Source organism: Arvicola amphibius, chromosome 1 (assembly GCF_903992535.2).
Source record: "Arvicola amphibius chromosome 1, mArvAmp1.2, whole genome shotgun sequence".
Taxonomy (NCBI): domain Eukaryota; kingdom Metazoa; phylum Chordata; class Mammalia; order Rodentia; family Cricetidae; genus Arvicola; species Arvicola amphibius.
Window position 1 is genome coordinate 29,256,474 of NC_052047.1, and position 71,879 is coordinate 29,328,352.

The 71,879-nt window shown below is 45.5% G+C and overlaps 1 protein-coding gene, 1 long non-coding RNA gene, 1 other non-coding gene and 1 pseudogene across 4 annotated transcripts in view; 2 read left to right on the forward strand and 2 right to left on the reverse strand.

The window, feature by feature from the left end:
* The first annotated feature begins 10,816 nt into the window (after nt 1-10,816).
* LOC121677142 lies at nt 10,817-36,586 on the forward strand (annotated as a pseudogene).
* An 8,800-nt stretch (nt 36,587-45,386) lies between these two features.
* Nucleotides 45,387-46,949, reverse strand: LOC121677341. Of its 2 annotated transcripts, XR_006020895.1 has the most exons (3): nt 46,892-46,949; nt 46,603-46,667; nt 45,387-46,169 (listed from the first exon to the last, which is right to left on the reverse strand). It is a non-coding gene; the product is annotated as an uncharacterized LOC121677341 (long non-coding RNA). The 2 variants fall into 2 exon arrangements; XR_006020894.1 differs by having other exon boundaries at nt 46,603-46,939.
* LOC119806114 lies at nt 46,367-46,488 on the reverse strand. The gene has a single exon (XR_005284145.1). It is a non-coding gene; the product is annotated as a small nucleolar RNA SNORA26 (small nucleolar RNA).
* A 21,945-nt stretch (nt 46,950-68,894) lies between the features above and the next one.
* Usp46 (ubiquitin specific peptidase 46) overlaps nt 68,895-71,879 on the forward strand; it is a 74,339-nt gene continuing 71,354 nt past the window's right edge. Inside the window, exon 1 of the mRNA XM_038341749.1 lies at nt 68,895-69,043. Coding sequence (XP_038197677.1) covers nt 69,008-69,043 — 36 coding nt within the window. The 5' untranslated portion in view covers nt 68,895-69,007. The remainder of the gene's footprint in view (nt 69,044-71,879) is intronic.

Genomic DNA, 71,879 nt, shown 5'->3' on the forward strand with positions numbered 1-71,879 from the left:
CTTTCTTTCGATTCCACAAAGGTCTTGTCACTTACCCCTCCCCTCTGTGCATGCTTCACTGGGCGGAGCCCTGCCATTCCTCCGCCCCAGCTGCACCAAGCACTAATCTTTTATCTGCTCAGATACATTCTTTCAGTTTCTAACACAGCCCTGACAATCTGGTTACTGAGCTAACAGAGTTGTCTAAGTTCATGAACTTGGCATTTGTCCAAGTTCAAAGACCTAGATATGGTGGATAAACATGAAAAGAACATTAAGATATGGCTCTCTCCTTAAGAGCCCTAGCTGCTCTTGCAGAGGACCAAAGTTCAATGCCCAGCACCCAAGGCAGGTGACCCAGAGATGCCTATAATTCCAGCTCCAGAGGGGCCAGTACACACACACTCACGATAATAAAACAAACAAATAAACAAAAATCTTTTAAAGTAAGGTAATGATCAAAGAAAGAAAGAAGAAGGAAGGAAGGAAGGAAGGAAGGAAGGAAGGAAGGAAGGAAGGAAGGAAGGAAGGAAAGAAAGAAAGAAAGAAAGAAAGAAAGAAAGAAAGAAAGAAAGAAAGAAAGAAAGAAAAAAGAAATCTAAACAAAAATAAAAACAAAACTGGGAGCTAATAGTCCCCACGTCTACCATACTGCCCATACGTACAAGTAGTCAACACTGCTTGTCCCAGCAATAGCCTGCATTACACTATCAAACCCATAACCCTTTCGATGAGGGCTAATTACATGGTCACTCACCCATCAGCCCTAGCTCACACCAGTAGTGACACCAAGAGCAAGCACTTAGAAACATGATGCAGTTTGAGACGGCTGTGACTTCTCTGTGGACAAATCTTTTGATCAGGGTCTGGACCAGTTCAAAAGTTGTCAGACCTGCTTGGTAAGCCAAGTGCAAAATTCGATACTGGGTGAGCACCACAGGTGGGACCAAGGGTACGTGCGGTTTTAAAGTTAGTCGGCTATGATATGACCATAATACAAGCCTTCATTTGCTTTGATTACACTTATGTGTGACGTGTGTGCACGTGCCATGGACAGCTCTCAGGAGCTGATTCTCTCCCACCCTGTGTGTCCTGAGGATCAAACAAACCCGGCTCATCAAGGGCTGTCTCATCGGCGCTCATTTGTTTTGATGGCACTTTGAGGCCTGCTTTTTGATTTATTTTTAAAAATGTATTGCGTGTGTGTGCGTGTGTGTGCGTGTGTGTGTGTGTGTGTGTGTACTCACACATGTGCCATAGCACACCTGTGGAGGTCAGAAGACAGTGTATAGAAGTCAGTTCTCTCCTTCCACCATGTGGATAAACAAGATTCCAAGGAAAAGAAATTCATTTAGTTTTCTTGTGGAGGGGATGGAGTTTTCTGTGCTAGGGGATGGAGACTCTGTAGGATTTGGTTCTTCAGAACTTGGAGGAGCTTGATGAGGAGGAACTAAAGTAGACATGGTGACCAAAGGGAAGTCCCGAGTGGCTCTTCTGACTGGGTGGAGGGGTGGATGGGTGGGTGGGGGTGGGGGTGGAGGGGTGGATGGATGGGTAGGTAGAGGGGTGGAGGTGTGAAGAGGTAAATGGGTGGGTGGGTGGGTGGATGGAGGGAGGAATGGGTTGGTGGATGGGTGGAGGGGTAGATGGCTAGGTGGATGAGTTGGTGGATGGGTAGGTGGGTGGGTGAGTGGGTGGATAGGTTGCTCAAGGGGTTGATGGGTAGAGGGGTAGATGGCTAGGTGGATGGGTGAGTGGAGGGGGAATGGGTTGGTGGATGGATAGGTGGGTGAATGGGTGGAGGGCTGGATGGTTGGATTGGTGGGTGGAGGGGGGAATGGGTTGATGGATGGGTAGGTGGGTGAATGGGTGGGTGGAGGGCTGGATGGTTGCATTGGTGGGTGGGGGGCTGTAAATGAGCGGAGTGTAAATGAGTGGGTTTTGAAGGACTAGGAGTTAGACAGATTCCTAATATGCAGCAAGATAGAAAGAAGAGCCACAGATAGACAATAAAGATGGCAATCTTGTGGCGTCTTCCTCACGCCCCTGACCCAAGATAAAAGCTTAGCAGGCACTCTCTCCTGTCAGTGGGGCCCCTTGCCAGCCAGTGGTCCCAGCACACAAGTTCAAGGCCAGATCAACATATAATTACCACAAAGCTGTGGGCCTATTAACCTCCTTGTCTCTGTGCAGACTGTCCAAAGATCCCTCAAAGACCTTTAAAACACCCAATCCCAGCTGGTCATGGTAGCACACACCTTTAATCCCAGCACTCAGAGGCAGAGGCAGGCAGATCTCTGTGAGTTCAAGGCCAACCTGGTCTACTGAGTGGGTTCCAGGACAAGCTCCAAAGCTACATAGAAACCCTGTCTTGGAAAAAAAAACAACACAAAACAAACAAACAAACAAACAAACAAAAAACAAAAAGAAAAAAGAAAAAACCACCCAGTTCTGGAGGAGAGACTGGACTCTGGGCTCCTGAGTCCACCACTCTGCTTCCAGAGGGTCCTTCTTTCTGTGTGCCTTGTTGTGTGTGTTTCCTCATCTCCCACAAAAGCCCTTCTTCACCATTTAATTCTGTTTCCTGTGTCTGAGATGTTTTTCCTAATGATACTTGTGGCGCATAAAGATTTATCCTGAGTTTTAATTCTTTAACTGGCAAAAGCCACAAAAATAATCAGGATCCCTATACTATAATAGATGGGTGGATGGATGGATGGGTGGGTGGATGCATGGACCTGGATGTGCAAGTAGGCCAGGTGGGCCTTCCCCACTTCATCGCTCACCATTCTCCTTAAAGAAGCTTCATGGCATAGTAGGATTTCTCACAGGTTGGAGGTCATACCACTGATTAAATTATAGCACTAGGTTTGAGTCCTTGTATGCATAGTATGTTATATAAATTATGACACATGGCCAACCATAACCATAGATAGCTGTATTCATACAAACAGAAGACCTATAGCTATGGATGGAACGCCTAGGCTTTTCCTCTGCTTACCCGTTCCGTAAAGTCAACTTCTGGTACCTTTGTCCTGGCTTTCTATGGCAACCAGAAAAACAGAGACCAGTAACACATCAAGAAGATCTGGACAAGGTAAAATAGCTGGTCCTGGAAGTGCAGGTCTATAGTCCCAGCTACTTGTGAGACTAAAGCAGGGGAATCAACTCAAGTCCTGTTTGGACTACAGAGTGAGTTCAAGGCCAGAGTGGTCAACTTGGTGAATCACTCTCAAAAAAAAAAAAAAATGTTTGAAGTGAACCAAGCTGGGGACATTTTAGCAGTAGAGAGCTTGAAAGCCCTCGATTCCGTCTCCAATAAACAAACACATAAATAAATATTAATAAGCAAAGGAACACTGACCCTTCCCATTTGACACTTCATAGTGATCTTAAGAAGTGACAGTTTGGGGCACCTTAAATGTGTAACCGTGTCTAACCTTACTGAGAATATTACTAAACTCTTGTTATTTGTGAAGATCCTTGAAAGGATAAAGTGTGCTTCAAGGCCGGCAGCCAGTCAGTGCCAGAGTCAGGATTCAAAGTTGAGCCCATGCAGCCCCAAACCAGGCTTAACTGTGCTCCCCCTCCAGCCTAAGGCAATGCTTTCCTTGGCTGTAGGATGCATTGACAGTCTTTTACCAGCTTCGTCCAGGAATCCCATGGGCATTTCAAAGTCACAGCTAAGCATTCACAAATTGTGTTCTCCTGAACAAAAATCCCCCCCCCCCCCGATCATGGAAAGATGGGGCATGTTGCATGCGTGTGCTGCCTTTACCCCTTGGCTGTGAACGGTAGATGCAGGAGTACATCAAAGTTTCGGGGGGTGACAAAGAAGCACCTCTGAACCTCACTTCAAAGCCAGCAAACAAAAACACCCTCCCAGCCTTAGCTTGGAATTAACGTCAATCAGCCTTTTTCCCCAACCTGTCCAAACAGGTGTGTGCTTTGTGATGCTGAAAATCTGCAGAGAAACCACGAGCTTTCCCCGAAGTGGTACAAAAATGCTTGCAGCACAAACACCTACTGTTTCTGTCCTGGTGTGTGATAGGAAACTTTAGCTAATGAACCCCCTCCTGCTCCTCGCCCCCAATCAGGGTTTCTTCAGACCGATTTTGAAGGGTGGCTGACTCCTGACCACAAATATGCCTGAAAGATGTTTCTCTGCCTGACATCACTTTCTCTGTGATGTCTGGAGAACTCTCCTTCCTCTCCAGAGCCCCCATGGAGCTCCACCAACCTCACCCCACCCCTGCCTCTCCCAGGAACAGGTCATCTATGCAAAGTCTGAGTCTCAGAGTTGTTGATATTCCTCTAGAACCCAGCAACCTGAGGAAGGCAGCCTTTCTCCTAGACCTGTCAACAGCTGGACTAATTCCTCATTTCTGTGGCTTCCTTCCTGTGAAAGCAGGGTCAGAAGTTACGGGTTCTCTGGGAGTTGGGACTCTGCCACTGCCGTCTAATTAAGGGCACAAGGAAAGGGCTTAAAATGACTTGTGAAGTTGGTGTGGTGGAGCACGCCTTTAACCCCAACACTTAGGAGGCAGAAGCAGGCAGATCTCTGAGTCTGAGGTCAGCCTGGTCTCCGGACAGAATTCCAGCACAGCCAGGGCTACACAGAGAAAACCTGTCTCAAAAATTAATAATAATAATAATAATAATAATAATAATAATAATAATAATAATAATAGAGGGCATAAGCAAGGGCAAAAGACAGATATTTGTTTTTCTATTTGTAAAACTCTAGGATAACTCTAAAGCCATTTCTCACAACTCTGAGGCCTCTAGCAGTAATGCTCCCCCCTCCCTTGGGAACCAAGGATCTAACAACTACACATGCATGTACTGGAATGTTGGGGATTTTCCATCTCCCTGTGTCCTTGCGAATGTTCTCCAAATAGAACTCAGTTATTAGAATAGGGGCAAGATAACACTTAGGTATTGACTCAGTTCCTGGTGTTTTGACTCAGTCCCTGGAAAAGGGTCAAAGTAACCCTCATATGTTCCCTCTTACCTCACCTGATCTGGCAATTGCTCTCCAGCCAGTTATTGGTAATAGCCCTTTAATAAGCCAATCATAATAGTTAAAGAACAACCCCAGATTCTCCCCTTGTTTCTGTGGCTTTTTGTTTTAAAAGTAGCCTGTACCAGCCATTCGAGGTCTTCCTGGCTTCTCGAATGCTGAAAGACCCTGTCATGACAGAATTAATAAAAATCCTCATGCTTTTACACCAACTGTGATGTGAGAGATGGTCTCTTAGGGCGACTCCTCCTGGTAGTTGGACTTCAGGGTCCAACATAATGTCATCTAAATTCTAGCAGACAAAAAAGGGTAATTTCCCTTCTGTGTTAGTAAACAAAAGTGTGTTAATTTGAGGAACTGTGTGATTAGATATCACCTTCATTCTTTTTAAAAATGTCTAGTATGTGTGTGCATGTTTTGCCTGCATATGTGTGCTGTATGGGCACCACATGCATTCTTGGTGCTCTTGAAGGTAAGCAGAAGGCATGAGATCCCTGGAACTGGAATCATGGGCAGTTGTGAGCCACCACATGGGTGCTGGGAAACAAACCAGGCCCTCTGTAAGAGCAATGAGTCCAGTTAACTATTGTGCCATCTCCAGAGCCCCCATCTTCATTTCTTATAAACCTCATCCCAGGGTCCAAATAGTGAATGCTAACAACACCGTGGCCAGGGCATCAAGCAGGTACATGAACATGCTCTCTCTGCTGCAGAGAACAGTTCACACTAACTCTCACAGGTTAGCAGTCTCAGAAACAGGAAAGAGGCTGCTGCCCCCTGCTCTGTTCCTTCTTCAGACTCCTGTGTGAAGCTCTCCTCCTTCCCCAGGAAGAAGCTGGACAAGTGCAGAAGCAGACTCGTTACCCACCAGGAATCCCTCTTGAAATCCACAGAATTGGGGAAAGTGGCACTACCCACTTACCATCTCAAATTCTTAATATTTCTTTAGATTTATTTATTTTGCTGTGTGTGTATGAGTGTTTTGCCTGCTTCTATGCATGTGCATCATGTACATGGCTGGACCCCCTGGAACCAGAGTTGTGGGTAGTTTAGACCCACCTGGGAACAGAACCCTCATCCTCTGGAAGAGCAACAAGCGCTCTTAGCCACGGCACCAAGTGGTGGTGGCGCACGCCTTTAATCCCAGCCCTCGGGAAGCAGAGGCAGGCGGATCTCTGTGAGTTTGAGGCCAGCCCGGTCTACAAGAGCTAGTTCCAGGACAGGCTCCAAAACTACAGAGAAACCCTGTCTCTCCAGCCCTGCAGTTCAATACTTTAAAAGTACTTGATGTCACCCCTTTTGATTCTGACCTAAACTCTCTTTCAAAACACAAGTAAACTTACTATGTGTATCACACAGGTGACATAGGGTGAAGCTCGCCTTGCCAAGATGTCCTGTCAGTCACTCAGAATGATTCTGCTTGAACTCTGCCATACTCTTGTGGAAAATGGACTCTCCATTGATGGTATTCTTTGGGTGGTCTGGTCAGGGGCAACACTCATGTTTTAGATAAAGATTAAAGTCTCTATCTAAAGAAGGCTGACTTAGAGCTGGCTGTGATGGTACACGCCTCTAATCACAGCATCCTGAAGGCAGAGGCAAATGGATGTGGGGAGTAGGAAGACCTTTGGAGTTTGGAGAGAAGGCTCAGGGGTGAGGCAAGCTCTGCTCATGTCAGGGACATGATGCCCTCTTCTGACCTCTGGGGGAACAAACGTGTGGCATGCCATTACACAGACACACATAACACACAGGTAAAAGTAGTAAAAGCTTTAAAGAGAGAGACTGGGTTAGCTATCTCCAAAGCACAGCAGGCGTTCCAGAAATGTTGATGTCCTCCCAGCATACACCGCCTTCCCTCAAGCTATAGTCGCTTTCCCTGCACTTGTACCCGCACCCATTTCTCTCCACCACAAAGGAAGCAGTGTGGTGCTCTCACCAGAAGCTGGGCAAACCTGGGTGCCTGTCTAGACTCCAGAACCAAGAGCCAATCGAGTCTCTTCCTGGGTGCCTGTCTAGACTCCAGAACCAAGAGCCAATCGAGTCTCTTTCTGTATAAACTCCCTAGTCTTAGGCATTTGTTATAACCCATGGAAAACAGAGTACAACTGATAAAAAAGACCTTCTAACAGCTGGAGGCCCTGAAAAATGACTCATTTTAAGAGCAATTCTCATGAGCCAGGTGGTGGTGGTGCACGTCTTTAATCCCAGCCCTCGGGAAGCAGAGGCAGGCAGATCTCTGAGTTTGAGGCCAGCCCAGTCTACAAGAGTTCCAGGACAGGCTCCAAAACTACAGAGAAACCCTGTCTCGAAAAACAAAAAAATAAAAAATAAAAAAAAAAAAAACAGTTCTCACTTCCTCTACCTAGAACCTCAGCATTGGAATTAAGGTAGTTTTATTTTTCAGAGTTGATGTTCATTAAAAGACATATTTAAGCAAATTTAAGAAGAAGAAGGTGTGGTGGCACACGCCTTTAATCCCAGCATTGGGAAGCAGAGGCAGGCAGATCTCTGGATTCCAGGCCAACCTAGTTTACATAGTGAGTTATAGGACAACCAGAGCTCTGTAAAGAGACCCTAACGAGAGACAAATACACACACACACACACACACACACACACACACACACACACACTCAACAACAACAAAGAGCCTGGGGTGGGGGAGGAGGTAATCCAGGAAATAATGAGACATACCCGAGGATGGATATGGTCTTTTCAAGGGAGGTGGCCATTTTGCTGCTGTGGTTGTTTTGCTGAGGCAATCTCACTCCATAGCCCAGGCTAGACTGGAAACCACTCTAAAGCTCAGACTAGGTCAGAACTCATGGTGTTCCTCCTGCCACAGCCTCTAAGAACTGAGATTGTAGTCATCACTACCCACTTCAGGACTGAGACTGATAGATCTCAGAGGAGTCCAGCCATCCTAAAACACATTACCACAGACTTCTCAACTAGTTTGCTTTGTTTCTGATACAGGGTCTCTCTATATAGTCTGTCTGGCCTGGCATTCGCTCTGTAGACCAGGCTGGCCTCGAACTCACAGAGATCTGCCTGCCTCTGCCTCCCAAGTGCTAGGATTAGAGACTAACTTCCTAAACTCCTGTGTACATCTCCACAGACACAAAAATTCACTTTGACATTACTTTTTTTCAACAAGGCAGCCTCATTTGACTTAAGACTTAATAACATATTTCAGATGCTCTTACGTGTCTTACTGAAAATAGAATTTGTTCCCCAAACAAGCTGACCCGAGTTAGAAGGCATCCTTTTAGTTCCCTCTCAGTTTCATTACTTGAAAGATATATTTATCTTCTTCTTATTCAGATTGGGAAAGTGGAATTTTAAAGAGCAGCTGGCCTAGATTTTAAAGATTTCGCTTTGTATTAACTTGTCAGCCCCGCCCTCATGAGATGAATTTCATTTCTCATGAAATTACATCAATAAAGATGCATTTGCAGTTACAAAATAGGTCAAGGTCATTCATGGAGCTCATTTATCCTGCTTCTCCATGAAAAAGTCAAAAAGCATTTGCCTACGTTTTGCAGATAGAAAAGAACTAACAAGTCCTATCTTGCTCTGGGTAGAATAGCAAAATCTGCGGTAGAGCCAGAAATAGAACCCCAGGGGATTTGTGTTCCTTGTTTGATGTAGAACAGCTCTTGATTCAAGCATCCTCATTAAATCATGTTAGAGGGGAATCAGATCTCTCCTGTCACTCAATCTTCTTGACTAGAATGAATCAGTTTGGCCAGGTATGGTGATGCATGCCTCTGATCCCAGCACTTGGTGGAGAAAGGAAGATCAGGAGTTCAAGGCCATCCTCAGACACGCAGAAAGCTCCAGGTCTACCTAGATATGAGACCCCCTTCTCAAAACAATAAAAAAATGGCTTATTTCAAATCAAACCGTTATCTGATGCTAATTAGTCTAATTGACCAGGCAAGCAGTATTTATAATATCATTGAGTACATTGGGCACTAAGCATAATGGATAGTCTGTATAATTTTAAGGAAAATCTTCAAAAACATAAATAAGATTTAAATCCAACATAATTAAACACTCTAAGAGAGAAAGCTGTGTGACTTAAGTCCATGTGGTCAACAGACAACTTCCAACATGTCTACACTATAGAATTCTGGATTTTAGGGGAGTCTAGTTTCTATCTATAATCACCTTTAGGAAAAGCACCTTCAAAGACGTGGTGATTTGAATGAGATCACACACACACACACATGCGTTTTAGGCATTTGAATACTTGGTTCCCAGCTGATGGCCGTTTGGGTAGGCTTAGGAGGTGCGTCCTTGATGGAGGAGGTGTGTGTGTCACTGAGGGACAAGCTTCGAGGTTTCAAAGGACTCAGCTATTCTGAATGCCCTCTCTCTGCTTGCTGCTTATAGTCCAAGATGTGGCTCTCAGCTTCTATTCCAGCCACCATGCCTGCTACCTCCACTTTGTCATCATGGACTCTAACCTTTTGGGTCTATAAGTCCCAGATAAATTCCTTTTTCTATAAGTTCTTTTGGTCATTGTAACAAGAGTCTTTCTCGTCCTGCCAGCAAGAGCTCAAATAACAGCACAGAGACTTCTTACTAATTACAAAAGCTCAGCCTTAGCTTAAGGTTATTTCTAACTAGCTCTTATAGCTTAAATTAACCCATTTCTATTCATCTACGTGCTCCCCCTACACGTCCTGCTTCCTCTGTGTCCAGTTGGCGACTCCCCCTTTCTTCTTCCCAGAACTCTCTTGGTCCAGAAGTCTCACCTATACCTCGTGCCTAGCTATCAGCCACTTAGCTTTTCATAAAACCAATCACAATGACATATCTTTATGCAGTGTAATCAAATATCTCTCAATGGGTCACGGCGTTTGATTGCATCCACAGGAAAGTAATAGTATATACCAATGCAGATGATAAAAGAACAGAATTTTCCATGCCCTCTGCCTTCTACCTCGTGTCCACCTTCTCGTCACTGCAGAGCCCCTAAGTTCATGTTTGTGGGCATAAGTGAGCCAGTGTAAGTTTGGAGCCAGAGTGGCCAGCTGCTTCACTGATGTTTGTGTTTGGAATCCCTAATGTGTTCATGTCACCTACTAAACCAGGTAGTCAAATAGCTTTCCCAAAATATTAACAATACACGGGTCCTCAGCTAAAATAAGGTCAATGACCCTGCTAGGAAGAGTAATAAGTGGGATAAATGGGACCAACATTGGGTTTTGCTTTTGTTTTGAGACAAGTCCTCTTGTAGCACTTCAAACTCACTTTGTGGTAGGAGATGACTTTGAATTCCAGCCCCCGATTCCATCTATCAGGTGTTGGGATTATAGTGCGTGCACTGCACCTGATTTATTTTCATTGTTGATTGAGACAAATTTTCATCAAGGAGCCCAGAGTGGCTTGAAACTCTCCATTCTCCCAAGTTAGTCTTTTAAGGGTTAGGATGACTGGCATTTGACAGCAGGCCCAGGTCCAGGTGATCTGCAGAGTGCAGCTGAAGAGAGTACAATAAATCTGCACTAAAGATCGGCTGCTATAATCTAACATGTTTGCCCGAACATACGCTGGTTATGTAAATGCCAATGTTCTATTGACCTGCATTTATGCCCTATGCTATTATTGAACATCATTTGAGGGCATACTGTTGTTTTGTTTGAAGCAGAGCCTCAGTATGTAGCCCTGGCTGGCCAGGAACTCCTCGTAGCCCAGGCTGGCCTGAACTTGCATCTGTCCTACTGCGGCGGTCTCTCAAGTGACGGGATTACATGTAGAGGTGTTCTGCCTCACCCAGCTTTGTTTCTGAAGATTTATAAATATGCTCAGCCACAAGGGGTACGGCCTGGCAGCCCCAGCATCTCCAGCAGCACCGGCACCTATCCCTGCAGCCTTGCTGATATCCTCACACCACATCATACCTGCTACCTTAGCCACTGGCTGTTTGTGCGGAAGTTCCCGAGAATGCACGGAGCTCCCTCCTGGAGCACGCTCTGTGTTGCTCTTCCCTCTTCTGGAAATGAGACTCCCAGGCGCTTGTCCTTTGCCTCACAGGCGCATCTTCCGTTTTCCACCTCGTTATCCCTTCCTCAGCCTCATGGAGTGCCACTGCCCCTCGTCATGATACCTCTTAAAATATATCTTTTTTTTTTTTTTTTTTTTTTTTTTTTTTTTTTTTTTTTTTGGTTTTTCAAGACAGGGTTTCCCTGTAGTTTCTAGAGCCTGTCCTGGAACTAGATCTTGTAGACCAGGCTGGCCTCGAACTCAGAGATCCGCCTGCCTCTGCCTCCCGAGTGCTGGGATTAAAGGAGTGCGCCACCACCGCCCGGCTAAAATCTATTTTATGTGTATGAGTGTTTTGCCTGCAGCCTGCATGTATGGTTGTGCACTACATGAGTACCTGGTGCCCAAGGAGGCCAGGAGAGGGCGTCAGATCCTAAAACTAGAGTCACTGATGGTTGTGAGCCGCCAGGTGGGTGCTGGGAAAGGAGCCAGGTTCTCTGAAAGAAAAACCCAGTGCTCTTAACCACTGAATCATCTCTCCACGCCCCCGGAACACCTCTTAGGTGACAGTTTTACATGCTTCAAATGGTTCTTGTATTCATGTCTGTCTGCTAAGCTAGCAGTTCCACAGTCCGGGGTCAATGTGTTTGACTTCAGTTTCACTGTTTACTCTCGGGCTGATTCGCGGTGTTCCCCACACGCCCTCTGCTTGTGTAATGGACTGACATCCCAACACAATGCCGTCTCTTCTACAGAAAGAGAATTGATTTTATTTCATAATCACATGCTTCTCATCTCTGGCCTGATTCCTTTTTTTTTTTTTTTTTTTTTTTGGCTTGTAATGTATGGTGTGTGTGTTCATGTTCACATGTGTGTGGGCTCACCTATGCACATGTATGTACAGAAGCCAGAGGCTGATATTGGATATCTTCTTTGATAATGCTCTACTTTCTACATTGAGATGCGGGAAGGGAGGTTGGCACATGCGGAGATGGCTCAGCTATTAAAGCTAGTCTTACAAACAAAAAGACAATGAATCCAGAGCTCACTGATTCAGCTAGTCCAGCCTGCCAGTTTGCCCTGAGGATCCTGTCTCCAAAACTGGTTCCTAATCATTTACTGACTCTTCCTCTCTCCCTCCCTTCCTTCCCCCCGCCCACTTCTGTCTTGCCTGGCTTATGTATACTGACTGACCTCAACTAGCTAGGTAGTCAAAACTTTGAACTCAGGCTCTCCCCTGCCTCCTCCCACTGAATGCTGGGATTACAGGCTTGCACCACTACTACTAGTTTATATGATGTTGGGGATGGAGCCCAGAGCTTCGTGGCTTAAAAAAGCTGCTCCGGAAGCCAGGAGGCCGCGACTCAAAGCCGGGACCCTGCGCACAGAGGTGCGGACAGAAGAATCGTGAAGACCCAATCGAGAGCGCCGGAACTACGAGCACGAACGCCTGGGGGAAGCCTGATGAATCCGGTTTGGAAATCCGGCATCCAGACTTTTCCCTCCACACCCAAGGCCGGAAAGGGAGAGGCGGGCTGATCATCTTCAGCAGCCAATGGTCAGGCCCGGGAACTGCCTACAACAAGCACAGGCCCCGCCCCGAGTCTTCGCTGGGATTGGCTGGTTTCTCTCTGCACTCTACTTTGGATTGGCTGTCTACGGTTCCGCCCTCACACGCGCTGATAGGTTTCGGGTCCCGGTTTGGCTCCGGTCTTAGCTTTAGTCGGACGCACAGGCTTGGCAGCGAATGTCCCACACCTAAGACATCAGGGCGGTCGCCCCATGTTCCCTCGAGCTTTGCTCGCCCTAAACTCCCGGCGGCCAGAACGGTGGGGTAGCATCTTCCGTCACCCTGACGACAGCACTTCCGCAGGGCCGATCTGTCAGGGTTGATACCCAAACCCACAGCAGGCTCCAAGCAGCTGCCTGACCTGGAGTTAATGGAATGGCCCAGGCCACGAGCACGTGGACAGCGTGGACACCGAGACAGCTTGAGGATTCCCGAACACGTCTGCTGCAGCTGCCGGGGCTGACATTCGCTTTAAAACAAACAAAAGTAAAACACCCCCAGCAGGGCAGCTGTGGTGCATGCCTTTCACCCCAGCATTTGGGAGGCAGAGGCACACCCCAAATCATCCCTTCCTGTGCCTTTTAAGACTGACACAGAAACCAGTAAGACCATTGCAAGAGTCTTCGAAAGAAGTCACAGCATTACCAGAAGGAACTTTCATCCTTGTAAAGTTTTTTTGAAGTCTTAGCACAAGCGATGAATTCACGCTTACCCTGCCCAACTACCAGAATCACATAGCACTGGCTAACTGAGACAGTGGGTACGAATAGCTCTTCCCAAGTAGGGGGTAAAATAGCTCACGGTAGTAAAACCCCCAAACTGCCTTGAGTTAATTTTTCATCCTTTCTCCAAGAACAAAAGATTACATGAATTTATAGCCAGTGGATCCCCAGTCTTAGCCCTTCCAGCTACCCCCATGGAAGCTTTCTTGGTGCATTGGTCTCTTTGAAAACACTGAAACTGGCATTTTCCGTTTCCAGTTCTGACCTCCACTCTCCATATACCAAATTTAGCAGCCTTTTCATCTAGGAACTCAGTTTGCCCTCAATGAATCTGGCCATTAAACTTACATTCCTCTACTTTTCTTAATCTTTGGGACAAGAGAAACTTAAAAAAAAAAACCTCCATGGGAAACAAATATAGTATACTATAAAAAAGTCTAGCCATGCAGTGATGGTGGCACATGCTTTTAATCCCAGCACTCAGGAAGCATGGACAGGCAGGTCTCTGTGAATCTGAGGCCAGCCTGGTCTGCAGAGTGAGTTCCAGGATAGCCAGGGCTATACAGATGAATACTGTCTCAAATGTGCCCCACCCCCTCAAAAAAAATCTAGACTTTTTCCCATGATCTTTGTTTTTTGTTTGCCATTTGCTTCTCAGTCAGGGTTTTATGTAGCCCGGGCTGGCCTTGAACTTCTAATCTTTTTGCGTTCATCTCTCCAGTGCTGGGATTATAGGCATATACCACCACACCTAGCAGAGTATAACCTTTTAAAGTAAGTTTGGAAGCCAAGAGTGCTAGCACATGCTTGTGATTCCAGCACTGAGGAAACTCAGACAGGAGATTGCTGCCAATCTGAGACTGACCTCGGTTACGTAGTGAGTTCGAGACTATCCTGGGTCACATATGGGAGCATGAGCAAGCAGTTCCATACAATAGCTTGTTATATGCAGGGATTGTGCTGAGGATGTGGCTCAGAGTCAGAGTAGTCGCCTACTACTACTGTGTAAGCTAGCCCTGAGTTTGGCTCCCAGTGCAGAAAAAGGCATAAAGAGTTGTTATTCTTGGAGTATGTCGCCAATGTATGGTCTTCACTGACTGTCCCTGCCGTCTGCTTCATCCAAATGCTCAAGTATCCATCTCTGTTTGGAAGGACACACGTTGTCACATACCAGGTAGGACTCCTACAAGGTACTGCTAACCACCTACACTGCCATCAAAATGAAATCTCTGGACTCAGAGTGGCCAAGTAGATCAGGTCATTATACGGTAATCAGAAGGTACACCCTGTGGTTTACCTCTAACTAAAACGTTCTGGAGCCCTTCTCTCAGACCCCAGTAGTAAACTACACCTTGAAATTATCTTTATCTCAGACCAAGAAGTATTTAAAGGAACTCCCTTCCCTAACCGTGACATTTCTTTGACACCTTTTTCTAGAGCTATGTCTTAGGGTTTTTATTGCTGTGAAGAGACACCATGACCAAGGCAATTGTTATTAAGAAAAACATTTAATTGGGGCTAGCTTACAGTTCAGAGGTCTAGTCCATTCAGTATCTTCATGGTGGGTGGCATGTAGGCAGACATGGTGCTGGAGAAGGAGCTGAGAATTCTAAATTTTGATCCACAAGCAACAGGAAGTGAACTGAGTACCACTCTGTGTGTGGCTTGAGCATAGGAGGCCTCAAAGTCCACCCCCACAGTGAGATACTTCCTGCAACAAAGTCATACCTCCTAATAGTTTCACTCACTATGGGTACCATTTTTTTTTTCAAACTACCACAAGCTGTCACTCTGAAATGCAAGTGTTAGTTTTTTGACAACTTGACATCTGGGAAAAGGGATGTCAACCTCAAATGAGAAAAATACCTCCATCAGATTGCCCATGGATGAGTCTATGAGGCATTTTCTTGATAATGATCCATGTGGGAGGGCCCATCCCATAGTGGGTGGTGCTATTCCTAGGCAGGTGGCCCTTGGTTGTTTTAGTTACTTTTTTATTGCTGTGAAGAAACACCATAACCAAAGCAACTTAGTTATAATGAGTTTTTGGAGTTGCTTATGGTTTCAGAGGTTAGCTCACAACTATCAAATCAGGGAGCATGGCAGTAGGCAGGCAGGCATGGTGCTGAAGCAGTAGCTAAGAGCTTACATCCTGGTCTTCAAGTTAGAGAGGCAGGAGGGGAACACTAACTGGGAATGGCATGGGCTTTTGAAACCTCAAAGCCCACTCCCAGTGACACCTCCAACAAGGCCATAGCTCCTAATCCTTCTCAAACTGCTCCACCAACTTTGGATCAAGCATCCAAACATTTGAGCCTATAGGGCCCATTCTCAGTCAAATCACTACAATTGTACTTAATAATGAAAATGTGGGACATTTACACAATGGAGTATTACACAGCAGAAAAAAAGTAATGCCATCTTGAAATTTACAGGCAAATGGATGAATCTAGAAAGCACATATTGAGTTAGTTAACCCAGACCCAGAAAGACAAAAATAATACGTACTCACTCATAAGTGCTTTTAGACATAAAGCAAAGAAAAACCAGCCTACAATTCGCAATCCCAGAGACTCTAGACAACAAAGAGGAACCTAAGAGAGACATACATGGATCTAATCTACATGGGAAGTAGAAAAGGACAAGATCTTCTGAGTAAATTGGGAGCATGGGGATCATGGGAGAGGGTAGAAAGGGAAAGGAAAGGAAAGGAAAGGAAAGGAGGGGAGTGTAGAAAAATATATAGCTCAATAAAAAGAATTTAAATATAAAATAATAATAATAGTAACAACAATAATAATAACAGCATCAAGCTGATTGAGCCATGGGAAGCAAGTCAGTAATCAGTATTCCACCATGGTCTCTGCTTCCTTTCTGTCCTCTCCAGATTCCTGCCCTTCTCTAGTTCATGCTTCCCTCGGTGATGAACTATGATAGGGTACGTAAGCCAAATAAGCCCTTTCTCCCCAAACTGCTCTCGGTCATGGTTTTTTTTTTTTTTTTTTTTTTTTCACAGTAGCAGCAAACCAGGACAGCCAGCTTTACCCTGTATGTTGCCTGTTTTTGGTCTGAAAACCTACCAGAGGCACATGGAAAATAGAGCTATGTAAAGTCCAGCATAACCAGTAGAAGTCACAGGGGACCAGATTTCAACCGTGTGTCTCACAGGCACCATTCCGACCTTGTCAGAAAATGGCCCTGGTCTCTGTAATTTATGTATAAAAAGTTATATAAAGATCTCAGATCATCAAGATAATGTGAACTTAGCTGTCACCTCCCTAGCGACTACCCCTGTAGGGGAAAATTCAGGCATCACCTGGCGGCCAGCCTATCTGGAACACTGTGCTTCTAAGAAACATGGCACACCATGCTCCTGGGTCTTCCCAGAAGTCAGATACTGAATTCTAAAGTAGTGTGAGTAGCTGGTAGCTGGCCTGTGGATGAGTCTGCATGCTCCACGTCTCCTTTAGTGTGCCTCTTCTGCATAGAGCCCCTGGTGGTGCGCGCGCTCCCTGTCCAGTCCGAGGTAAGCGCTACCGAATCACAATCCATAGGCTTCCTCTGGATACACAGCCGCTGATGTGCAGTACTCTAGAGTGCTTCATCCGCACCCTTCACTGACCCACGGGCATTGCAGTCTTGTCAGGGGATGCCCCAGAAATGACTGCAAAGGCATACCCCACTTCAGCTGTGTGGCAGATTGCAAACCCGAGGTCCTTCATGAAGCGCCCTTTAGATGCAGCCAACAACTCATAGACAGTCTACCCACATACCATAAAATCATTGAGCCATGTGGACCCATTTTCCACGTTCGAAAACTTACTATCTAGAAAAAGCAGATCTGAATATTTCCCTGGGCCAGCACTGCCTGAGACTATGAAGTGCCGCTCCTGTATCCCCAAACTGTGTCCTGGACACACTGAGCAGACAGCTGGCAATGCTTATGCAGCTGTTGGCACACAGCACTGCCCCTCTGTAAATAAGAAGTCACATCTGATCTACAGTGTAGAAATGAACAGGTCAATACCCCACATCAAATAAAGGCTGTGCCGTCATTTAATTGGACTGACCTGCTTCCAGGAGTGAAAGCTCGCTTTAGTGGAACATGGGGCTGTGCGGTTCCTTTTGATCTTGTGAGCCTTTTCAACCTCGTTCTAATCTGTGTTCCTGCCCTCCATGGGGCTGTAACTCCCGACCTCTCACCTGAGTCTTGTCTGCAGCAATCGAGCTGGCTGTTTGCAAGGGAAACCTCATGTCAATTTGCCAGTGGGCCAGGGCAGGGCCTGACAGCCCATCAGGATGACCTAAAAACTAGCGAGTCGGAACATCTGAGCAAACAGCAGCTGCAGGGAAAAGCCTCATCTACCCTGACCTTTGATGAGTTGGGCAGACCTTTCTTGGATTCAGCTGTCACAGCCCCCTGCAAGGGAGCCTCCGGGAAGCCAGGAGACCGAGAGCTAAGGCATCCCAAGGGATTGAGTTGCATAAATAGACCTCATCAGACCTTCCCTCTGAAGCCTTACACCACACACATGCACACACACACATGCACGCACGCACACACGCATGCACCGCTCTTGACCTGGCTTTTGAAAGGGTTCCTCATAGAATGAGCGTGTGTATATGCAATATGCCATTTTCTTATGGATCAGTTAAGCTTTAGAAAACCACCCATGAAGCCAGGTTGTAAACTTAGTGGGTAGAAGATAAGTTTTCCTCTCAGGGACACACTAGACTTTTCCAGATAGACCACATTATGTTAATAAGAGAACACTGATTTTGTCTAAAGGTAGAAAATTCAAATGTATGCATGTGTCCTTGGCTTTTCTTCTTTTGAATGCACCCCGGAGAGAGTAAACTGCCTAGTCATCTTGTACATTTGAGGACTGGCTGAAATCTATTTCCTTTAGGGGAAAGTTATAAAGCATTTAAGCCAAATGGCCTCTGCCCACACAAATCCTGAAGGGTTTACTCTAAAGCAGCGGTTCTCAACCTGTGGGTCACGACTCCTTTGGCAAACCTCTATATCTAAAAATATTTACATTACAATTCATAACAGTAGCAAGAGTTACAGTTATGAAGTAGCAATGAACATAATTTTGTGGTTGGGGTCACCACAACAGGAACTAACCGTACTGAAGGGTTGCGGCATTTGGGAGGTCGAGAACCACTGCGAGTCTCAGGTGGTCATTTGCTATGAAGGTCATTTTAGCACTCTGAGCACTGGATGAGATTAGGACTGTACGGATGTTGTAAAGGAAGTATTTATTGTATCGAACACTTCGTTTTTCCTAGTCTTGGAGTCAGCGCCTAAGAAGAGGAGGAAATAAAAAACACTATGTATTCATACATCACTTGTAAACAAAAGTGGAGCAGTAAGTCAAAAACGCATGAAAGACCCCAAGGAAGGGTGTTCCAGTTTCCTCTCGGTTGCTTTAAAAAAATAAAAATAAAAAAAAAAACAAACTTCGCGACCAAAAGCTACATAGTCAAGGAAAGGGATTTATTTTATTTGCCTAAGAATTCCAGGTCACAAATGATCAGTGAAGGAAGCCAGTGCAGGAACTCAAACAGGGCAGGAATCTGAAGCAGCTTCTTTGAGAAGAAACATACTTGATGCCTTGATCACACGGCTCGTGCTTTGCTGGTTTTCTTACACAGTCAAGAGCCACCTGCCCAGGGGTGCTGGGCTCATAGTGAGCTAGGAGCGCAATTAATAATCAGCGCACCCCCCTTCCAGATACATCCATAGGTCAATCTTATCTAGGCAAGCCTCAATCAGGGCTTTCATCTCGGATATCTGCAGGCAGTATCAAGTTGCAAGTAAAACTAACCAGGACAAAGGAGGTAAACACTTTAAAAGTTGAATATAGGGCCGGGTGTGGTGGTGCACACATTTCATCCCAGCGCTCCGGAGTCACAGGCATGCAGACCTCTGTGAGTTTGAAGTTAACCTGGTCTACATGGCAAGTAAAAGGCCAGCCAAGGCTAGATCTTTTCACAAAAAGAAGTTGAATATAAACAAACTGATGGACATTGAACCAAACTCATATTTTATTAATGTCGAATCACAAATTGTGAATATAACCTGGGCAGATACTTAGTAAGAGGTTTCTTCATTCTAATATGGTTATTGTCAAAAGAGGGTGTCTTAGTTAGGGTTTCCATTGCTGTGAAGAGACACCATGACCACGGCAACTCTTATAAAGGAAACGTTTCATTGAGGTGGTGGTTTACAGTTTCAGAAGTTCAGTGCATTATCATCATGGCAGGGAGCATGGTGGTGTAGGCAGACATGGTGCTGGCTACATCTTGGTATGCAGGCAACAAGAAGTGAACTATGTATCACACACGAGGCTACACCTCCTAATAGTGCCACTCCCTTCCAGGGCTGTTTTCTTTCAAACCACGGCAGAGGGTAAGAAACAAACTCTCACAGTAGGATGGAGCAGAAAAGAAAAGACCCAGGTCTGAAGGATATAGTATGCCACACAAAAGACAGTTAATCTCTTACACTGAAGAACCATTAAACAGAGTTGCAACTTTAGTGCTGGGTGCTAATGATGTGTATTTAAGCAAAGTCACAATATCAAATTCTGAGCTCAGAGAAGAACCCTAAAATGGGGACGCTGTCATTGGAAGGTTAAAAATGCCTACTGGGCGTCCACAGAGGTCAGGAGAAGGCACTGGATTCCTGGAACTTGAGTAACAGACCATTATGAGTTGCCGTGTGGGTGCCAGGAACCAAACCCAGGTCCTCTGCAACAGCAGCGGTGCTCTTGACCACTAAGCTCTCTCTCCAGCCCCAGCTCTTAGCTTTCATGATGGGGCGGGGACTCTTTTCACACCTACGCTTCAGAAGAAACTCAAGTACCACTGGTTGGCTGAAGTTTGTTAGCCAGCTCCCAGGTGGCAGACACTTTAGCTTTCTGCTCCCATCCGCCTAGGGAAGATCTGTTATTCAGTTTCTATGAGGATGGACTCCTAGAGGTGTGTGTGTGTGTGTGTGTGTGTGTGTGTGTATGTGGCTGTGTGTGTGGCTGTGTGTGTGTGTGTGTTCCAACTTTGGCCCGAATTCTTCAAAGTTTATTCCTTGGTGTTTATGACATGCCTTTAACCCTTTGACCTTCTTGGGTTTGTTTTTGGGGTTCAGCACACATTTCATAGTTCTTCCAGGCTTATCATGTACTCTTCCTGCCCATCACCCCACCCTCAGGAAACCATGGTCCTTGCCCTTTAAAAAAATGGTTTTAAGAATCAAGATCTTGGCCAGGCGGTGGTGGCGCACGCCTTTATTCCCAGCACTCGGGAGGCAGAGGCAGGCGGATCTCTGAGTTCGAGGCCAGCCTGGTCTACAAGAGCTAGCTCCAGGACAGGCTCTAGAAACTACAGGGAAACCCTGTCTCGGAAAACCAAAAAAAAAAAAAAAAAAAAAAAAAAAGAATCAAGATCTGGGTCAGAGAGATGGCTAAGCAGTTAAGAGCACTAACTGTTCTCACAGAGGACCTTGGTTCAATTCCCGGCTCCCACATGGCAGCTCACAGTTGTCTGTAGCTCTAGCTCCAGGGAACCTGATTCCATGGCAAAATACCAAAGTGCATAGAATAAAAAAAATAATTTTTAGACAGGCAGTGGTGGTGCACACCTTTAATCCCAGCACTTGAGAGGCAGAGGCAGGTGAATCTCAGTGAGTTGGAGGCCAGCCTGGTCTATAAAGTGAGTTCCAGAACAGCCAATACTGTTACACAGAGAAACCCAGTCTCAAAAAACCGAAATAGATAGATAGATAGATAAATAGATAGATAGATGGATGGATGGATGGATGAGTGGGTGGGTGGGTGGGTGGATAGATGATGATGATGATGAAGATAGATAGATAGATAGATAGATAGATAGATAGATAGATAGATAGATAGATAATAAACAAACCAAGATCTGGGCATGAGATACACTCAGCATTTGCACTAGTTGGGTATCCATGTATCTCTCTGCATTGTCTCCCTCGGGGACATAGCTAGGCCACAGACGTATATATATATATTAATCCTTGTATCCACAGATACTGCATATCTAGAGTGCTTTAAGTTAGGATGTTCATATTAATTTCCCCAGTGCTTACATCAGCACAGTAACATTCATTCTCATCCCTGTATTGTTTATAGCAGTCAGCCGTGCTTCCTGTCACTTGAAATTTGCTAACTTCAATTTAGCTGTGCTTGGAATTCTATGTGGTGCAGACTGCTAAGCCATATCCCTATGAGAAATCAATTCCCAGCTCCAATACAGAATTTGCCTTTCTCATCAGCTTAACAGTATCTAGTCTAAGCATTGTTCTCAAAAGTTAAGGATACTGAGGGAGGATTGTTATGAATTCTAGGCCCATCTGACCTACAGAGTGAGACTGGGTCTCAAAAAGCAGAAACAAGAGTTAGAGCAAGGTCTGAAGCCCTTACGTGTCAGTGCAAGGATGTTATCTGTGCTGCTTGAGAGACCACGCAAAAGGGCGCCAAGTTCAAAGCCTGCCTGTAAAGAATCAGCTCAAGGGCAGCCTGTGCAACTTGGTGAGACTTTTGTCTCCAAAAACTAAGAAGAGAGATGAAGAAAGAGCTCACGTGTCTGGATTCTGTCCCTAACACCACAAAAGAATAAGAGTTAAGTTGCTCTCAGATTTACAGATGTGCATACATAGTCACCTCTTCTAAAGCTGATTCATTATTGTTGGTATTCAGATGATCTTGGCACAAAGTAGAAGCAAAGAAGGAAACTATTCACCTTGAGACAGTTTCCTCCTTTAAATTTTTAAAAATTTTATTTTTATTTTTATGTGTGTGAGTGTTTTGTCTGTGTGCAATGTAGGTGCCTGGTGCCCACGACGACCAGAAGGGGATGTCGAATCCACTGAGACTGAGGGTACAGTCGCCAGCTGCCATGTGAGAGCTGGGAATTAAATCTGGGTCCTCTGGAAGAGCAGCCAGGGCTTGTTTGGTTTTGTTTTGTTTTTACCACTGAGCCATTTCTCCAGGCCCTCTCCTTGCTCAGCTTTAATGCCACATAGATGGACTACGGGAGAATAGGTAAGTTTGTCTTTTCCGGCTACTTCCTCTCTACTTTATAAAATAATACTTGGATGTAGAATCTTGACCGTCAGGGAGAGCGGGTTCATTATTTCCTGGTAACAACTTTCTAACTCCTGATTGACTAACAACACCTTGAAGTCTGGAAAATAAAAGAGGAAGGAAGTGAGCCAGTCACAAAAGCAATCCTGGTTTGCATTGTTACAACTGAAGAAATGCATACGAAAGTAATTGTCTCAGGAAACTGGAGGTGATATTATGTCCCTTGTAGCACGATTAATAAAAACTCAGAGACAGAAACTGGAGTTCAACCTGAAGGTCAGAAAAGCAAAACAGCTAGCCACTGGCTCAGTCTGAAATGGCGCTCCTGCCTCCAGGAATCTCAAATGAGACTGTGACTGAGAGCTGTCTCCTCCTGTTTCATAATCCTCTCTAGGGCTGGGATGACAGGCGTGCACCACTACCGCCCGGTTTCTATGGCAAGCTAGTGTGGCTACTGGCATTGAAGGTGTGCATCATTGTTGCTTTGTCTGTAAGGCTGGCCAGTGTGGCTGCTTTACTTTTCTGATCCTCAGGCAAGCTTTATTTATTAAAATACAAATGAAATGCCATTACAGTCGCTAATCAACCAATTGCCATGGGGTGTACTGACTGACTTTTGAGATCTTTGTGAGGACCTGGATTCTGTATCAGTTCATTGATTACATGTATCTACATGGTACAAAATGCCTTGGAACCATGGAACGCTAGTGCCATGTCCCAGTGTCAGCTTCCTGCTTTTTAAAGTCACACTTTGGTGACCTGCAGTGCTGGGAATCTGGTTGCATGGAACCTTTATATTGTTTTTGCAAGTTTCTGTGAAACTATAATTCACAACAAAAGGTTTTTAAAGTGACATTTAAAACTTCCAACCAATATTAAATGTGTCTATATTAAAACATAATTGCCTTAGCTTTTTTCTGTATTATGGTCATATTAAATCCTCAAACGAGATCACATTAGCTGTTCCATGTGTAAGAGGATATTTAAAGCCCCGTTCTCTTTGGCTGAGAATTTTACTGAGCGTGCATCTTAGGAAATAGCCCACCCTCTCATGCCTTCCTAATAATAGATAGATATCTTCCCCATTTTTCTTCCCAATGAAAAATCTCTATGCCTATAAAAAATATATTGCTAGTTGGGCGGTGGTGGCGCACACCTTTAATCCCAGCACTCAGGAAGCAGAGGCAGGCAGATCTCTGTGAGTTCGAGGCCAGCCTGGTCTATAAGAGCTAGTTCTGGGACAGGCTCCAGAGCTACAGAGAAACCCTGTCTTGAAAATCAAAACAAAACAAACAAAAAAACAAACCCAATATATATGTGCGTGTGTATGTGTGTATATATATTTCTTTCCTACCAACCTCCAACTTCTTCCCCCCCCCCACCCCGCACTGTATTTACCTGGTCAAGGACAGCTCTGGTTGGCCTTCAGCAGCTATCTATTCCTGGCCTGCACCTGAGCATGGCTGGAATTTAATGCCTAAACGCAGAATCAGACTCCTTTTCAAATTCAGGACCATAAATCCAAGATAGATTTCTCCTGCCTGCCTAACAGTTCCGGCCTGTGCTCTGCAAAGTCATCGTCATAGCTGCATATGGTAGCACATATCTATAAATTCAGCACTGACAAGGGGGAGGCAATAGGATCAGAGGTACAAGATCTTCCTCAGTAATAAAGCAGATTGAGGCCAGGCCAGGCGCCATGTGACCACATCTCAAGATCTCACAAGATGTCATGCTTCATGCTTTTTCTCGGCATATTCTTGGGCCACCTCCTCTACATCCTCACCAGATAAGCTTGCCTCATGTTTCATTAGGAATAGAAACAATTATGGGGCTTCCAGAGGACCTAGGTTCGATTCCCAGTACCTACATGGCAGTTCACAACTGTCTGTAGCTCTAGTTCCAGGGAATCTGATACCTTCACACCATTGCACATAAAATAAAGTTAAGTAAATTATTAAAATATATTGAAAAGAATTTTTAAAAAGGAATAGGAGCAATTAGAGTATCTTCTTCCCTTCAACCGACCCTGGTCCACATCCACACTGCCACCCCGCTTGCCAGGAGGCTCCCTTGCATATATCAGAATCCCCACCTCCTACTCACTCTCAGTGTCTTCGTCCAAGTGTCTGTAAATGGTATTGTTCATCAAAACTTTCATGGCTGCCATCTTGCCAATAATCTTACTAAGACTTTTTACAGATTTATTTTCATTTACATGTATGTATCTGTGTGCCATATTATATGTGGGTTCCCACAGAGGGCAGAAGAGGGTTTCAGATCTCCTGGGCTGGAGTTAAAGGCAGGTGTTAGTCACCTGACATAGGAGCTGGGATGTAAACTTGGGTCCTCTGCAGGAGAAGCAAGTGTTCCTAAACACTGCGTCATTCAGCCCCTGAAAAGGTCTTAGCTGACGTATGGCCTCATTCTGCACAGCTACCCATTCTTTCCAGCTGCCTGCCCGCAGCTCACTGAGGGTATTTCACGTGTTCTTTGACTGGGCTTGGGAGTACCCACGATATGGTTCAAGCAGTATGGTTGTCCCTGTAAGGATAGTTTTTAGCTGAGATTCAGATTTAAATCTGCAGACAACACTTCTAATTAAAGCTGGTTTCTCTCTCGTGTGGGTAGACCTCAGCTGAGGGTCTGAACAAAACAAAGGCACTCACGAGTCCTTAGCATATGCTACAGTGATTCTAGGTGCTAGACACAGACAGCAGACAAAACACCGTCTTTTAGTCTGTCAAGAGGGGATCATTCTCAAAGAAATAGCACCTTGCAACGCGCTAGAGTGAAAATCAGCAGATTGTGTGATTGGGGTGCTAGCAAGTTGTCTTGTGGACAGCAGGACAGAAAATCAGTGACAGATCTGTTAAGCCACTGTCTTGCTGCCTGCTGGAGCTTTTACCCAATTCTTGGGATTCAGTGAACTTGCTAAAGATGCCTATGATAATAATAGAGCCTTGTCTCCTTGGGTTCTGAGACTGTACTGAATAGCAAGTGTCGGTGACTGCCATACAGAACATTGAATAGCTTTTTCTGATTTAAACGTGGAGTTTGCATATAGCTTCTACAAAATCTAAAAGAAAAAAAGGATCCAGGTTTGTGAAGTGGATTGAGGACGAATATTGCTTGCCGAAGACAGCCCGGAGAGTGTCGCTGGCTCTGGGGACACAGAACAGCGTAAAGATTTGGATTTTATTGACGTGGGATGCGAAGGTCATTTGGAGTGTGACATGATGAGAGTTGTCCCAGTCTTATGAAGATCTCTAGAAGGACCTCGCCATGCCAGGCTGCAGGATGGGCTTACAGGAAAGGATACAGCAGGTAGAGGCCTGGTTAGGAGGTTTGGAGACTTTACCAGGATATTTGGAAGTTTGGTTTATTTGTTTGTTTGTTTGTTTTATTTTGGGTGGCATTGAGTTTCAATTTGATGTATGTAAGTGTGCTTTTGTGTGTGTGTGTGTGTGTTGTGGTGTGGTGTGGTGAAGGTAAGAGGCAGTCTTCAGATACTCTTCTTTTAGTCCCTTGAAACAGAAGGCTCTCCCTGCACCAAGCACTCACCATTTTGGTTGTAGTTTGGTGAGACTGGACACCCACAAGCCCCAGCGTCCTGTTCTCACTCCCCTCCCAGCTCTGGGATTATAGAAGCAAACAGCTATTCCTGGTTTGGGGTGGTGGGATTAGAACCCAGGCCCTCACAAGCACGTGGCAAGTGCTCTGAACCTATCAAGTCAGTCATCTCCTAGACCTTATCTTGATTTTTAAACATCATGTGCTCTTTAAGAATTGCTTTTAGGGGCTGGAGAGATGGCTCAGAGGCTAAGCGCACTGGCAGCTCTATCCCAAGGTCCTGAGTTCAATTCTCAGTACCCACATGGTGGCTCTCAACCATCTGTAATGAGACCTGGTGCCCTCTTCTGGCATGTAGGCATACATGCAGGCAGAACACAAAAGAGAATTGTTTTTAATATTTGTTTGTGTTTGTGCATGTGCAGGACCAATGATGGCCGATTTTCCCCTTTCACTATGTGAGTGCTGGGGTCAAGCTCAGGTCTTCGGGCTTGAAGGCCAGTGCCTTCCCCAGCTGAGCCACCTCAACACCCCCTCCTGTGCTCTTGGTTATTTTGTTCCCATTTCCAGATAATTAAAATCATAAGGTGCCTACTCAGCTCCTCCAGTGTCTTTCAGTTGAATTCCTCAAAGTGGATAGAAAATTACTTTCTTCCAACTGTGTTATAAATACTGTTTCTGCTAGGTATGTAGCACACACCTTTAATCCTATCACTTGAGGCAGGGGCAGGCAGATCTCTGTGAGTTCCAGGCCAGCCAGGAACCTGGATTGAAGCAAGCAAGCAAGCAACCTCAAAATAATCATTCCCTAATAATTTCCACTAATCTAAGTTTTGTTTTACTCTCTTTTAAAGCTTGGAACAATATAGCAATGCATGTTTCTGTATTTTAATTCACTGTAGTAAAATTTTATGAAACCACTGAAATTCCCTAATTGCCACATAATTGACTCTAAAATTATTAATAGCCTTTCTTTTTCACGTGTTCTTTTACACTCAAATACACTTACTTTACATGGGGATAGCATCCCTCTACGGTGCGGTAGAGTAGACCAAGGACCTACTGTACACTGTGCAAGCCTTCACCGAGGACCTACTGTACACTGTGCAAGCCTTCACCGAGGACCTACTGCACACTATGCGAGCCTTCTAGCCAAACTGCATGTCTCGTCGCTCATTATAAATTTTTATAAACATCTTCTCTACGTTTTGTATTTAGCAATCTTGAACTAACACACCAATTTTATATGTATCCATGTAATTATATATATAAGTTAACAGGCATATAAGCTACTGGGTCTTGGGCTTCAGAACTTCATATGCATCCAGCCACTCAAAGTCTCTCTCTCTCTCTCTCTCTCTCTCTCTCTCTCTCTCTCTCTCTCTCTCTCTCTCTTTCTCTCTCTCTCTCCATCTTTTGTGTGATAGTCTTACCGGGCTGAAGTACATGCTCTTTATATATTCACACCAGATCTTAGCCAAAAGCTAATAAGCAATGCCCCATATATACAATTCCCTCTTAAAGACTCCATCAACAAGTCTAGAAGCGAGCACTAAAATGGCATTTGCTGTCTGCCCTGTTCTGAATACTTCACATATTCTAAAGCAAACACTGTAAACACTGTGTTAGAATTAGGTGGGTTTTTTTTTAGTCCTGAAACTAACATGACTAGAGTCTCGTTCCTGAAGTTCATTCTGCACCTCTCAACAGACAGGACCCATCCCACCTCAGGAGCACCGCTATTTCCTTTGTCGTGAGCACCAGGCTGCTTGGAGACTTGCTACTTGGTTCTTCTTTGTTGCAGGTTTTGCCGGACATGGTCTTACTGTGTACCCCAGGCTGATCTTGGACTCATGGCGTTCTTGCCTCAGCCTCCCCAGGCATGTACCACCATGTCGACTTTTCTGAAGGTCTTAAAAGTATGAAAGTGAATTCGGTCTGACTGACTTGAATGAGAAGGTCTGGGAGTTGTCGGGATACTATGGAATGTGCAGGCAAAGAGAAGAGCATTAGGTGAAACCATAGGATGCGACTTCTGCATTTCAGTGACCAGAACCCCAAGAGGACAACCTGAGGAGGAAAGATTTATTTAGCTCATAGATTCAGAGGGCTCAGTCTACGATTTAGTAGACATGCATTTGGACAGAACATTCTGGTACCTGAAGCTAGGGACAGGAGAGCAGCTTTACCTCTTGGGTGACAGGAAGCAGAAAGGGAAATGAGGGGAAGGGGAGTGACAGGAAGGGAAGGAGGGAGGAGGGAGACACTGTGATAAGATTCCCCCAGGGGCCACCCCAGGTACTTGCTCTATCTAGCCCCACCACCTAAAATATTTAGAACTCTCTAGAACAGTGCCAACAGCTGGGGACCAAGCATTCAGTAAATGAGCCCGTGGGGAACATTTTATATCTCAACCATAACAAGTGTTCACTAATTAACTTTTAGGCCGTAATTCTCAAAGATGGTTGCATATTGGAATCACTTGGTAAGATTTACAGCTGACACTATGCCTGCGTCCCACTTCCGAGGCCTCTGACGTAACTGATCTGGAGTGAGCGAGACATCAGCGGTGTGAAACTTTCAAAACTCGGGTTATTAGCCGGGCGGTGGTGGCGCACGCCTTTAATCCCAGCACTCGGGAGGCAGAGGCAGGCAGATCTCTGTGAGTTCAAGGCCAGCCTGGTCTACATAGAGCTAGTTCCAGGACAGGCACCAAAGTTACAGAGAAACCCTGTCTCAAAAAACAACAACAAAAAAAAAATAACTTGGGTTATTTAAAGGGATGACTTTTATAACCAGGAACTTAAAGGAGTGTCAAAACTATTTCCTTTTAGGTGTGGTTGTGCACACCTTTAATCCCAGCACTTTGGTGGTGTAAGTAGGCAGATCTCAGTGAGTTCAAGGCCAGCCTTGTACACACAGTGAGTTCCAGGACAGCCAGAGCAATACAGTTAGACCCTGTCTCAAAGAAAAATAAAGAAATAAACACAAAAACCAACCTATTGCTTATATTATACAAATTCCAGATTCGAGGTTTTGTGTAACCTATGTTAAACAAGTATGTGTTAGTAAGTGTGTACAAAACATTCATCACAACACCGTTCGATAGCCCAAAGGAGGAAACCCCAATATCTACCAATAAATAAGTGGGTAGCCAAAGTGTGGTGTGTACCATACAGGGAGATAATATCCAGCCTTAAAAAGGAAGAGAATTCTGACCCATGCCACAATATAGGTAAACCTTTGCTGAGTGAAATAAGGCAAACAAGAAGAAAATATGTGATCCTGCTTACAGGAGTGGGCATAGTCAAATTCTTGGGGACAGGAAGTAAGTAGATTAGGTGGGTTAAGAGGACCTGGGGAACATTTTGTTTAATTTTTTGTTTCTTTTCTTTTCTTGTGGTTTTTCAAGACAGGGTTTCTTTGGAGCTTTGGAGCTTGTCCTGGAACTAGCTCTTGTAGACCAGGCTGGTCTCAAACTCACAGAGATCCGCCTGCCTCTGCCTCCTGAGTGCTGGGATTAAAGGCGTGCGCCACCACCGCCCAGCGGGTACAGAGTTTTCTATTTGGAATGTTGAGAATCTTTTGGAAATGTGTAGTGGTTACATGATATTGTGTATGAATTTAATGCCACAGAACTGTATGCTTATAATGGTAAAAAGGATACATGTTATAATTTGTTTGATGAAACCCAAGCTAGCATCAAACTCCCTAGGTAGTCAACAATGTCCTTGAACCTTTGCTCCACCTTCTTCCATCACCAAAGTACCATGATTGCATATATTTTAACACAAGGAAAACACATATGTGCATGCGCACGCACACACATACACAGAACACACATGTACACATATACACAGAGCCACTGGGTATCAGCAAGTTTCCTTTACCAACTAGATTCAGAGTGTCAGGGAGCATAACATGGGATGTTTTATTTTAGGAAAGACTAATAGTTTGTTTAGTCGTGATTGTTTTCCTTCTAACACTATAATGTGTTCTTAGAGTTCTATTGCTATGAAGAGACACCTTGACCACAGCAACTCTTATAAAGGAAAATATTTAATTGGGGCTGACTTACAGTTCAGAGGTTTATTCCATTATCATAATGCCCACCATTATTATTATACAGCTGACATGGTGCTAGAAAAGGCGCTGAGTGTTCTACATCTGGATCTTCAGGACCCCAAAGTCTACTCCCAGTGACGTGGGTACTGGGCACCAAACTCAGGTCCTCTGGAAGAAGAGCTAATGATCTCAACTGTTAAGGCATTTCTCCAGTCCCTACTTGCATTTCAAACATTGTTTGTATATTTGTTTGTTTGGGCCTTTTAGAGATAGGATCTCACTGTGTGTGTCCTAAACTGGCCTTGAACTCACTGTGTAGCCCAGCTCATATCAGACCTACAGCAAGCATCTCCCTTTCTCAGCCGTCAGACCATCAGGTTCTGGGATTGTAAATATGCTGGGATTAACAGGCACACTGCCACTCCCACTTCCTCATACCAGTTTCAAGGGAAGCAGTACTTACACCCAGCTGAGAACTGCTAGCTGCTCTTACACCCTCACACGTGTATAGACAAGCAGGGCCTGGAGCTGAAATCTGCAGAGCTCTGCTGTGAAGACCATTATGTGTGGAGCCTTTTGAAGCCAAGATTAAAGGTGTCTCAACGACCCTCACACCTTTGATGCAGGCCTGCCTGGAATGCACATGGACGTAAACAAAGCCGAGCCATCCCTCCACTCTTTCTTTCCTGTTTCGAATGCCCAGTGGGATTTAATGAGCGGCAGCAGCAGCTGCTGCTTGAACTCTACGCTGAGAGGAGGCCAGGAAGAATGACTTGTTATTATCTCCGAGTCACTTCTTCCTAAACTACACAAGTTATCAAGAGAAGTGTGAGCTTCATCTAACTTGATGTTTCTGGAGTTCAAAAAAAAAAAAAAAAAAAAAAAAGAATTGAACTGAAACATCTCTCTATGGTGTCAGATTTTGTGAGAAAAAAATGAAGCCATTCACGTGTGGTCTTGACTGATGGGAAGCAATGGATGACATTGTCAAGGGAGCCCCTCAGCTACTGTAGTCCTGGGGTCCTGCTATAACAGATGCTGTTAGCAACCTGTCCAGTCATGATTGTCCCTCACAAAGTACTCTATGATGAGTTGGTGTTGTGTAACATGAGGGCCGGCTTGTTGTTCCTTCCTGGCCAATCAGCGTTTATTCAAAACATGATTGACAGAATACAGACAATTCTCCAGCACCACTTCCTCCTCCTCTTTTTTTTTTTTTAAACAAAGGAAAATATCCATAGTCCATTTTTTGGGAATGTGGGCATAGTATTCCAGGCTACTTCCGGCTGGTTGGGGGTGCTGATACTCTTAGGAAAACCTAAAGAAAATTTAGAGTATGGTCAAATCCTGAGTGGTGTATTCTGGGAGTCTCGATCATGTCAGGCAGCATCTTGAATCTGGATGTAGAACTCAGACATCCAGGCCATCTGTTCCTACTGGAGATTTCTCAGGTGACCTTCCTTGACCGAACCTGATTTTTCTTAATTCAGAATGAATCCACAGTCTCTCATTTCCTGTGGAAACAAAAGCAAAATCTCTTCTCCAAAGTAACATACCTTTTGACTTCAATTTTGAAGTCAAGTTATTTTCAAAATACATATCTTGGATTAATTCAGCAGCATTTATAAGCAAATATCTTTTAGCGGCATTCAAACAATTCAAAGAGAGCATAATAGCATACAGTATCAAGATTCTCTGTGTATTTTCCATCTTTATGTGGCTTTACTTTAACCTCTATTTCTTTTATTCTTATTTTTAGTTTTTGAAACAGGTTCTCTGTATATCTTTGTCCTGGAATAACTCTGTAGACCAGGCTGTCCTTGAACTCACAGAGATTCACTTGCCTCTGCCTCCCAAACTTTGGGATTAAAGGTGTGTGCTACCACACCTTGAAGTCACAGAGGTCAATCTACCTCTGCCCCTTGAAGTCACAGAGGTCAATCTACCTCTGCCTCCCAAGTGTTGGGATTAAAGATGTGTACCACCACACCCAACTACTCTCTTTCTTTCTTTTTTATTTTTAAGGACTTTAATCCTTTTTTAAAGCCTGCATATATTTTTAACAAACTGTAAACCATTTAGAGGTTTTCTTCGTCTTTGAATATCTCTTTACTATATATCTTTTTCTGACCACATGTGTCTTTAATTTACCAAGCAATATAGGTAGGACTAAAGCCGTGGCTTTGACAGCTGGATCCAGCCCATTTCTTAGCTTTCTGTGATTCCAGCCTCGTGGCAGAGGTACCGGCTGTAGCCATGTTTATTGCCACAACTCTACAGTGTTTCAAGGTCCCTGCCAGCAAGCAAGCTGCAGCATTCTGCTCACAGACCACACTCAGTCAGACCGCCTGCCTGAAAGAGTCAGAGTTTGTCTTTGCAGGACGGCCCAGAAAGCCGGCATTTTAAAACGGTGCAGCTTTTTTCCTGCTACAGCTGAAAACCGAAAAGCATGCAGTCAGCTTTTCATCAACACCATTTAAGTGTTTCGTGGCAGGACCTCTTTAAAGAGCTGCAGGATTTTGCAGCTAAAGCTGAGTCAGGAAGCCTCTCTTAAATGAGAGTGCTTGTCTCTAGCAAGCAGAGCAGACCCAAGAAATTGCTGCTACCAAGAAAACATGCTTTACTCTATTCTTTCCCAAGCTTTCTCAGGCTTTCTGTGAGTGCAGTTATCCACGTGGGCGCCATTCTGTAACATGAGGGCCGGCTTGTTGTTCCTGCCTGGCCAATCAGCGTTAATTCAAAACATGATTGACAAAATACAGACAATTCTCCCGCACCAATGTTGGACACAAGTAGGAATGTCTGCACCAGAAAATACAGAGTTCATGAGATCCACCACATACGCCTCCTTGGCAAAAGGACTAAACAGCATGGAGTTGAGGTGTTCCATGCCAGTGTGGCTGCTGTTACAGACTGTCTAATTCCCAGGCTGCTGTAACAACAGTGTGTATGTATTATTATACAGTTCTGGAAGTCTGGAGACCAGGAATCAGAACTCAGTTTCACTGAGTCAACAGCAGCTGGGAGAGCTCCACATACCCGGGAGGCACTAAAGAACAATGTTTCTTTACCTGCCTCAGTTTCAAGAGTCATGGTCTTTGCATTTTTTAATTAGGGTCCCTTCCTTCCACTTTCAAAGCCAGCAGCATAGCCCATAGTGCCCCCACATCCACTTTGGTTGCTGAATTGTGCTACCTTCTATTCTGTGGTCAGATCTTCTTCAGTTCTCCTTGTAGGTGGCCTAAGACAACTGTCCCATCTCAAGCTCTTGAGTCAAACTGCATCTGCCTGTTTGCCCCTTTTGCCATAGAAAATTCCAGGGTTAGAGTGTAAACCTATTTACACACCATTATCCAGTCCCCCACTTGAGCAAACCAAATACCTAGCCCTTGCCTAGTAATTGCTGTATTTCAACAGGAATCCTTTCATGGTTTGATGCTACATTTTTTAGCCTGCATGATCAAAGAAACCCATTATATATTTTTGTTTCCAAAAGTACATGTGCAAAAGAACTTGGTATCTTATGTATCTATCCAAAACCGTAAAATAATCCCTACACATTGCTTCCAGGCACACACATGTTACATGAGACGTGTAGACTTGCTACTGTTTATGGCAGGAGCCACATTGGCATGGCACACCTCCAATCTGCACGGTTCAAGGGTCTTCTGCTTGCCAAGAAACCGTGTTCTGAGTTTCTTGTAAAAAAGGTTTAACATAAATATTTTGATATTTAAAATTTTGTATATTTTATTTCATATGACTGTTTTCCTACATGTATATATGTGTACTACACGCATGTGTGTGTCATGGAAGTCAGAAGAGGGTGTTACAGATGGTTGTAGCTGGAGTTACAGATGGTTGTGAGCCACTGTGTAGGCTCTCTTCACTGCTGAGCCATCTCCCCAGCCCCGCCCCCAGATAAATATTTTGAAGACTATCAAACCACTAGGTTTCCATTGCTGTGATAAAACACCACAAAAAAAAGCAATTTGAGGAGTATCTTACAGTTTCTATTGCTGTGAAGAGACATCATGGCCACCGAAACTCTTAGAAAGGAGAACATTTTTTTTTAATTTTTTAAAAATTTTTTTTGGTTTTTCTAGACAGAGTTTCTCTGTGGCTTTTTTGGAGCCTGTCCTGGAACTAGCTCTTGTAGACCAGGCTGACCTCGAACTCACAGAGATTCGTCTGCCTCTGCCTCCCGAGTGCTGGGATTAAAGGCGTGCGCCACCACCGCCCGGCAAAGGAGAACATTTAATTGGGGTTGCTTGCTTACAGTTCAGAGGTTTAGTCCATTATCATCATGGTGGGAAACATGGCAGCATGCAGGCAGACATGGTGCTGGAGAAGGGGCTGAGTGTTCTTTCATCTTGACTGGAACACAACAGGAAGTGGTCCAAAATCCTGGGCATGGCTTGAGCATATGTGAGACCTCAAAGCCCACCTCCACTGTGACATACTTCCTCCAACCAAGTGACAGTCCCTGATAGTGCCACTCCCTATGAGTTTAGGATTCAAAATACCACAAAGAGGAAAGGGTTTATTCGGCCTACATTTCCCAAGTCATATTCCACTGATAGAGGCCAAGACAGGAACTCAAACCAGGCAGGAACCTGGAGGCAGGAGCCGATGAAGAGGCCATTGAAGGGTGCTGCTTACTGGCTTTTCTGCTTTCTAATAGAATCCAGGACCACTAGCCCAGGGTCGATCCCGACCACAATAGGCTGAGCGCTCACCCATCAGTCACTAATTAAGAAAATGCCCTGCAACAGGTGGTTCTCAATGTTCTTAGTGTTGAAACCCTTTAATACAATTCCTCATGCTGTAATGACCTCAACCATAAAATTATTTTTGATGCTACTTCATAACTGTAATCTTGATGTTATGAATTGTAATGTGAATAGCTGGGGTTTTTTTTTTTTCAATGGTTTTACAGGCGACCCCTGTGAAAGGGCATTTGACCCCACAAAGGGATTGCAACCCACAGGCTGAGAACCTCTGGCCTCCAGGCTGGCCTACAGCCTGTTCTTACGGAAGCTTTTCTTCCGCTTGAGGTTTCCTCCGCTCAGATGACTTTAGTTTGTGTGAAACTGAGATCAAACTAGCCAGGCCACCCGCTGCTCCAACCAGGGCTGTCAGATGACCAATAAACTAAACTTGGAGCAAGCAGATATTCCTCACACAAAAACAAACAAGCAAACACCTCACCCTAACAATAAAATTAGACTCTTTCAATGTCAAGAATATTTTTCCTCAAAGGACATCGTTAAAAGAACCAAAAGGAAATTGGAATGGGAAGAATATTTTCAATATATTATAGACCAATATTCAGAATATTAAAAACAGAAACATAACACTTTTTTTATTTTTTGAAACAGGGTCTAACTAAGTATCTCTGACTGTCCTGGAACTCACGATGTAGACCAAGTTGGTCTCAAAGTCACAGAAATCTGCCTACCTCTGCTTTCTGAGTGCTAGGATTAAAGGTATACACCTCTATACTGTCTCAGCACTTTTAAAAAAATATTATTTTGAGATCGAGGAAGGGTTACAGTATGCATCCAACTGCCACCACAAAGCTGCTACTGGCTGTATCTCTGTAAACATCCAAGTGGGAAAAGCACCTTTATCAAGCAAATGAGGATAATCCATGGGTATAGCTACAGCGATGAAGATAGAAAGGGCTTCACCAAGCTGGTTTACCAAAACATATTCACCACCATGCAAGCCATGATCAGAGCAATGGACACCCTGAGAATACATATGTGTGTGAGCAGAATAAGGAAAACGCCCAGATCATCAGAGAAGTGGAAGAAGACAAAGTCTCGGCACTCTCCTGGGACCAGGTGGCAGCCATCAAGCCCTGTGGCTGGATCCAGGAATCCAGGAGTGTTATGACAGGAGGCAGGAATAGCAGCTGCCAGACTCCACTAAGTATTACCTGACTGACATTGACCGAATCCCCATGCCACCTTTCGTGCCAACGCAACAGGATGTCCTTTGTGTCCGGGTGCCCACCACCAGCATCATAGAGTATCCATTTGACTTGGAAAACATCATCTTCCGGATGGTGGATGTTGGTGGCCAGCGATGTGAACGATGGAAGTGGATCCACTGATTTGAGAGCGTCACCACCATCATTTTCTTGGTTACTCTGAAAGAATATGACCAGGTTCTGGCCGAGTGTGACAATGAGAACCGTATGGGAGAGAGCAAAGCCTTATTTAAAACCATCATCACCTCCCCCTGGGTTCTGAACTCATCTGTAATTTTGTTCTTAAACAAGAAGGATCTTTTGGAAGAGAAAATCATGTACTCTCATCAAATTAACTATTTCCCAGAATACACAGGACCAAAGCGAGATGTCAAAGCCGCCAGGGACTTTATCCTGAAGCTGTATCAAGACCAGAATCCTGACAAAGAGAAGGTCATCTATTCTCACTTCACACGTGCTACAGACACAGAATATCCGCTTTGTGTTTGAAGCTGTCAAAGACACAATCCTACAGCTAAACCTAGGGGAATTCAACTTGGTGTAAATGCTGTGACCCACTTCTCCCAGGCAGAGGGTGACCACCTGGGCCAGGCTCCAAGGACATTACGTAGCCCACAGGGACAGAGATGGATAGTATAACTTCAAGGACACTTGCTCTGCCAACCCTTCTAAGTGTCACCAACTCTTGTCTTTTCTTTACTTACATTTTGGCTGTGAGGTCAGGCATAATTTCTGAGTTTGGTATTTTATAGAATTTCAAAAGGCTACTGTGATGCCCCTCCCCCCTTAAACTAAAGTGCTCAATCACTATTCAGATCGCTAACAGAGGGGACTTGATAATTCACAGATCATGCCTTCAGACCTCTAGGATTAATTAGGGTGACTAAGAAATCTTAATGGACTTGGTGATTTCTAAATAAACCTTGAAAGATATTTCTAACATTTCTTCCCCTCATCTAACATTTGTACCAAACAACCAAAGACTTCTTTCTATGCATCCCCCCTTGATTGTTTTAATTCTTTAATTTTAAAGGCAAGGCCTTAAGTGACCCAGGCTGGCTTCCAATCCACATCTGCTATGTAATTGTGGATGCCTGGATCCTCTTGCCTGAACTCCCCAAGTGTTTGTTGGAATTGTTGGTGTTCAGCTCAGATTTTTTTCTTTTCTGAGACAGGGTTTCATGTATTCCATGCTGGTCTCAAACATACTACACAGACAAGGATGACCTTGAACTTCTGATTCTCTTGTCTTCATATATATAGCCTAATTAGAGCAGGAGAGTTTTCACCCTGTTGCTAATTATTCCTGACATCAAAAGGTCTCAAATTGTATGATTTTGACATTGCTGGGATGTATTTAAATAGAATTTTTTTAAAAAAGAAGAAAAAATATTATTTTAATTACATTGTTTATTCATTTATTTAGTGTGTGTACACATGCATGCCTGTACACATGTGTGCTTGTACCTGCACACATTAACACCTTTCAGGAGTTTACCATGTGGGTCCCCAGGATCAAACTCGGATTGTCAGGCTCGGCACCAAGCACCTGACCTGCTGAGCCAGGTCATTGGCCCTCTTGGGTGTTTTCAGACAGGTTCTCAGGCTAAAGCTGCACTGTATCCCACTCTGGATTCAAATTTGAGATCTTCCTTCTTCAACCACCCAGCACTGAGGTTACAAGCTCAGACCACTGTATAAAAGCATTACAGAGCCAGGCAAGATAGTCCACACCTGTCATCCCAACACTCAGAAGGCAGATCTCTGAGTTCAAAGCCGGCCTCGTCTACTCATAGTGAGTTCCAAAACAGCCAAGCTACACAGAGAAACCCTACCTCAAAAAGGTTGGAAATATCATAAAGTCAGTTTCATAAAGTAGTAGCAACAGAATTGTATAGTAGGTATAAGGGGTTTAATTTTATAAAATTATTTAAAATTTGTTGAATACTCAAAGATACTGTTGGACCTTAGCATCGAAACACCGAGGAGGAGTCGCCCCCAGAGATCACCTCTCATACCACAGCCGATGCAAAAGTGCTTCGATGTGCTTTTACCCAGTTTGCGAGTTTCGGGCAAGGGGCTGGAGGTTAAAATACACACATGCAGACAGAGAGACAGAGACACGAGTCATCCTTGAATTCCCCAAGAATGCCCCCTTTATAACCACGCCCCAGCCAAACCCACCAGAAACCACTCTCCTGCCATCAGGAACTCCTGAAGGTCTCGTGCTCAGAGCAGCTGTAGGCACTCCAATCAGGGGATTACAAGAAATTCAGGATCTGGGGTCTCATTGCTCCCAACACAAAAGCATGAGGATTTTATTAATTCTGTCATGACAGGGTCCCTCAGCATTCAGGAAGCAGAGAGACCTCGAATAGCTGGCACAGGCTACTTTTAAAGGAGAAGGCCATAGAAGCAAGGGGGGTTGTGATTGGCTTATTCGAAAGAGCTATTACCAATAATTGGCTGGAGAGCTATTGCCAGATCAGATGAGGTAAGAGGTCATTTTAACCCCGTTTCCCAGGGGACTGAATCAAAACATACATTTATGGGTAATTGTTCAGGAACTGAGTACGTGTGTGCGTAGCTGTTAGGTCCTTGGTTCCCAGGGGAGGAGGGGAAGCACTATGGCACGGAGGCTGAGAGGATTTAGAATTGTCAGAAATGGCTTCAGAATTGTCTTAAAGTCTTAAAAATACTTCATAGTCAGATGCCAGAAAGATACAAAACATTCAGGAAAAAAATGGGGGGGGGGGCACGAAAAAAGAACATTAATAGATGTTCTTTTTGAAAAGCCAACTTTTCAAAGTTGGCTCTGGGTAGCTTGTAAGTGTATGAAAGGGTGCTCAACAGGCTTGCATGGCAGTGAACACCTCTGTCACTCTTCATCAAGGCCAAGACCGCTCCCAGCATGTGGGTAGATGGCTCAGCAGAACAGACCCTTGCTGTCAAGCCTGATAACCTGAATCCCAGCCCACAACTCATAGGATGGAAGGAGAGAGCCAACCTCTGGGTCCTCTGACCTCCACATGTGCACCACGGCACAACTTGCCCTCCCCGCATAAGAAAGTGGTTTCTTAAAATAGTCATCCTCGGCTGCATGATGCGTCACAGGCCAGCCTGGGCTAAAGTAGACACAATCTCAGAAAAAAAAAAAAAAAATGAAAGCACTTATCACAGAGATGCAAATTAAAAACACAGGCAACCCAATTATCACCCATCAAAATGAAAAAAAGTGTTGATGGGAACTTTGAACTCCTATATGTTGCTGATGGGGGTGTAAATTAACACAAACAAATCAGAAAACTTAAAAAAAAAACCAGTAAATCTGAAAATGACCATAATTTTCATCCAAGACTTCTGCTTGTTGGCCTATGACCAAGAGCACTTACCATGCATTGTGCTTCAAAAGATGTCATCACTACGTCCATAGAAGCAGTGTTTTAATAGCTTCAAAATGTACACGACTCCAATCACCATTGACTGGATACATTTTATTGCATTCACACAAGGGAATGCAATGCAGCCTTATGAACAAGCTACAAAAAAATATGGGTGAACCTCACAAAAGTTAAAGAAACAAGAAACAAAATGCATGTTGACTCAGCCTTGTAAACACACAGCTAATTCTCTATCTCGAGGGCAGGGTATGGTCCCCAGGGTGGAGGAGAGTGGTTAAGAGTCTGAGGAGAAACATTCCAAGATACCTGAGTGTGATTTGTTTGTGAAATTTCAACAAACTGCATTACTTTTCTATGCATTTACCTGCCTTCTGTCATAGTGGAATAAAGTGTCGGCCAGAACTGTAAGTAACAAGGGATCACAGGATTTGACATTTGTGAGACTCAGTCGGATTTGAGGAACCTGATCAGATTTGCATTAGGGAGAGATAACCAGAGGATCAGCAGGAGAGAAGCCTCAGCAGACTGCTCCTCGCAGGGCTAATCCGGCTGGATACAAAGCAAGCGCGACCAGGAAGAAAAGGAAGGCTACTGTGGATGGAGAGACAGCAGACAGGATGGGACTTGTTTTACTGTCTCCGAGGTCTTTCTTGAAAATGAATAACTATCTGTTGGTTGCAACTTTGATGACTTAGTGTTTAGCTGTGATTGCCATATTCCTCCCGCCTACGAGATCTATACAGAGCAAGATCGAGCTAAGAAGCTTCAAGAGAAATGAGTTGACAAGGTCTAGGCGGCCTTGTTCCTGTTCTGTTCCCCCAAGCACAGGTAAAACCACCACCTGCTTGGGATTGGGTGACGGTAGGACACAGGACAGAAGGTCGACGTTAGGAAAGAGACGACAATAGGACCCGTCAGATCGGCGTGAAATGGGTCTAAGGAACCGGGACCTGCGACCTGAAATCCAACAGCCAGCTCAGGTCACGGGCACTTTCTTCTCCCGGGTTCCGCAGAAGGCCCGTACTTCGGCGGGGCGGGGATTCTGGCAGAAGGGGTGGAATTGCGGCTTGGGCTTAACCACTTACAGGCACTCAGAACCAACCTATAGGTGATTGGCAGACTTGTCTACCAGTGTTTTGGTGTCCCGCGAACCGAGCTGCTTCTGCCAGGTCTCCGAGGTGTTCCACTTCTTGGTTAACTCGGGTTAACCAAAGGCTCCCAGCTAGGGGAACCTAAAGGTACTGCCATCTCTCGCTGCCCTGAAAAGGGAGCTTCTTTGGGCCTAATGGAGCATTCTTTAGTGCCTGAGGCAGGGCTTGGTACCCTGGGTAAGGTACTGCTCCTGATGATGTTCCCACTCATTCTCTAGGTGGGGTTTTCTTTCTGAAGTGGGATAAGGCGACATTTATAGTTTGAAGTGCCCTTCCCGTGCAAACACTTATTACAGCCCTTATCCCCGTCGCCAAAGGTAACGCAACCCCTCCAGTAAAGGACTGTCAGTGTAGACTAAATTCCTTCGCTTAACAAGTAACTTCAAAATATCTTACACTTAATCTTGTAAACCCTGAGTGAGAAGGTTCATAAAACACTGTTTCGATGTGCTTATGCACCCCTGGTGAGAAAGTGGGGTAGCTGCTGTGGAGAAAGTTGGATGGCTCCTTAGAAATTGAAAGCAGAAATACCACGTAATCTAACAATTACTTCTCAGTAAATACAGAGAAGATTCAAACAGATACTTGCACATCAGTGTGTAGATTGAACGAACATTCGCAATAGCCAAAAGGAGAATTAGTCCAAATGTCCATCAGCAGATAAGCAGTATTTCAAACAATATTCATCTGTTGTTCATGCACACAATAAAGCATTATTCATTCTTTGGGCATTATTGTCCGTACAGATGAATTGTAAAAACATGTTTCGTGGGCGGCTTGGGCTCAGCTGATGAGAACCTAGCATGCAAGAAGCCCTAGGTTTGTTCCCAAAGCATCCCGGAAAAAACTGAGAGGCAAGCAAGAGGATCAGTTCAAGGTCACCCTTAGTTACAGAGTGAGTTCTAGGCCCACCAGGGGAACACGAGGTTGTCTCAAAAACAGACAAAAACCAACCAAATAACAAAAAAGGTGTGGGGGCTGGAGATAGCTCAATGGCTATGCCTTTGCTGCTCTCAAAGAGGACACTGATCTGGTTACAGCACCCACAAGGCAGCCTCTGTCTCCCAGGAGATCCAGAGCCCTTAGGCAAGCACGAGGTACACTCATACAAGAAAAACAACTCAACCGACTTTGACCTGAAAACCAAGTAAGACGTTCAAAGTTTACAAAATGTTCCTTTTTAGTGTGCTACATTCACCTCCAAATGTACATAGTATTTGCAGTGTGGGTTCCAAAGAACAAGAAGAACTCGAGATACCCACCCACCGACACACGTGTATTCTTCAGACTGGAGACATCAGCAGCCACTTTATTATGTACTTGAAAATTGACTATATTGATTTTTTTTTCACCCGTGAGTACCCATAGAAAACCTTAGCTTCAAACTAGCTCATTCTTTTGAGATAGGGTTTGTCATGTAACAGATCTAGCTGTCCTGGAACTAGCCTTGTAGACCAGGAGATCTGCCTAAACCTTCAATTCTCCATAGGTTATTTGCCTTTTTTTTTTTTTTTTTTTTTTTTTTTGATTCTTCATGCCTGTCTTGGCACTCACTCCGTAGACCAGGCCGGCCTCACACTCATAGAGATCCGCCTGCCTCTGCCTCCTGAGTGCTGGGATTAAAGGCATGCACCACTGCCACCTGGCTTGTATTTTACTGCTCTAATACTTCATGAAGAGCTTGTGAAATTAACCATAGCAGCTATTGCTGGTACTGGCTGTAACTTGGTTTATCTAACATTGGTTCTCAACTTGTGGGTCTCGATCCCTTTGGGAGGGGGGGGGGGTGTTTCACACATCAGATACTTATATTACGATTCATAACAGTAGCAAAATCAGTGACAATGTAGTAACAAAAATAATTTGGAGTTGGGCAGAGGTGGTGCACACGCCTTTAATCGCAGCACTCAGGAGGCAGAGACAGGCAGATCTCTGTGAGTTTGAGGCCAGCCTGATCTAAAAGAGCTAGTTCTAGGACAAGCTCCAAAGCTACAGAGAAATCCTGTGTTGAAAAAACAAACAAATGATAATAATTTTGTGTTTGGGGGTCACCACATGAGAAACTATTAACAGGTCACAGCATTAGAAAGGTTGAGAAACACCAAAGTGATAAATTACCGATAACTTTGTTAAATCTGAAGACACCTCATCCAGTCAGCCACAGAATTGAGAAAATAACTGGGGAGACCCGAGGTGCACCACCAGCCAGTCAGTTATGAGAAAAGCAGCCGCAGTTAGCTCACTCTGAAAGAAAACTTGCACAGAGCAAAACTTCTGCAGAGACTTTCTCATTGTTACCTTTGTTGATCCTGGCAACCAAGGCAAAGGGAACCAGAACCTGTAGCTTGGGTATACATTCAGGATATGGAGGTTTTCCCATTGGTTTTGGTAAATGACAGCATGTAATGAACATGGCTAACACCTTTCATTGGCTTTATGGGTGCATCACGCAGCCTGCGGAAGCGGGAATGGTCGTGTAGTACATGGTGCTGTTAATCCGGAGCCTAAGGCAAGCTAGTTTAGGGTGAGGAACTTTTAAACCTGAGAGCACACAGGTCTCAAATGTTCAAGGTGAACTCACTTAGATACCCACAAGCTGTCAACCATCAATGTGAAGCTAGAGACTACCGTGATTCTGTATGGAAATGTCTCCAAAGGAATGGGCCTGGAAGGCAGAAATCCTCAGACTGACAATACAGAAATTTCCTCTTGGAGTCAGGGTTGAGACAGTTTCTCTGAATAGCCTTGGCTGTCCTTGAACTCAGAGATCCACCTGCATCTGCCTCCCAAGTGCTGGGATTAAAGGCAGGTATCACCACCCACCAGTCCACTTTTTTAGTTTTAGCAGCAGGAAACCAAGAACAAGGCATACTGGTGCAGGCCTTTAATCCAAGGCAGAGTCCAGGTCAGGTTTGAGGCCAGGCTGGTCTACAGAGTTCCAGGACAACAGGACTACAGGGACTGTCTCAAAAAATTAAATTGGGAGAGGAAAGGCAGAGGCTATAAGGAATGTTGGGTAGTTTATCCTTGTAAAAAATTATAACTTGATCATTTTGTATTCCGTATATCTTAAATTTCCATTTTAAGTGGATTCAACAAGTACATACTCAGAAACCAATTAGTCTGATTTCCTCCCTTATCTTTGTGTGGTCTCATATTTGTAACATTACAACCTAAACACATGGAAGCCTACATGAAGTACTTTGGATACATTTAGATTTTGAGTGTTTGCCTACAAGCATTTATGAGTCTCCAGCCTGCCTCCTACTGAGGTCAGGAGTGTCAGGCCTCATAGAACTATAGTTGGTAGTGAGCCTCCACATGGGTGCCGGGAACCAAACCCAGTCCTCTGCCAGTGAGCCAGCTCTCCAGCCTGCTTTGCTACACTTTCAGAAAAGGTTTTCAGAGCTTTACAGGGATTCCAATTTAAACTGCTGTTAAAGACAACCAAACAAACCAAGTGATGAGGCACACACCTTTAATCCCACCATTCAGGGAGGTAGAGGAGGGCGGATCTCTAAATTCAAGGCCAGCCTGGTCTACAGAGTTCCACGTCTGAGATACAGAGAAACTGTCTTTAAAAACCAAAACCAAAAAAACCCCACCAAATTACCTAATTTTGCTTGAGTTAGCCAAAACTACACAGCCTATATACATGACGTATATGTACCTATATGTATTATATAGTTCATATATGGCAAAAATGTTCTATTAATTTCAGTTCAATTTTTGTAAATCTTACCGTTCACTTAAAGCATTTCCCTTGTCCTTGCTTTCTGGCTAGTGCATGAGCTATGTTAATATCAGGAGATAATTGGCAAGTTTTAATATCATGCTCATCTTATTGATCAGTTTCACTGGACCAATGGGGGGAGGGTTCCCCTACAGCTTCCTGACTCTCCCTAAAAGCCCTTCATCTGATCCTGTCAGATGAAGTTTTCCAGTCTTATTCCTCTATTCATAGCAACACTGTAGAGCAGTGGATCTGTGCTGTTCTGCCTGGGCTGCATGCAGCTACTGGGCACTTGACAATGTGGCCAATATAGTTAATATCAACTGGGTTCACTGAATAGTGCTTTTATAAAAGCTGTTGTGTAAAAAGAGCAATATTCAAAACAACTGTTAACAGTTCCATACTCAGCCACCTCCACCTTTGTACCCTCGATGCCAGATTCCTCTACAATGAGACCTTGAAAAACAAAAGGCAGACAACTGCCGGGCAGCCTAATGACAAGTTGAATGCTGGCACCTGTCTTCACAGGAACCCTGCCCAGCAGAATGGAAGTCAAGGATTCAACCCTGGCACTTCGACTAACAGCATTCTCTATCAAAGCAGACCTGGCGCCATAACCGAGCTCCTACCCCGAACTCTACAGCCTAGGGCCTGAGTTGCTCTTCTATGTCCAAACATTTTGGTTGCCCACCCTTTGGCCTCTTGGCTTCTGCACCTAGTTCCTTCTCCCCACTTCAGTCTGGTTATGTCCACTCTGGACTCAAGTCAGATGACCCTGCCTCTACCCAGGCTCCATTTTATCCACAATAAATGTTCCCCTTCCCCCAGGAGCTCTTGTTTCCTTTTTGGTTTTTCAAGACATAGTTTCTTAGTGGTTTTGAAGCCCGTCCCTGTAGACCAGGCTGGCCTTGAACTCATAAAGAACAGCCTGCCTCTGCATGTGCTACCATCCCCAGACACCAAGTCTGACATCCCAAGTTTGAGCCTAAGCAAAACAGACTTCCACATGTTCAGTGTTAAGGACAGACGATTATTTTTAATAAAAAAAAAAGACCATTATGAATTGGCACAGAAAAGCTTTTATTTAAGATCCTGGAAAGTGATACACAGCAATTTACGGGTTAATAACATCAGGACTACTGCCACAGACTGGGCTAGCAAAGAACCTGTCCTAGTAGGCAAGGGGACACAAGCACCACCTCCTAGACCAGCAAATCCCAATGATCTAGCCTGTCCTTTACTTCCCCCTTTTGTTTTTTTTTTTTCTTTTTGGTTTGAGACAGGGTTTCTCTGTAACTTTGGAGTCTGTCCTGGAAATAGCTCTTGTAGACCAGGCCGACTTTGAACTTACAGAAATCTGCCTGCCTCTGCCTCCCAAGAGCTGAGATTAAAGGTGTGCCCCGCCACTGTCCAACTTTGCTTAAAGTCCCTAACATATCATAACCAAGCATGGTAGCATAGGCCTTTAATTCCAGCACTCGGAGGCAGAGGAAGGCTAATGTCTGAGTTACAGGGAGCCAGGCATAGAGAAACCCTGTCTTGAACGTCCCCCACCAGAAAAAAAAATTAAAAACATATTTTGGGGAGGGTACCTTCAGTGCAATCAATTACTACAAGGCTATTCAGGGATTCTCTCATATGGCCCTCAGTCTCCTTTTCTGTAAAATGGGGCTTCGGCACCTATCTCAGCAATCAAGTGGGTGACACCATCTGCTACGACGCTGATAATCCTAAAACACAGGAGATCCGTGTCACTGCACGGGAGACTACTTCACCTTGGAGCATTACCCCCTTCGACTTCCCGGCATTCAGCTCACGAGTTTCTTTCTTGTCGTTTTCCTCCTATAAAAGTGAGTAAAAATGTTTCAGAGTAGAAAAATACAGTATTATATTCTTCTCAGTCGATCCCAAACTTCACTTCTAGCTAAGTAAATGTACTCTTCTGGACTTCTTTCTCAATCAAAGTAGCCCAGTTCTTTTTAAATTTCAAGTCACTACTGTTCGTAAATTCGCCAGAAGCTATGCAATTATTCCGGTTCATCTGTGACTCCAGACAGGATCCAAAGAGGACGTGTACAGTCTCCTCCATGGGTTTTATGGAGAGTTCCTTTACCCTTCTGTGTTAGCCTCTTAAAGTACCGCGACAACCTTAAAAGGGCACAGGAAAGGGCGATTCGGGAGGACTTATGCAGTTCAACAAACGCGGGCCGCGAACACGCGGTCGCCTGGGCCACGTGGCCTCCTGGGCCTTCCTTCCACCAACGCCGGGACGTACCTGCGCTCGGGACCGAAGCAGCCGCACGACCGAGAGCACTGGGAACCTGGCTGCGGAGGATCGGCCTGCGGAGAAAAAGGGCGGCGGTGAGGGCGCCATGGCCGGAGAGCGCAGGGGTCATTGTGTCTCCGCGGCCCCGGGCTGGGCACGGCCGCCCGCCCCCCCAGGCCGCCGAGAACTGCTCTACCCCTCCGTTCTGGCCGCCGGGAGCAGCTGAGCTCAAGGCGGGCAAAGCTCGAGGGGACACGTGACGATGCTCCCGCAGGACACCCTCCCGGAGGACACTCACCACCGAGCCGGGGACGGAAAGACCGACGGGCTGTACTCTGCGCGGGGACTAGCGCCAGGAAACGGGGCGGGGCTGGCCAGAGAGCTGTAGCCAATCAGCGTGCCGTTCGGAGGGGGCAGGACAGGAAGAAGCGGGTAGCCAATCCTCAGAACGAATGTGGGCGGGGCTAGTAGAGCTGTCAATCAGGCGGACGTTTCGGATCCAGCAGGCAGGCGTGGCTATCTGCTGCCAGTGGCAGGTCCTCCTCCCACGACGGTGTTGCTGGCGACCCGGTGCTTCAGCAGTATCCTCCTCGCAGGGGTATGGTGGTCTCAGGAGCGGTCCCGAGATCTCCGAGGCTGCTCCAGGTCAAGAACATTCCTTTCCTAAAGCTGCGCAGGTGCTTGAAGTGTTTCGACTTAGATCCGGTCTTGTTCAGCTGGTTCGCTCCCAGGGCCTCTTCCTAACCTTGGAAGGACCGGCTGGTTTTCCTTGTTCATTTTCTATGTTCGCGGAAAATAGTCACCAAGAAGTAGGGTTGGGGGAGAGGTGAGGTGGGCCACCATCAGTGTACTCAAGGTGACAGACTTGAACTTGGCAAACAGTAGATGAACGATGTAAAGGGAGTATTGCGAAAATGATAACTAATTCCTCACATGCTTTCCAATCTGTAGGCAAGTTAAGTCCTCAAAATCATTTCAATCACCCTCAAGGTGTAGATGAGCGACTTACTTGGGCCAGAGAGCGGCCTAGCAAGGGTGATTCTGGGATCTGAACCCAGATCATCTGAATGCAGACTGAGTGGGGCAGGAAAAGGAAATCAACAGCCGCTATCTCACTGGAGATAGGCATTCTGTAGAGATGGAGATGTGTAGGCTGAAAGAACAGCTTGCTCCTGACCCAGAGGTAGAAAAGGAAAGTGCTTGCCCACTTGAGGGCCCCAAAGTGTAAATGGAACTGAAGAAGATGCAGGGGCAGTGTGGCTGGCAGGGAGAATGCTTGTGGTGACAGCATTCAGCGAGCCCCCTTAGTTTATGTTATATCGAGAAAAATCAAAAGCCGTACCAGTGTTTCTGCAGAGGAGACTTTTAAAGCCTGGTGTTGGCCTTGGTTAAGGTTTGACTAAGGTGATTTGCTTAGAAGAGGAAAGTAAACAGATTTTAGGAATAAATACTAGCAGCCAGGCACTACCATGTTGAAATGATAGACCACCCGCCCAGCTACAAACAAAGGTTCTTGGAACTGATAAAGAAATCTTAGGACACTAATTCAGTCATTTGGTGGCAACCTGGAAGGATAGGTATGTGATTCTGCCCAGCTGTAGCCTGACCTCAGTGCCCTGTGCACATTTCATTGGCTAAGCTATGATGGCAAGTGTGCTAAAGGCGCTTCCAGTTTATGGTATTTTCAGTACTAGGTAGATCTATAGTTGTCCAAAGAGACAATAAGAGCAGACTCAGATTTGACTAGTGTTTCAGACTATATAGAAAAGATGAAGGGAGGGGTTGGAGAGGTGGTTCAACAGTTAAGAGCACTGACTCTTCTTCCAGAAGACCCAGGTTCTGATTGCAGCACGTACATGGTGGTTCACAACCATCTATAACTCCAGTTCCAGGGGATCCCAATGCATTCTTCTGGCCTGTGAAGACATCAGGCACAAAGTGGTACAGACATACAACCATACACATTAAAAATTGAGTGAATAAAATTTTAAAAGAGAAAAGATAGGCAATAAGCTGTTTTGTGTGTGTGTGTGTGTGTATCAGAACTTTAAGACAAATCAGTCAAAGGATTATAAAGTAAAATTATGTTCTAAAAGCAATGTATCACCATAGAAAACTCCAACAACAAAAACATTTAACACAGAAAATACAAGGGCACGTTTTATCTTGATATAAAGTTAGCTAATTGCTCAGATCAGCTAGGTATTTAACTAGCAATGGATTCCATCTTTGCAGAATTTCAAGTAGTGTTTGAGCAGAGATTGAATGTTCTTTCTCTTTAAATAACTAAGAGACTTTGAGACTTTCCTCTCCTATTTAATTTCTCTACTTAATGCAGGTGTTGGGTTCCATGTTCTTTGTTCTAGCATTTTTATTCTGAAAAACTCAGAAGCAACAACCCACTTGTGATGGTTTCCTCCCATCCCCTTTACCACTGTTGATATTCAACTGTACAACAAGAATTTCTGGAATCAAGACAAAAGAAGGCTGTCTTAGCTACTTTCCTGTTGCTGAGACCAAACAATACAACCAAGGGAATTCCCAAAAGAAAGCATCTAACTGGACTTCCAGTTTCAGAGAGTTAGAGTCCATGATGGCAGAGCAAACACGTGGTGGCCTGAACTGCCAAGGTCTTACATCTTGATTCATAAGCAGAGAGAGCCTACTGGGAATAGCCAGTCTTTGGAAATTCCTAATGATACACCTTCAATAAGACCACACCTCCTTATCCTTCCCAAATAGTTCCACCAACTGAGGACCAAGTATTCAAACACATGGGCCTGTAGGAACAAATTTTATTCAAACTATCACAAGGATGGTCAGAAAATGCTGTTTCTGTGATTTCTATAGTTTTGGAAGTTACTTGCTCTGCACTTCCTGTTTACTCAGGTAATATTATATCCTCAGGGTTCTGCTGGAGTTGAAGATGATTAGTTATAGTTACAGTTTTCCTTGTTACCAAATTCAGAAAAGAAACATAAGAGCTGTAAAGTTTATAAGGTTTAGAAACATAAAAGAATGTTTTAAGGCCTAAAAGATATTTTTAAGATGGTAATACTGAAAGTTTCATGGCCACACGACCCTCTGAAAGGTGGGAGACCATGGTAGGTGGGAGACAAACAAATACACCATATGCCATGCAGAGAGAGCTTGGTTATAAAATTTATTTACTGGATATTGGGAAGTTGGGAAGGATATAAGGGTAAGGGGGTTATGGAGGGAAGAAATAAATAAAGAGAGAGATAGAGAGGAGAGAAGGGGGAAGAAAGTGGCAATGGTTACCTCTTCAGAAGAAGGACCCACACACATGCAGAGAGAGAGAGAGAGAGAGAGAGAGAGAGAGAGAGAGAGAGAGAGAGAGAGAGAGAGCATTTCCTTTTTACTTAGACAAAAGAGAGAAATGTGGGATATTTGTACCCGTGTGAAGCTATATTGTTGTGATTGGTTTAATAAAGAGCTGAGCGGCTGGTAGCTTGTGTAGCTCAGGAATGCTTCTTTAGCTCTGAGGCGCTGGGATTATAGGCATGCATACCTCTCTACACCCAGTCTGTTCTTTTTGTGGTTTTTGGTGGTCCTGGGCATTAAACATTAGGCCTAGCCTGCTCATGCTCTATCCCTCCCAAATCCTCTTTTATTACTTTGAAACAGTGTCTCACTAAGTTACCCAGGCAATTTATTTTAAAGAAAATTTCCAAGGTGTGAGATGATTTTAGTTGCAAGTTTTCTTTGAAGGATAAAATGTATTTTTATAAATTTTGGGAGAAAGAAAGTCTCCAAACATGCACGAAAGAGTGTGCAAGGAGCCACACCTGTGTGCTCTTCTCCCCTGGGGTTGGGAAGGCACGACACCCTTTGCCCGGAACACTTGCTTCGCAAACTCATTCTAGGTGTCATCCTTTTTTTCCCCCAAGTATTTTAAAACAAATCTCAAGCTTTGTTTATTTCACCTCTAAATACTTCAGTATTTATTTTGAAAGAAAAGACACAGTCATGCTTGAGGACAATACCAATGTAACTGCACAAACAACCCATGGCTCCAAGTTCACACCCAGATTCTCTATTGTCAAACAATGTTACTTTACAGTGCATTCCTTTTAATAAGGACACGAGGTCTATTCATTGTGCTTACTTGTGTTTCTTTTAAGCCTCTTTTAGTCTAGAAAAACAATGACCTACTTTGTAACGTCTCTGACTTTTTAGATAACTTTTTGAGATTGAATGCAAATATTCTAAGGCAGCCCTTTAAGTGAGCAAATCAGTATTTTTAATATTCCCGTAGGTTTTATAATCATCACTGTTGTCTACTCCCACATCGTTTGCAGTGTTTTATGGGAAAAACAAGCCCGGTGGACCTGGAGAGATGGCACAGCATTTAAGCACACTTGCTCCTCTTGCTGCAGAACAGAGTTCAGCTCCTAGCATGCACTTCAGGTGGCTTACACCTGCCTGTAGCACCAGCTCCAGAGGATCTGCAGTCCTCCCCTGGAATCTTTGGACACCCTCAAGTTCACACACAGATTCACACGTATCCACATAAAAATAAGTAATAAAAATTTTTAAAACCCGAAAACTTCCCTAGTCCTTGGAAAACATTCTCTATTAATTTTTCTTTTATATATATTTTTTTCATAGAAATGGAGTCACAGAGGTGACCTTTTGAAACTAGGCTTCCTTCGTTTATAGCTGTTCTCAAGCTTTCTCTGTTATAGCGGAAACCACACATCAGTTCAGTTTATGGTTGAGCAGTAATTGCCTTAGAAGGGACAGAATTTTGTTTGGCCATTCCTCAGGTTTTGTGTGGTCAGTTTGTTGCCCCCTGCAGTTCTCACTGACCTTGAGTTCCCTGTATTTAGCCACAGCTAGCCTTGACCTCCTGATCTTGTTTTTCGGATTACAGAAGGCATGGGCCACCACACTCTGCTAGTTTTTACCTCTAGAGACCAGGCCAGTGTCCTCAAATTTGCTGTTTGTAGGGCCTGACTGATTGTTTATTTCTGGTGTTATTATTTCTTTTTAGCTCATAAATTTGAGGGAAATTTTATGATCTTGAACGTTTGGTTGTCAGACTTTTGTACATGAAATAAATCCTTTGGTCTGCTTGCTAGAGGTACAGAATTCCAGACAATATTACCAGAGAGTAATTTTAAAAATAGATTTATTTATTTTTATTTTATGTCTATGGGCATTTTGTCTGCATGTATGTCTGTATACTGTGAGTTTGCCTGGTGGCTAAAGAGGTCAGAAGAGGGTATCAGATTACCATATGGGTGCTGCATGAAGCCTTGGGTGTTCTGGAAGAGCAGCCAGTGCTCTTAAGTGCTAAGCCATTTCTCCAGACCAGAGAATGATTTTAAATATTCTCCGTGGGAGCCTGGGACTCTGTATGTTTAACACATCAGTTGCTCTGTTCTCAGATACTGAACATAATTTGGACACACGTATGTAAGAAGACTATATATATACATATATAATATATATGTATTTACATTTTATATATATATATATATATATATATATTCCTGTGTCCCTAAATCTCGCCTTTAGCAACACCTAGCATTATATAAGAAATGCCCTAAGAACAACTGTCAGAGTCCCTAAACTGTTTAAAACAGAAATTTGCAAATAACTTTTAGAATTACTAACAAGGGCCTAAGGTCCGAGGTGAAGGCGGACATTTGACAGAATGACGGCCATGAGAATTGCATGTGGTACTTATTAGCCCCCTGCCCTGAGCCAAGTTTAGCTAGAAAGGTGATGAAAGCCAGGTGCCTCTAATAACTAATTTATTGTACAGGTCTTTACAGTATTGACCTCCAGATTTGCAAATGACCTCTGATTAATTAATTAGATAAGGAAATTGATTTTATGGAGAGGAGAGAGAAAGAGAGAGAGAGAGAGAGAGAGAGAGAGAGAGAGAGAGAGCATGCCACCGTACACTTGTGGAGGTCAGAGGGGACAACCTTTGGGAACCACCTCAGGTTACCAGGCTTGGTTACAAGAACTTTAACCTGCTGGGCCTTCTCTCCAGCCCAAATATGGGGAAACAGAAACTATGAAACCGATACCACTTTCTCTAAGTTGACCCAGAACAAATCAAGTTCTGATGTTGTAAACCAGCTGTCATTTTAGCCTAGAAGCAGCCACAAGGAAGGGCAACCGCTACTGTTCTCACGTGCCGCTACGGCACCAATGCATTTTACAACAAAAAAAGCTTCTCTCATGTTCCTGGAAATGTGTTTATGATCCCTTACTAGAAAAGTAGTGCTTTTAAGGGTGTTTTAATGCCCCTCCTCCAAGCCACATATGGAGTTCCATTTCCTCTGCTCTCATGAGCCGTTAAGGAAATGGTAAGACATGTGGGGTAGTGGTGGCACACACCTTTATTCCCAGCACTTGGGGAGCAGAGGCAGGTGGATCTCTGTGAGTTTGAAGCCAGCCTGGTCTACAGAGTGAGTTCCAGGACGGCCAGTGCTACACAGAGAAACCCTGTTTTGAAAAACAAGGTGGGGGGTTGTGAAATGGCACGAGTGGGTCCTATGGCAGGCGAGAGACCTTTGCGGTGTGCCACGACGGGTGGGTCCAAACTGGCAGGTGACAGGATATGCCATGCAGCCAGAGCTTAAGTGAGTGTTGGAGCCCACAAGACTGTACAAGACTGACAGACCAATAGTCAGATCCATGGGACATGTCTACATGGGACAACTCGTTTTGCAGAGCTGCGGGAAGACTCGTCTTTTGGAAAGGTCCCTGTTATATCTGTGGAAACTTTGTGAAGCCATGATTCTTCCTTTCAGAATGGGATTAGTTCCCAAAACATCTCAGCAGTGTGACTTCTGCAGGGCAACAGAATGACCTTGCTCCGTTCCCCACACCAAGAGACCAAGAGGCCTTGGAGCGAGGCATGCGCTCTTTGTTCTAGCAGTCAATTGACATAGAGTTACCCACAAAATTACCTGCTAACAAACCACATAGAAATTTCTATAGAAGACAGGCACTGAACTGGAAGGCAGCATGCGCCACATTTGCTAACATATCTGAGTGTCACCAAAGCTGGTTATAATAAAGGGATTGATTAGGTGAGGAGAATGGGTGAATCCAAGAATCAAGGATGCTTAGTAATTTGGAAGAGCAGATGCTTCCCCTTGAATGCTGGCTCTTTCCTGGGTTGGGCCACCTGTTCTGGGAGTACTGCTTTGTCAGGTTCTACCTGCCTCTTTTTGTGATTTTGATATGCATATTATCATTGTTCTTGCCTGTGGAATTTTCCAACTATGTCTGTAAAAACTAGAAACCTCGCCGGGCAGTGGTGGCGCACGCCTTTAATCCCAGCACTCGGGACTCGGGAGGCAGAGGCAGGCGGATCTCTGTGAGTTCAAGACCAGCCTGGTCTACAAGAGCTAGCTCCAGGACAGGCTCTAAAGCTGCAGAGAAACCCTGTCTCGAAAAACCAAAAAAAAAAAAAAAAAAAAAAAAAAAAACAACTAGAAACCTCGTGGAGATCAGCCCTTACTCCATGCTACTTTGTCTACTTCTTCCCCTTACTCTCCTTCTTTCTTCTTCTTCTTCCTCTCCTCCCTGCCCCCTTTACTTCATTTTTTTCCCCTTGCACAAAAAATAAAGACGATGCAGAGGTAACATGCTTGAGTTAATTTTTTACCCTCAGAATCTCGCCTGCCATAGACATCCAATTCTGAGCCCTGAGGGGGTACTGAGGCTGGTACTCAAGGCTCCCTATAAGTGAAGAGCTTTATTGGGGGAAGGGAAGGGAGTGGGGAAAGGGAAGGTGAGAGGAGAGAGAGGAGAGAGAGAGAGAGAGAGAGAGAGAGAGAGAGAGAGAGAGAGGGAGAGAGAGAGAGAGAGGAAGCAGGAAAAAGTCCTGCCTGACCCTTCAGTGGAAAGAAGAGAGTGGGAGTAGGCAGAGCTCATCTCTTAAAGGGACCTTCACACCTGTATACAGACTAGGACCCTAGGTTGACCAGGGTACTGACTGGGTATATCCTGCCAGATAACAGGGCAGGCCAGTATAATATGCCTGAATCCAGAGAGAGAGAGAGGGAGGGGGAGGGAGGGAGGAAGGGAGGGAGGGAGGGAGGGAGGGAGGGAGGGAGAGAGAGAGAGAGAGAGAGAGAGAGAGAGAGAGAGAGAGAGAGAGAGAGAGAGAGAGAAATGGTAAGACAGCAGAAGAAAACTAACTATTGATTTGGTTGTTTGAATGAGAATGGCCACTGTAGCTTCACATTTGAATGTTCCGTCCCTGGTTGGTGGAACTATTTGGGAAGGTTAGAAAGTGTGATTTTGTTGGAGAAGGTGTGTCACTGAGGGCTTTGAGGCTTTGGGTTTCCAAAAGCCCACAGAATGACTCTTAGCCCTTTTGGTGGTTGTCTCAACCTACAGACTTTCAGTTACTTCTCCAGTGTTGTGCCCGGCTGCTTGCTGCCAAGCTTCTCTCCATGATGGTCATGGTCTGGAACCATGAGCCCCCAAACTAATGCTTTCTTTTATAAGTTGTCTTGGCCATGGTGTTTTGTTACAGCGATAGAAACATAACTGAGGCAGGACTTTGAGAAAAAAAAGACATGGATTCCAGGAAAAGAAAATGGTGGCTTTCTGGAATGGGTTTCTAAAATGACTGTAGCATGCACAGCTTCATGGGATAATCCATCAGACACCGGAAGTAAAGGATGAGGGGTGGAGGGGAACCCTCTGCGGTTATTCTTAACTTACAAGACATTTAAGAAGACAGAACAGGCAGCCGAGCTCCTCTGGCAGAGCCCAGCAGACAAGAGCAGGACTGGTAGCAGGACTGATTTCTTAAAGGGCCGAATCTTGATTGGATGTTAACTGGTCAGCATTCTTAGAACTCTAGGGACTTCGCCCCAACATCAGATCCTGTAAAATGCAGTTCTACATGACAAAGAACTGATTTCCCTTGTGGATCATCAGGGATACAACGTGGCAACATCTACTTTGTCACTTCTTGCGCTACCCTCCCTCTGGCCGCAGAGGTCCCCGCCCCTTCTCGGTTTCTGCCATCTCAGCAGGTAATACACGCCTTCTTGCATTTGTGTCTGAAGTTTGAATTTGCACTGCTGTCATCCACTCGCGTTCTGAACTGCTCATCTCCCCTAGGGAACACGCTTTCCATATCTTATTTAAGTCTTCTAATGCTTGACATTTTGAACAAAACATGTATTTAGCCGGCTTTCCATAAAAGATGTTCCATTTTTATAGTTTCATTTGTCTTTAGTTATTGAATTTTAAATAGCATTGTTGAATGCATTGACTCACAGAGGGAAAATGTGATGCTTAGGGAAAAAAGCTTCAGATGTACAGATCTCCTCGTCAGCTGTGTTTCTTGCTCATCAGAGAGAGCTAGATCACATCTCCCGGCAATTTTCTCAGCATGTGCTTCCGAAGAAGGATGCGGAAAAGGTTCCTAGGGATTAAGAAGTCCTGGTACTCTCCAATGGGCACAGTTCCGGTGTGTGGCAGAGAAGTCCTGCCAACACCCAGCACACAGAAAGGGCAGCAACAAAAGGATTGGGCACTCCACCAGGGCCTTGCAGGGGTTAAAATTACAACTGGCCAGTTTGAGCGTCTTTAGTTGCTGCTAATGTCCTGACATTGTGTCCAGGCAGAAACCTGGCCTTAGGGAGACTGACTCAGGTCGGGGTTTGGAAACCAAAATGCCTATTGTTGCCAAGAAGGTCACATAGCAGGCGAGGAGGCCTGGATAAAAGATTGTGGTGGGTTAAGGAGACATGTCGCTCTTGAAGGAGGCCACTCTGCTCAGCTACTCCTGGCCACAGCCAGGAATGTGAACCCTGAATGGCTAAAGCTTTTGATAGCTCAAAGACACTGATAACGTGATTTTTTTTGTTGTTTATTTATTGTGTATATGTGTGTTCTTGTGTGTATGCACACATTTGTCTCAATGCATGCGGGAGAGACATAAGTCAGCTTCTTGCGTCGTTACTCAGGGTCTGCCCACCTTGTTTCTGAGACAGTCTGTCTTTGGCCTGGAGCTTGCCGGGTAGGCTAGGCTGTCTGCTAGGGACTCCCAGGGATCCTCCTGCCTCTGATGCTCTAGTGCTAGGGTTCCAGGGACTTGCTACCGTGCCAGGCTTTGTTAAAGTGTGCTCTGGGGATTGAACTACGAACCCCATGCTTGCAGGATGTGGTAGTTTGAATATAATTGACTCTCATAAGTTCATAAGGAGTGGCACTATTGGGAAATGTGGCTTTGTTGGAGGAAGTGTGCCACTGTGGGGGCGGGCTTTGAGGTTTCCTATGCTCAGGATACCACTCAGTGTTTCGGTCAACTTCTTGTTGCCTGCAAGGACTCTTACTTACCTCTCCAGTACCATGTCTGCCTGCACGCTGCCCTGCTCTCCACCATGATGATAATGGACTGAACCTCTGAAACTGTAAGGGAGCCAACCCAGTCAGATGTTTTCATTTATAAGAGTTGCCATGGTCATGGTGTCTCTTCACAGCAATAGAAACCCTAACTAGGACACAGGACAAACACTTTACTGACTGAACTATCCTCCTTGGTCAATAATCTGAGGTTTTGATGTTTGCTTTGCTTTTTAAATTGTCTTCTGAGATCATGCATCTTGTTGCCCAGGCTAGCCTCAAACTCATTATGTGGTCATGACTGGCAGTAAACGGCTGGATCCTCTCGCCTCTACTTCTCAAGTGCTGGGATTACAGGACCATTGGGCTTGACTGTGATAATCTCATGTGAACTCATTCTATCTGAGATCGTTGCCATTGATTCAGATGGCTCTTAAACACAGCAACAGTTACACCGGATCTGTCTGTCGGCCATCAGTTTAGAGCTTTAGACTTAGGGGACTGAAATACTTTAATACCAAAAACTAATAGAAGAGAAACATTTTAGAGAAGAGTGGAAGTTGCGGTATAGCAGACTTGTCAAAGTCATTATCACAGACTCAAGTCATGGACCTTGTAGGGACAAGTTGAATGTTTTAGGGTTAGGAACCGGAAGTCAGGCTTCTGTGGATGGGAGCCATTGCCACCTGGCAGCTCAGAATGAAATGGATCACTCAAGCCTGGTCCCTCAAAACTCACTAAGGATTGTGGGCCAATGTTATGGTCTGGGAAGGTTGTCCTGCTACAAGGTTAATACTCATCAAATGAAAGGGGGCAGCATATTTACAGGGATTGTTTTATAAGATTCTAAGTCAGTGTTTCTCAACTTGTGGGTTGTGACCCCTTGTGGGGCTCAAATGATCCTTTCCCAGGGGTTGCATAGCAGTTAATAACATTACAATTCATGACAGTAGCAAAATTACAGTTATGAAGTTGCAATAAAAGAATTTTATGGTTGGGGGGTCACCACAACCTGGGGAACTGTATTAAAGGGTCGCAGTGTTAGGAAGGTCGAGAACCAGCGCTCTAAGCCTTGACTTGTTGTTGGAGAAAGCAGTGGGGATTTAAACAGACTGCTCTGGTCTTTCTGAAGAGATAGGCAGATAGTATGTTCTGCTAGGATTGGATTTCAGCATAGAGTTGTCTGCTAATTATCTAGGGAGAGAAAGCATGGCTATACAGTTACAACACACAGACCAAGCAGTCTTTCTCATGGTTAGCTGAGTACCTTTTAAAAAGGACCCAAACACTGAGACATTAAACTGAGTTTCTGGAGAAAACGTAAGAAAAGCCATGTCGGGGAGTAACTCTGGGAGGCTGTAATTGTGTGAGCTGAACTTCTAACTGTGGCTCGCCTGCTGCTGCTAAGGCTCTGAACACTGAAATTCCAGTTTTAACTTGGTTGAGTTAGATGAATCTCAACGCCATGCTTAGTTATTCTAGTTTATTCTTTATTTTTTAATGTAAAGTTATTTTTATTTTATGTGTATGGGTGTTTTATCTGCGTGTGTGTGTGTGTGTGTGTGTGTGTTTGTGGGTATAGCACTTGTGTGCCTGGTGCCTACAAAAGCCAGAAGAAGGTGTTAGATTCCACAGGACTGGAGTTACAGATGTTGTGAGCCATCACATGAACGCTGGGAATCAAACCCAGCTCCCCTGGAAGAGCAGGCAGTGATCTTAAACTGCTTACTCACCCAGTCTTTTTTATTTGATTTTTTAAAAAGTTGGTTGTTTCTCTGTTGCTGTTTATAGTTGCTGACTTACTTTGTCTAGCATCTATTTTATTTTTCCAGTTTTCAATGCTGGGAATTGAACCCACAGCCTCCAGGCAGCCCTCTGCCATTCAGCTACAGCCCTACCTGTCCATCTCATTTAGTTCCAAGGAGATGTTAAATGAATCCTTGGCTCCCTAGTGGCTTCAAATCTGTGTTGATGTTTTGTATTGAGACCAGGAGGAAAGGGAATAGGATGCTATGGGGCCACTGCCAACGGTCCAAGCTGGCCTGGAACTCAAATTCCTCTTGCCTTAGTCTTCTACGTGCTGACCAAAAATAAATTCAGGAGCATTATTATCTATGGTTCACCTTATTGTGCTATAAGGAAACCCACAATTTTTTTTATTAAAATAGTGTTCAAACAAATTACACAGTGAACATAACTGTTCTGCAATTCACTAGAATTCATTATTCAGCCGTTATCTAAGTCCCTGGAGACTGTGGGACAGAGAACTCTGATGTCCTGCTGGTGGTAAGTTAACGGGATCACCTCAACACCAGTTTCACATCGTCTCCCAACGTTCATACTCATGAGGTAGATAGCAAGCAGACGTGTGTCCCTGTGCATTGAAGGACATACACAGTGCCAGCTGCATTTTTGGTGATGAGGTCAAGGTAGAAAAAACAAAACGTAACACCCAAATCTATTGTAAATGCGTTAGGAGATTTTGAATAATAGAGTGGAATACTGTGCAGCATTGGAAACCAACTGATTATAGCTATTATTTTTATTCTAGGGATGAAATTCCAGGCCTTGCCATATAGTAGACAAGTGCTCTACCACTGTGGCTCAGCCCAGAACCATGGCTTTTTTGAACAACACGAATGAATCTCATAAATATATTTAGGAAAAGAAACGAAAGCACAAACTACACTTTTTATGGAAATGTACAAGCTAAAATGCACATAAAGTCAAGCTATGGCATTGGAGAAGAGGAAGGGGTTTCCCGGGGAAATGGAAGAACGGCTGGGATGGGAGGGGTGCCTGGGGGAAAGGGATTGGGTATCCTAGTGATGGGTACTATTCTGTGCCCTCACCTGGGTGGCCATCGCACAGGTGTGTCTGTTTTTATCAGCACTCCAGTATCCTGTCTGTTGTGTCTTAAGTAAACATCAAAAGCACAAGACGCAGCCAGGCGGTGGCGGTGCACATTTTTAATCCCAGCACTTGGGAGGCAGAGGCAGGTGGATCTCTGTGAGTTCGAGGCCAGCCTGGTTCACAAGCGTTAGTTTCAGGACAGGCTCCAAAGCCACAGAGAAACCTTGTCTCCAAAAAAAAAAAAAAAAAAAAAAACCCCTAATAAATAAATAAATAAATAAAAGCACAAGATGCACAATCTTTTTACTTAGCTATGACAAGTTCTTCAATGTTGTAATAACCTGTAAGAATCCACTCTATCTGGGAGCTGAAGCCTATTGTTTTTACATTGATTTCTATCAAATGACTCCTAATTACTACTCCCTAGCCCAGTGGTTCTCAACTTCCTAATGCTACGACCCTTTCATACAGTTCCCCATGTTGTGGTGACCCCCAACCATAAAATTATTTTCTTTGCTACCTCATAACTGTAATTTTGCTACTGTTACAGATTGTAATGTAAATATTTTTTGGAGATAGAAATTTGTCAAAGGGGTCATGACCCACAGGTTGAGAACCAATGTCCTAGAACATAATTAGACTATCTTTGTATTTACTTATTTATTTTAAAGATTTATTTATTATGTATACAACATTCTGCCTCCATGTGCTTGCCAGAAGAGGGCGCCAGATCTCATTACAGATGGTTGTGAGCCACCACGTGGTTGCTGGAAATTGAACTGAGGACCTCTGGAAAAGCAGTCAATGCTCTTAACCACTGAGCCATCTCTCCAGCCCTGTATTTATTTATTAATTTTTTTCAGTGCTAGGTATCAGGCAAGATAAGTACCACCAAGCCACACCTCCAGTCTACCTACTATTTATTGTTGTTGTTGTTGTTGTTATTATTATTATTATTATATGCTTTTGAAGCTCAAGAATACTTGTATAAACATTTAAGAGCGAAATAACAGGTCAGGCAGGCTGTAAGTCCTGGCAGTTTCCATAAGTGAAACGGAGAAGACAAACCAAGCTGTTTTCAATGGAGGTCAACAAACACCACGTGACAAAAGTGGGCGGAGGGATATCTTCCGAGAAAAAAGAGTCCATGGTGCCTGGAGAGCATGCTCATTAACTCATTGCAGCCCTCGGAGGCTGTTGAGTCCATAGTGATGACATTTTTTGGCCCTGTGTGACAGTGATCACTGACCAGCATTTGGATAGATGCTCGCAGGGCACACAGTAGCACAGCGGCTCCTAGTAGGGTGAGCCTCACGTGCCCCCAAAGTGCTTGGGAGCGAACCCATGCCCACATAGCGCCCCAGCATTGAACCATAGCCCACGCCCTGCCCCTTTTTGCCTTTCTTTGGATTCAGGGTTCTTGCTAAGCTGCCCAGGTTGGTCTTGGATTGACTATGCAGCCCAGGTAAGCCTTGGACATGCTGCCTTTCTTTGCAGCCCTCCTACATTTCTGGTGTATAGACCCTGCCACCAGGCCCAATGCCTTTCCTGTCAGATGAGAAACCCAGTCATGGTCTCCCACACTGACAACCTTGACAAAAGAAACAAATGAATGGAAAGCCCACTGATTCCCTCACCTCCTCCGGACTTCTGCTTGAGAGTTCTCCTAATTTTACGGTCAAGCTTTTTCAGGAAGCCTGACTTCTACAGAAGCCGGCCTGGTTCAGCTTTCTCAGGCAGACACACCTGTCAAACCCCGCCCTCCCTTTTCTATCAGGGCCTCCAGTTCTACTTAATTCCGACCAGAACCTGGAGGAGAGAGACCCTCTTCAGGAAAGTCAGATGGTGAGTGCTTCGGTTGAGACGGAGTGAGCAGGGTGTTTCTGGTAGGATATTGGCCTTGAAGCATCTGAGGTCGTCCCATGAAGGCTTCGGCCACTTAACCAGGAAGACTTCCCTGTTGGCAGCAAGTTTTGAGGAATGTGTGGACCTGAAGCACAAGATGGTAGGGGCAAGTGTGGGCGGCAGGCCTGGAAGTGTGGAGTGGGGGTGATGGGCTTGGAAAGGGGGCAGCAGAGCCAGGTCAGTCAGGAAGAAACCCCTCATTGAAGGTATTTTTGAGCTCTTCCATTGTTTACTTTGTGACCCTCCTTCTCCTCACAGCCAAACGCCTTCAGAGTCTGTTGTCTCCTTTCCTTTTTTCTTACAACCATTTCCCACATTGATCTTGTCCTAACCTTCTGCCCAAACTACCCCCTCAAGTGAACACCTTTTAGAGTTGATGTTTGCATGGTTCTGCTCTCTCTCTCTCTCTCTCTCTCTCTCTCTCTCTCTCTCTCTCTCTCTCTCTCTCTCTCTCTCTCTCTCTCTCCTCCCTGTCTCCCAACCGCCTTCTCCCCTTTTTTTCTGTATATGTTTGGGTGTCAGAGGACAACCTATGGAGTTAGTTTCTTTTATTCTGTGTGGATCTTAGGGGTCAGGCTTGGCAGTAGGCCCCTTTATCCATGAAGTTAACCCCCCACACCTGACTCTGGGTTTCTTCTCCTTTCTTTTCTTCCCAAGATCTTACTATGTAGACCTGACTGAACTAGAAATCACTGTGTAGACCAGGCTGACCTCAAACTCATAGAGATCCACCTGTCTCTGCCTCAGAAGTGCTGAGATTAAAGGTGTGTGCCATTAAAGGCCTGCGCCACCACACACGGGCTCTGGGTAACTTTCGTAAATTTCCTGAGCCTCGGCTCTTTCTCCCCAAACACAGCATTTAATACCACCTTTCTCAGAGAACTGTGAAGATGACGTGTATCTTAGAGCCTGTTTGGAAAGAGATGATAGTCACCATTATTATTTATCTGGTATTATTATGCAGCTGCTGGCTGTGGTGGTGTGTGCTGGGTGGAAGGATATGTTGATTTTATACCTGCTGGTTGTGATGTGTGCCAGGTCGTAGGATATGTTGATTTTATTATTGTATTTGGTACAGTTTATAGTCCCTCTGTCTTTAAATACTGTTTCTATCACACTGCCAGCCGTTGCCTTCCCTGTTTCAGAGGTTCTCCTAGTTTCCCCAGGTCCTCTTCTCCTGCGTGGCGGAGCCCTCTGAGCATCCCCTTCGCCTTCTGTTCTACCGTCTCCTGGGCAAGTTCCTCCAGAGTTGCATGTCCTCCATTATTATCTATACATTAGTTACTCTCAGACTGACTTCTCCAGTGAAGGTTTTTCCTACCCTTAGACTTTCACAGTGAAAGGCTCCTTTGATTAATGATTCAAACACTTACTGCTTAGCCACAAAGCCCACACCTGAGCCATGCTCCTAATCACCCTCACCTGAGTCTTACCTTTAGCATTTTCCATCAAAATAAATAAAAGTGTTGCGGGAAGCTCGATAGACGGCTCGGCTGTAAGAACACTGGCTGCTCTTCCAGAGGACCTGGGTTCAATTCCCAGCACCCACATGTCAGCTCACAACTGCCGGGATCTCCAGCTCCAGGGGATTAAGTGCCTTTTTTTGGCTTCTATGGGCACCAGGCATGCATGTGGAGGACAGACATATATGTGAGTAAAAAAAACCCATACACGTAGTAAAAATAAAAGTGGCACATGCTTTATTCTAGTTAGAAATCTGGGCTGGTCCTGTCTTCCACCCCAGGCAAGGGTTTTCGTTCTGTCTACCCCACCCTACTGATCATGGCTGCTTCTCTACATCCTGGCCACTGTCAGCTCTGGGACCCTCTCAGATGCCTGTTTATTTTAGTGTGTCTGTGTGTTTATGTATGGGCACATACATGTGTGTATGTACATATGTGCACATGTGTATATGCAGGCCCAGAGTCGACATCAGGAGTCTCCTTGATTGCCTGACTTTGAGGTAGGGTATCCTGGTTGAACCCAGAGCTCACCAGCTTTGATTAGTCTAGCCTTCTCCGGTCTCTCTTTTCTGAGTGCTGGTCATAGGTGGGCTGCTAGGCTCATGTGGCATTTGTGTGAATTCTGGCCATCTGAACTCTGGTCCTCACATCGACCCGGCAAGTGCTTTCCTCACTGAGCCATCTCCCTAGCCGGCTCAGATTTCTAATCGGCTTCACCTGGAGCATTTTCAGTGCCCTTCACCCAGGGAAGCCATCAGAGCCATGCATTTTCAGTTACAGCGAATCAAATAAAGGTCTAATCACATCCCTATCTAGCCCAGAAGTCCTTCAGTGACCGTGGAAATAGGCTGATTGTTCCGAGAGCACGGGGAAATACATGAGGAACGGCAGCATGATGTCAGATGCAGTCATTCCCTCAGAGCAGTGGCTCTCAACCTTCCCGAGGCTGCAGCCCTTTAATACAGTTCCTCATGTGTGGTGACCCCCCCAACTATAAAATTATTTTTATGGCTACGTAATAATTGTAATTTTGCTACTGTTATGGCTCACAATGTAAATATCTGTGTTTCCTGATGGTCTTAGGTGACCCCATGAAAGCCCCCCAAAGAGGTCTCGACCCACAGGTTGAGAACCACTGCATTGGCAGACTTCTGATGTGATGGTCCTACCAAAGCTGGCCTTTCCTTATGCTAACAGTACCCCAAAAGTAGCAGAAACTTTCCTAAACAGCTCCCACAAATGCTAGAACCAGAACAGCTCCAGCACCCATCGGTCTTGGTTTGTCCCAAGCTGCCAGTGCTGCTCGCAGGCTGTATGCAGGGGTGTCCAGTGTTTGGATGAATGAGGGTTCAGGGATAATGGTTCCCATGGACAACGCACGGTTCCTCAAGTGTAACATGAGGGCAAAACAGACAGACTGTGCCTTCCTTTTATTCATTTATTTATTTATTTAGTTATTTATTATGTATACAATATTCTTTCTGTGTGTGTGCCTGCAGGCCAGAAGAGGGCACCAGACCTCATTACAGATGGTTGTGAGCCATCATGTGGTTGCCGAGAATTAAACTCAGGACCTCTGGAAGAGCAGGCAATGCTCTTAACCACTGAGCCATCTCTCCAGTCCCCTGTGCCTTCCTTTCTAAGGAGGATTAGTGGAGCTGTGGGTGGGGGAGGAGCATCCTAGGAAGCAGACCTTCAGCTGTCTGGTTGGAGGGCAGAGAACAGAAGAAGCAGGAACAGGGCAGCTTCAGAGTGAGCTTCCTAAGTTCCCAAAGCCAGAAGATACTGATGGAATTAGGATTCCTTCAGTCTCCAGTGGCAGGTGCCCAATTTGAACTAGCCAGGGAAAAGAATGATTTCACTGGTTTGGGTTACTGAAAAGTACAGGATTTGGATCTGGCAGCAGTAGATATGGTCTCTCCTCCATACCTCGGGACCATTTTCCTATGTTGGCTTCACATCCCACCAGCTTTGCAGCATCAGGAACAGGAACAGGACCTGTTTTTTTTTTCACCAAAGTATCAGAACTACAAACTGTGCATGGTGTTGGCTCACTTCTGTAATCCCAGCATGTGGAAGGCTGGGGGTAGTACTGCCTCACGTTTGAGGTCAGCCTGGGCTAATAATGAGACCCTGTCTTCAAAAACAAGGCAAATGCATTTGGGGAACATTGCCTCATAGGAAAAAGTGCTTGCGATGAATGCATGAGGACCCGAGTCTGGATTGCTATCACCCACGTGCCAAGATGAACATGTTAGCACACATCTGTAACATCAGCACTAGGGAAACAAAGGGTCCCTGGGGGCTCACTGGCCAGCAAGCCTAGCCAGATTAGTGAGTTCCAGCTTCAGTGAGAGACCCTGTCTCAAAAAATACAGTGGAGAATGACTGAGAGAGACACACAATATTAACCATGCCTAAACACACACAGACACACACACACACACGACTACACATGTAATCATGTGTAGTACATGTGCCAGTACTCACACTGCACATGAAGTCCCAGGGCTGATTCTTTATTGAACAAATCAGTCCCTGGAGTTGGTTCTTGAGACTTCCCTCTGCCTTTAGGTACAAGGTAAGATGTACCTGAACCCTAGGGTCAAACGCGGGAGAGGCTAAGTTCCCAGAGTAGGTCCAGCAGTGGCCACTGGAAGAAACAAAGATTCCGGGGCAGGCCCGTCATAAATTCCAGCACAGTGGTCGGCCGAGGCAGGGTCTTAACCACATCCTAGCTGACAGCAGTGCTGGTCCAGGGATCTCGCTGTACGTAAGGAGCACACTACAGAGCGGCCGCCTTGCTCTGATCCAGTTAGGCTGACGTTGGCCTGGAGGCCGTCTTTCCATCTACTGGCTATTCTTGTCCTCCCTGTGAATCTCATACCAGCTTCCTCCATGTAGAATTCTTTCCCTCAACACTCCCTCCTCATCCAGACACCATTTTCAAGATTTTCATCTCCGCCCACCTGTGAGTAATATTTCCTCACCGAATGAAGCTAAGGTTACAACTCTTCTTCAACCCAAGCCGTCTGTAATCGAGACTTGTGAATACCAACCCTCTCCAACTGTAAAAACACATTTAATCATTCATGAGTTGGATAAACTCTGCTATGTTCAATTGATTTGCTGACAAACCCACAGCCTGAGTTTCAACTTTTTTTCTCCACTGCAGAGGTTGAGGTTGGGACAGGGTCTTTCCACCCAGCCTTGACTAGCCTGGTGCTCACTACGCAGACCAGGTGGGCACTGAATGTCTAGGGGCCCTGCTGAGTCAGTTTCTCAAGTGCTGGATTGTACGACACCACCTTCATATTTCAACTGGCATGTCTACACTGTGTACTTAGTTTTAGGTGGCTAGAGAGCACGCAAAGAATCCTTTTTCTTGTTGGCACAGCATCCAGGAGCCAGGTGCTGGTCCGTTCTCACTGCCAATGGTGTTTTTGTGTGTAAACATGTATATGGTTATGTGTGAGTGCGTGCATGTGTGTGCCAAGGCCTGGGGTTGATGTTGGTATCTTTTTCAATTCCTTATTCTTTCATTTGAAGATTTATTTGTAACAGTGGATGTGTGTGTGTGTGTGTGTGTGTGTGTGTAGGTGGTGTATGCACATAATGCAGGGTTCATAAACATCAGAAACCTGGGAATCCCTTGGAGCTGAAGTCACAAGTGTGAAGTTGGTGTTTGTGAACCACCCCACAGGGTGATGGGAATTGAACTCTGGTCCTCTGGAACAGCAGTTTACAGTTTACGCTCTTTTTTTGTTTGTTTTTCCAAGACAAGGTTCCTGGAACTCACAGAGATCTGCCTGCCTCTGTCTCCAGTGTGCTGGGATTAAAGGTGTGCGCCACCACCGCCCGGCCCGGCTGCAGTTTGTAGTCTTAATCTTCCAGCCATCTCTCTAGCTCATCCGCTCTACTTTCTGAGACAGAGAGGGTCTGTCCCTGAACCCGTAGCTTGTGATTTGGCTAGACTCTCTAGCCAGCAAACACAAGCCCCAGGTGTTCTGTGTCTCTCGCACTGGGATATGTATACACTATGATCATGTTTCTTTTTGGGGGGAGGGTGGGTTCTGGGGGGATTGGACTTAGGGGGCCCATGTTTGTGTCAATTGTGTCTTAAATCCTGGAGGCTTGGCAATCAGCGCACCCATATCGGAAGAAATCATAAACTTTATCACTAGAAAAACTTGCATATTTAAAGCTTTGGACGAACCACCTGTGAAACCAAGGCCTTCCGCTTCTGACATTTCTCAGACTGTGAAGCTTTTCTGGGCCTCAATGTTCTGGCCAGTTACAGTTTGGGTGTTTTTACCAATGTCTTCTCCCAAAACGGTGCCCAGCTGAGGTTAGTTCACCTTCATCCGTACCATTAGGATATCACAGAAGCTGGACCGGATCGTGCTCTCTGAGCCTTATGGAGCTATTGTGTCTATTATCTCATAGTCCTGGTAGAAGTTGAAGGAATCATAAAGTATACCATAACTGACAGCAGTGAAGAAAATTGAAAATAAAATTTAGGTAGGCTGACTCGGCGTGAGGAGGAATATTACTCCTACTATACACTGAAAAACATAGTATCCACTTGATCCCCAAGCCTTCAGACGGCACTGTTTGTCTTTCATATCCACCCAGGTCCTAGAAGAATTAGCAATGGACAGCTCTTACTGGTTTTGTGTGGAATCCTATTTTCCCCCTACTAAGTTACTCTTGGCTAGATAAAGCTGCCTTCAATTATATTAATTTCTCTCCTAATTTAATTTGGCACAGAAACACATTGGTTCAGGAATTTATCACGTTCCACATGCACAGCTTCCCTGTGGGAAGCACGGAACTGCACCCTTGTCTGCACAATTGTTCACCGCGTCTGAATTGGATTCTTTGAATTCTCAAGAACTTATCCTTCAAGCGGGGTACATACGCATTCGCATCCTGAGCCTGAGGTCTCCGCCTCTGCAGGAACGTGCATAAACTCAAACATCATCTGTCTCACAAAGCTGAGATCGGGAGCTCCACGAGTTGGGGAGGGGATACGGAAGTTTTGTTTTGATCTTTCCTGGACAGCCTCTAGTCCTGCTCAGAACCTCTGTACCTGCTAATGTCACAAATCGCCCAAGTGCGTCTGCCTAGATCCGGAATTCTTTCCTTTCTGGCAGATCTTTTCCCAGGCTGCTGGGTTACCGCTGGCTAGGGCTTTCTGGCCACGCCCATGTCCTGGTCGTATTTTACTTTTCGGGTTCCGGCAGATGCCATCTGGCTAGAACCTTGGCGAGAAACTTTAAAGTTGGATTACAGTCACCCCTAATCCTCATATTCTCCCCTAGCCAACCCCTAAAGCCTAAGGCTTGTTAGAGGCCGGCAGGAGCAAGCAGAGGGAAATCCGGAACCGAGAGCTCCAGTGTTCCCGCGGTGTGGGTCCCGGGCGGGCGATCGGCCAGTGTCCAGTGCCCAGTCCTGGGTCAGGGGGGGAGGCCGCGGTGCTGGGTTTGTCCGGGGCCGGCCTCGCAGGATCCTGGGGCAGCGGAGCCAGAACGGCTGGCTTCCTTCGGGGTTGGGCGAGAGACTCGGGACGGGCGGTGTGCTCGTAGCCCGGTTCAGCTCCCGGCTCCGAGCTCCTCCTCCCGCGGGCCGCGGCCCCGGCTGCGTCGCTCCGCCACTCCCCGCCCCGCGCCGCCGCCCCGCCCTCGCCGCCGCCCGGCCTCTCTCGCCCAACCCCACTGCAAGCCGGCCCCAGGCCGCCTCGCCGCCGCCCGGCCTCGCTGCGCGCCACCATGGACAGTCCCGTTTTCCCCTGGTAAAGATGGCGGTGCGTGATCGCTGCAACCTTTAGACTAATGACTGTCCGAAACATCGCCTCCATCTGTAATATGGTGAGTGACCGCCGAGCCTCCGGGGGGTCGCGCCCGCGGCGAGCCAGGCAAAGAAAGGGAACCCCGGGCTGGAGCTGCACGCGCGCTGTGGTGGCCGTAGGGGCCGCGCGGCCAGAAGTTCCTGGCCCCCGGGGCTGGGCCGGCTGACCGCAGTCCCCAGCCTCTGTCCCAGCTGGGGACCTAGTAGATCCCGGGGATCCCCAGGGCGGCCCCATGCTCCCGCCCTCTAGCTGCGGTGCGGGCGGTGGGTGGGAGTGAAGGGTTCGTGGCCGCACACTGATGTCCGGGGAAGGACCGTGAGGGTATGAGTCCGGAGAGGGAGGACGCAGATCCTCCTGGTGCAGTAAATAAACCCTCTCTGGACTCACTGTCCTCATCTCCTTTTGGAGTTCAGCAATGGCAGTGCTCGTATCGGGAGAAATTGGATAGACGTAAAAGCTGTGGAAAAAAAAAAAATCCAAGTGCAGAATCTGGTTAGAGCGGTGGTAAAGCCGGGTATGGGAGAGCCCAGCAATGTGTTCTGGAGGCCTCAGTTTCCCCTACCTGCAGGAGAGATTTATGGCAGTAACGTTTGCAGGCCCAGGGAGTGAGGCGGCTGTGGGTGTGAGGAAGTCTGCAGGGGTCATCCTGCCCCGCCTCCTCTCCACTTAGCTTGGGCACTGCCTGGCAGGTCACTGTTCTGACTCGGGGCTTGGGGGTGGGGCATGACCCAGTGGTCACTTCCATTTGAATTTTCCCCATTCCTTCCTGTCTGTTTCGTTTCCTTGGCACCCATTTCCAGCCTTTGGGTCCCCTGGATGTACTCAGCTGGCACCCCTACTTGTGAGAGCCTGAGGGAGGTCAGTTTGGGGTAAGGCGTTTGCCCACTATGTGGGGCTTGAGGGTATGTATTCTGCTTACACTCTCTGAATCCCCCTTTGAGCCCTTCAAGCTGGAACACTGCCGTTTTTGCCATTTTGGGGAATCCCTCCCCCTCCCCATAGATGGTAAAGCTAGCCCCTAAAGGGAACCTGAGGAGGCCTGATTAAGAAGGCTTTAGGTAAGGTGATCGGCTGCCCTTCCCCCATCACACAGCCTCTTAAATCTTCTGTCCCACATTCTGTTGCAAGATCAACACATGGCACAGAGCATTAAGGAGCCATGTGTTAGCTCAGGTGGAGTTGAGACCCGCTGCGGCTGGCTCCAGCTTTCGGCACTGGCAGCCAAGGCCATGCCAGCAGGGCAAACGCTGGAGCTCCCAGAGTGCTGGCTGACTGCTTGGTGGTACAGGTCTCCTTCGATGATGGCAGTGGCTTCTGCAGCCTTGACATTTCCCCTTTCTGCTTGAAGACACAGGTTTCCTGCTTCTTCCTGTCTGGTGGCATTAATGTTGCTGGATGCCCTGAGAGGACAGTGCATTTCTTCCCAGTGTCCCTGAACTGTGAAACCACAGTGACTTGAAAGCCGGTTTCCCGCCTGTGGGGGTGGCCTCAGGCCTGCAGGCTCCTGAGACTCAGGGCTTGCTTGTCGCGCTATTCTTGTCCAGTTTGTATACAGTGACAGTCTCAGTATTGAAGCCGAGTAGAAACTCGAGAGCTAGCTTGTCCCAAGAGGAAGTCTGCCTCCGGCTTGTTCTTGCCCTTGCTGTAGCTAGGACTTCTTGGCACACCTGGACAGAATGTCACAACCTGTTTTCAGTGAACCTCAGCCAGAGAGACAAGCTTCTGGGAGGACATGAAAGGAATGGGCCAATACTGTGTCAATAGAATCAACACTTCCTCTGGTGACCTAAAAGGTACCAAGTTAAGGTCTATTCACACCCCCCCACCCCCACCCCTGCTGCAACCCCTTCCCCTAGTGAAGTAAATGTAATATCTTCCTGTTCAGACAGGATCTTAAGCAAGTGGAGAAATGTTTGCATTCTAAGGCAAGACTCTAGGTTCAATCCTGCTTAAGTATTTATCTGTGGCTTGTGTTTTTGAGGCAGGATCTTGCTAGCCCAGGTAGAGTTCCAGCTTGAGATTGCCTGAAGCACTGGATGACAGGTGTGTTCTTCCTCATCCACTTTCAAGTCCTGCTTGGAGCTTTGTGTCCTGAGCATGGTGCTCTCTGGCCTGCCGTTGATTTGTAGAAATGGGCTGATAATGGTTGCATTGACGGAGTTCCTGGGGCTCCGTGCCCAGTACATAGGAAGTTCTCAGTGAGTTCCGGCTGCTCTGCTCAGTACCTTCTTTCTCATGATGTTACCTTCCAGTCGCGTAAGGGGTCATGAAAATCATGTCTTCTCCTACCTGAATAGAAGCAACCCATAGGGTCACTTATGCAAATCAGGCTGAATGACACTCTAGAGAAGTTGGGGTGGGAACTGCAAACCCCGCCCCTTATAAAAAGCCGCTCAGGTCGCTTCTGCCCCTCCCATTCTCATTTCCCAGAGGAAAATGGTGGTGCTGAGGTGAAGGCTGTCTCTGTCCCCACAGTGAGGTAAAAGCTCACTGTTCCTTGGTGTTGAGCCTTCGCCTGAGGATGAATTGTTTCCAGGTAGGTCTATTCTAGGTCTCACTTGTGCTTGCTCCTTACTGGGACTCCCATTCCACCCTTCCCGCTTTCTCCTTGTGATTCCAGCTTGTCTGAGGGGTTGGAGAGCAAGCAGGGATGGTTTGTTTTGTTTTTATTTTTTAGTTTATATTTACTTGGTACCGAGTAGCTCAAAACAGAGCCTTGCACATGTAGGCAAGCACTCTGTCCCAGAGCAACACACTTGGGCTGCTCTCTGGGGAAGGTGTTTGGTATATTTGAAACGTTGTCTGTTGAGTGTTCCGAAAGAGTCTTTAGGAAGACGAACAGGCGAAGATCGAGC